The following is a 72,089-nucleotide window of genomic DNA, read 5'->3' as shown; positions in this document are numbered from 1 at the left end:
CACCAAAGAAATACAAACAATTATAAGAACATATTATGAGCAACTCTACGCCAGCAAATTTGAAAATCTGGAAGAAATGGATGCATTCCTAGAGACATATAAACTACCACAACTGAACCAGGAAGAAATAGATAACCTGAACAGACCCATAACCAGTAAGGAGATCGAAACAGTCATCAAAAATCTCCAAACAAACAAAAGTCCAGGACCAGACGGCTTCCCAGGGGAATTCTACCAAACATTTAAAGAAGAATTAATTGCTATTCTCCTGAAACTGTTCCAAAAAATAGAAATGGAAGGAAAACTTCCAAACTCATTCTATGAGGCCAGCATCACCTTGATCCCAAAGCCAGACAAGGATCCCACCAAAAAAGAGAATTACAGACCAATATCCTTGATGAACACAGATGCAAAAATTTTCACCAAAATACTGGCCAATAGGATCCAACAGTACATTTAAAGGATTATTCACCACGACCAAGTGGGATTTATTCCAGGGCTGCAAGGTTGGTTCAACATCTGCAAATCAATCAATGTGATACAATACATTAATAAAAGAAAGAATAAGAAACATATGATACTCTCAATAGATGCCGAAAAGCATTTGACAAAGTGCAGCATCCCTTCCTGATTAAAACTCTTCAAAGTGTAGGGATAGAGGGCGCATACCTCAATATTATCAAAGCCATCTATGAAAAACCCACCACAAATATCATTCTCAATGGAGAAAAACTGAAAGCTTTTCCGCTAAGGTCAGGAACACAGCAGGGATGTCCGTTATCACCACTGCTGTTCAACATAGTACTAGAAGTCCTAGCCTCAGCAATCAGATGACAAAAAGAAATTAAAGGCATCCAAATTGGCAAAGAAGAAGTCAAACTATCACTCTTTGCAGATGATATGATACTATATGTGGAAAACCCAAAAGGCTCCACTCTAAAACTGCTAGAACTTGTACAGGAATTCAGTAAAGTGTCAGGATATAAAATCAATGCACAGAAATCAGTTGCACTTCTTTACACTAACAACAAGACAGAAGAAAGAGAAATTGAGGAGTCAGTTCCATTTACAATTGCACCCAAAACCATAAGATACCTAGGAATAAACCTAACCAAAGAGGTAAAGAATCTATACTCAGAAAACTATAAAGAACTCATGAAAGAAATTGAGGAAGACACAAAGAAATGGAAAAATGTTCCATCCTCATGGACTGGAAGAACGAATATTGTGAAAATGTCTATTCTACCTAAAGCAATCTTACACATTTAATGCAATCCCTATCAAAATCCCATCCATTTTTTTTCAAAGAAATAGAACAAATAATCCTAAAATTTATATGGAACCAGAAAAGACCTTGAATAGCAAAAGGAATATTGAAAAAGAAAGCCAAAGTCGGTGGCATCACAATTCCAGACTTCAAGCTCTATTACAAAGTTGTCATCATCAAGACAGTATGGTACTGGCACAAAAACAGACATATAGATCAATGGGACAGAATAGAGAGGCCAGAAATAGACCCTCAACTCTATGGTCAACTAATCTTCGACAAAGCAGGAAGGAATGTCCAGTGCAAAAAAGATAGCCTCTTCAACAAATGGTGCTGGGAAAATTGGACAGCCACATGCAGAAAAATGAAATTGGACTATTTCCTTACACCACACATGAAAATAGACTCAAAATGGATGAAGGACCTCAATGTGAGAAAGGAATCCATCAAAATCCTTGAGGAGAATGCAGACAGCAACCTCTTTGACTTCAACTGCAGCAACTTCTTCCTAGGAACATCGCCAAAGGCAACAGAAGCAAGGGCAAAAATGAACTATTGGGATTTCATCAAGATCAAAAGCTTTTGCACAGCAAAGGAAACAGTTAACAAAACCAAAAGACAACTGACAGAATGGGAGAAGATATTTGCAAATGACAAATCAGATAAAGGGCTAGTATCCAAAATCTATAAAGAGCTTAGCAAACTCAACACCCAAAGAACAAATAATCCAATCAAGAAATGGGCAAAGGACATGAACAGACATTTCTCCAAAGAAGACATCCAGATGGCCAACAGGCATATGAAAAAATTCTCCACATCACTCAGCATCAGGGAAATACAAATCAAAACCACAATGAGATAACACCTCACACCAGTCTGAATGGCTAAAATTAACAAGTCAAGAAATGACAGATGCTGGCGAGGATGCGGAGAGAGGGGAACCCTCCTACACTGTTGGTGGGAATGCCAGCTGGTGCAACAACTCTGGAAAACAGTGTGGAGGTTCCTCAAAAAAACTGAAAATAGAGCTACCCTATGACCCAGCGATTGCACTACTGGGTATATATCCTAAAGTTATAAACATGGTGCTCCGAAGGGGCACGTGCACCCGAATGTTTATAGCAGCAATGTCCACAATAGCCAAACAGTGGAAAGAACCTAGATGTCCATCAACAGATGAATGGATAAAGAAGAAGTGGTATATATACACACAATGGAATACTATGCAGCCATCAAAAGAAATGAAATCTTGCCATTTGCGACGACGTGGATGGACTAGAGGGTATTATGCTTAACAAAATAAGTCAATCGGAGAAAGACAACTATCATATGATCTCCCTGATATGAGGATGTTGAGATGCAATGTGGGGGGTTTGGGGGGGTAGGAAAAGAAAAAATGAAAGAAGATGGGATTGGGAGGGAGACAAACCATAAAAGACTCAATCTCAAAAAACAGACTGAGGGTTGCTGTGGGGAGGGGGGACGGGAGAGGGTGGTGGGGATATGGACATTGGGGAGGGTATGTGCTATGATGAGTGCTGTGAAATGTGTAAACCTGGCGATTCACAGACCTGTACCCCTGGGGATAAAAATACATTATATGTTTATTAAGATAAATAAATTAATTTTTTAAAAAAAAGTGTGGGGCTACTTGAATAGTATAGATGTTAAATGGGTAAGTCTCAATGTTATGATTATATTGGCTACATTATCTCTGACCATTTATATCCCGTATTCCTACTAGGAAACACTTGGGTTATGTTCAGATACCTAACGATGTACTCACGTTCAGATACATGACAAGCTTATCTCATGAATGATTAAATCTAGCATCATACATTATGCAAATACTTTATAAACACAAGTATATTAATCTATTAGTATTTATTCATTTTTTCCTGTGTATGGATTTAGAAAGTATATTTATCCTTTCTGTATTTATAATAATTTTAAAAGTTTAGCCATCACAGTTATCTTAAGATAAATTGCTTTCGGAAAAGGACTGTTTTTTTTAAATTTTTTAAAATGATTTATTTATTTATTCTAAAAAGAGAGAAAGAGAGAGAGCACACACACAGGTACACATGTGGGCAAGGTTGGGAGTAGAGGGAGAGGGAGAGAATTCTGAAGCAGACTCCCCTAATGAGTGTCCAACAGCTCTTACTCCTTGGAGGCCATATGGCCCGTAAGGTCCACCACCTGGCTGCTGTAGCCAAATTCATTGCCATACCAGGAAATAAACTTGACAAAATGGTCATTGAGAGCAATGCCAGCCCCAGCACTGAAGGTGGAAGAGTGGGTGTCACTGTTAAAGTTGCAGGACACAATTGGTCCTGGGCCCAGGATGCCCTTGAAGGGATCTTCTATGCCTGTTTTACCATCTTTTTGATGTCATTGTATTTGGCAGCTTTCTCCAGGTGGCGGGTCAGATCCACAACTGACACATTGTGGGTGGGGACATGGAAGATCATGCCAGTGAGCTTCCCATTCAGCTCAGGGATGCCTTGCCTAGAGCTTTGGTAGTGCCAGCAGAATCAGGGATGATGTCCTGGACAGCCCTTTGGCCATCACACTGCAGCTTCCCAGAGGGGCTGTCCATGGTCTTCTGGGTGGCAGTGATGGCATGAACTGTGGTCACGAGTCCCTCCACAATGCTGAAGTTGTCATGGATGACCTTGGTCAGAGGGTTGGTGGTACAGGAAGTACTGATGATAGTCTTGAGGGAGTGGTCCTACTTCTCATGGTTCATACCCATCACAAACATGGGGGCCTCAGGAGAAGGAGAAGAAATAATGACCCTCTTGGATTCACTCTTCAAGTGAGCCCCAGCCTTCTCCATGGTGGTGAAGACCCCAGGGGGCTCCACAATACACTCAGCACCAGCATTGCCCCATTTGACATTGGCAGGCTCTGACTCCTGGAAGATGGAGGTGGGCTTTCCCCTGATGACAAGTTTCTCATTCTCACCCTTGAGAGCACCATGGAATTTGCCATGAATGGAATCATACTGAAACATGTAGACCATACAGTTGAGGTCAATGAAGCGGTCATTGATGGTGACAATATCCACTTTCCAGAATTAAAAGCAGCCCTGGTGACCAGGCACCCAATAAGGCCAAGTCCATTTCCTCCAACTTTCACCATTGTGCCTCGGGGATGTGGATGGCACTGCACTAGCAGATGCAGTTGTCTGTTGAATAGGGAGGAGCAGATAGCCTAGAATCTTCTAATAATGAGGCAAGGTGGCATTGTCACCAACGTCTTTCTAATCCTAATCTCATATTGATAAGAAACTTGAATTTACTATATAGTTTGCAGAATTATAAAAAATGGAATATTCTCATAAGTACAGATTTGTACACAAAGTTCCTAGTTGAAAATATTCTTAAATTGTATTGGTCCATACTTCTGTGCTAGTCACTATATTCATACTGCATATCATATATATATTTATTTAAACATCACTAATAGAAATATAATGCAAGCCATACCTGCTATTTTAAATATTTTGTAGTTATATTAACAAAGTAAAAAGCAGCAGGTGAAATTAATTTTAATAACAGACTTTATTAATCTAACTTACCCAAAGTAGTAGTATTTCAACATTCAATCAATATTAAAAGTATTAAAGAGATATTTTACATCTTTTGTTTCATACTAAGTCTTTAAAATCCAGTGTATATTTTATACTTAGAACACAATTCAGTTTAGGCTAGCTACAGTCCCAGTGTTCAGGAAGCCACAGGTAGCTAGTGGCTATGGCACTAGGTAGCACAAATTTAAAGACTCAGATCTTGCAATGCCCCAACTCTAGAGTGTATCTTGTCCAATATCCCACCAGGCTTCTGTTTACTTAATATAATTTGAGGTCAGGATTCTGAATTAGAGGGTACATTGACTAAGGTTTGCATCCCCTCCAGATTCATATGTTGAAGCCCTAACCCTCAATGTGATGGTATTAGGAGGCAGGGCCTTTAGGGAGTAATTAAGTCTAGATGAGGTCATGAAGCTGGAGCCCCCATGAAGGGATTAGTGTCCTTATAAGAAGAGGAAGAAGACAGAGCTCTCTCTTTCTCTCATTTTCTCCACTATGTGATGACAGAGTGAGAAGGCAGCCCTCTATAAGCCAGAAAGAGGCCTCTCACCACCAACTGAATCCGCCTGCCCACAGATGGTGGGATGTCCCAGTCTCCAGAACTGTGAGAAATAGAGGTCTGTTGTATAAGCCACCCAGTCTGTATTTTGTTGTAAAACTTGAGAGGACTAAGGCAGAAGGAAAGATGGTAAGAGGTAATGTAATGAAGACAAACTGCTTCTGTGTCATAATTTAGTGGAAAAGGAAAACATGTGTGTAAACGGAAAAAGATAACACAGCGGAAAGGAGAGTCAGAAAATGCAACAGAGAATGAGCAACATTTGAGTTGGGCCTTATGGGATGAGTAAGAGTTGGACAAAGAAAGAAGTAAGAAAATGACACTTGTGTCAAAAGGAACAGAATCACTGATTCAGAGAAGAACCTGGCATTTTGTGCCTGCCGAGAAGCTTAAGGAAGCTGAATTACAGGAGACCAGTTCCTCAGGGTGGGTCAGTGGCTTAAGGATTGCAAAAGGCTTGGATACACCACTGCTCAAAATAAAAAGTGTATCTGATTAAAAATGCTGAGGAACAAAAAAAAACAAAACAAAACAAAACAAAACAAAAACCATGGTGATGATGACCATCAACATGGTTTTTCTACTTTCTGTAATTCTACTTAGTAAAAATTAAACCAACACACATTCTTTGATCAAGGATTGGCTGACCAAGCTCACAGAGAGATTCCAAAATGAGAATTTGGAAGATACTGGTGTGAACATGCTTGTGATTCCTGATCACTAGGCTCGATAGTGAAAAGGAACAAGCAGGTCAGAGTCAAGGGAGATCATGAATGAAGGAATAAGATGAGAAACTTCTGAGTGACCAAAAGCATAGACAGCAGATTCAGTAGCAGGGACTAGGAGGTGGGAGGCAGAAGATTGTAGGAATTTGGAGGTAGAGTAATGCCAGTTGGAGTTTGGAAGTAGAGCAACCCTAGCTGATAATCCATGTGAATGATTTCTTAAAATCAATGAAGTTGAGTGGGCTAAAAAGTTTGTGCAGGGTGTTAGATATCCAAATGGAGACAACCGTTATAGGCTACGGCCCAAGTCCTTGAGGACTTTAGGGGAGGTTTGAGGAGGATGAGGGTAAGAATGGGAATTCAGTGCAAATGGATGTCATGTACTCGCAAAGTCTTACTGAGGAAAGCTGGTGTAACAATGGAAGCAGCAGTAGAAAGCTGGGAGAATTTGGGTCCCAACATCCTAAGATACAGAGAATGAGAATGAATAAGTGCCTTCAACCTAAGTACTTTGCCAGAGAAAAGTTGTCATTATGGCAAAGAGAAACCACGTATAAAATGGTGGTTCTCAAATGGTCATATCCCAGAAACACTGGGGAGAGCTGATTAAAAACAATGACAAATTGTGGTGATGTGGACTATCAAATGCACAGGGTATGTATATGAGTCATTGGTATAAAGAAGAGAGATGAGGGGTGTCTGGGCGGCTCAGTCAGTTAAGCATCTGCCTTCAGCTCAGGTCATACTCCCCGGGTGCTGGGATCAAGTCCCACACGGGGCTCCCGGCTCAGGGGGGAGTCTGCTTCTCCCTCTTCCTTTGCCCCTCCCCCTCCATGCATGCTCTGCCTCTCTTTCTCTCTCTCTCAAATAAATAAATAAAATCTTTAATAAAAAATATAATAAAGAAGCTTCTTTCATTTACTGTGAACTTGAGCAAATTACTTAATTTCCTCATCAAAAATTTAGCTATATAGTACACACTTTCCAGGATCCTAATGAGGATGAACATTAACTGAGAACATGGTGGGCCACACTATAATGGAAAGTATAAGATCATGGATCTCTGTCTTGTGAAAGGACCACGGCGAACTGGCAGAAGTGAGCCACCCTCTTGGTGTAAGCGGAATAGTCCAGATAGGCTTATTTGGCTTCCCAGTGTGGGGCAAGGTAAAAGCAGAATGGCGGAAGGTGAAGGCTTGTTGCTATGGTAACTAGGTGCCAGCTCTCAGCCTCTCCACAAGAGAGTTCCTCTTCCTGCACACAATTTGCAGTTGGTACCAAGCTCTTTGCTGAGCTGCTGAGAGGCTGGTAGTGTAACCGTTGTAGCACGTAAACACGCTCTGAGGTCGCCCCTGTAAAGGGCCATGAAGGCACTTGAGGGAGGGCACAATAAGAACTTCTCTCTTGCCGCCTTCAAATCAGAACAGCATTGCTCCACAGAAAAACAGAAAAAGGAGCATCAGGCAGATTTTATGCTAAAACTGAGTTAAGTCATATTTGGACTCTTACCAAACTAAGAAATGCAACCAGAGGATGTGACGCTTCAGTAAATGTTTTCCTCTGAAACAGATCTAGCTAGGGGAAGTTTTTAGAAATGTGTATACATAATTCTTGTGTATATATATAGGAAGACAAGTGTGGCAACGTTTGAGAGTTTAGAAATATATGTTACTCAAGTCTCATACTAACATCATCTTTGAGTTCATGTTTTTAAAAGTGACTACTCTCTTTAAGATTGAGCAGAATTGATCCCAGTGCTCATAAATTTCATTTGGATGCCATCTCTCTTGTTATGTGAAAGGCAAAATTTAGAAGTTCCATGTGACTTCCTCTTTGGAAAAAACTGTTCCTTGAGGTCTGTGTGGCTGAAACTGAAGTCAGGAAGTGATAAACTAAAACTCAGCATGCAAAAGGATAGAAAAGAAGTACTTAATATGTATGTCAACCAGATGCTCTCCTTGATGGGACTTCAGTCAGACTCCTCAACGTCCTGTTCTTGACTGGGCCTCAACCTTGTCCCCCACTCCCACCCTTGCCAGACCTGCATAGCCCAACTTTATCAATAATCCTATCAGCTGAGAGTATCAGGGAGCAAGAATTCCCAACCCCTGCAAGGTCTTTCTAGCTGGATTAAGAATCAGAGTGACATGAGACATACAGGAGAAAATAAAATTTAATAATGTATGTACAGGGAATCCACATAGACTTGGAAATTCCAAAGGCAGTCAAGCAAAACAAGGTATATATGTCTTCTTGAATTAAGAAGGGGGTAGAGGTCTAGGACTTCAGAGAAAAGGAATGTACTTCACAGGGTGATAAGAAGAGCAGATGTTTGGTAATTAGATGCTTCCCCTGACATATAGATGGTTCACTCAGATAAAATTTATCTCTGCTAATAATCCCTGTTAACTAGAGAGATTATTCTCTCTAGTTAAGGGAAGGGCAAAAGTTTCTCTTGAGTTCACAAGGTCTTGATTACCTTCAGCTCAAAATAATCTTCAGCTTCAAAATAATCTCAGCATGAGCCTCCGCAGTGGGCCCATCTTGAGGCAGCCTTCCCTTGGCCCCTGTAAGATAAAATCTCCCTCACCCTTGATACATGACTATCCTCAATATCTAATCAAATTCCTCATGATATCCAATCAGTCTGGCCTGCTCTTTATAATTTTCCATTCACCAATGCCCTCCTCAACTCTTGTTTCTTGGCTGTAAATCCTGAGTTGTCTTTACTGTATTCAGAATTGAGCCCAGTTCTATCCTGGGGGCTCTTTACCCCTATTGCAATAGTTTCTAAATAAAATCTATCTTTACTGCTTCAGCTGGTGTCTAGCTCAGGTTCTTCAAGACAATATGTACAACCAGGTTCATATTTACACATTATTCCAACATTTAGGATAATATATGACCTCAATACCCACATGATGGTGTTGGAAGTATAAATTAATACAAGTTCTAAAAGGGTAATTGGACACTATATATTTGAAATCTTAAAAACATTCATACCTTGTTGCCCAGTCATTCAATTTTAAGAATCAATCCTACTAAACTTGGAATAGGCCTTATATAAAAATATAATCATAGCAGCATTATTTATGAAGAAGATAAAGAAAAACTGAAGACAATCTAAATATCCAACAATAATTTGTTACCTAAAGTACAATGCATTAATTTGAGGAAACATTGTACTGGCCTCAAAATGTTAACAAAAACTTAAAACAGCCAAAAACATACTTATAAAAAGACGATAAGTAGAGAAAAATTAGCAAGATACAAAATTGCATAAAATTATGTCCTCATTTAACAAATAAATCTCTGCATTATATTATATATGTATATATTAAAAACACACATATGTCTATGAAACTTTGAAAAGTGCACCAAAATGTTAAAAAAAGGAATCTTCTAGTAGGTTGTTGTTTTTTTTTTCCTCCTCAAAAAGTTGGGATTCTTAGTTGCAAACAAAAGAAGTCATTCTGGCAAAATTAAGTAGAAAAGGCCCTTCCTAAAAGAAATTAGCTGACCAGGTGACTGAGGGGGCTGGAAACACAGACAACAGTCTACCCTTCTTAGAGCAATGTCCAGGTCTGGCCAATAAGAAAACCATCACCTCTGTTGCTGTCAAGCACCAGAAAGATTCTTCTACAACTGCTGGCAGCCAGCAACTCTTGAAAGCTTCCACCTTTTAAACCGCAACCCCCAGATGCTATACATATCTGTTGCCACTCATCCATTAAAAAATGGAAACAGTGTGGGGGCTATTTCTTCATGTTGCTCATCTCCAAATCAAAGTCTTGGAGGGTTTTGAGCAAAGGAGTGATGTAACTGACTTCTATTATGGAAGGGACACTTCTGACTGCTGGTGAGAGAATATAGAGTAGGGGCAGGGAAGGAAGCAAGGAGACTACTTAGGAGGGTAATGCAATAATCCAGGTTGGAGGTGAAGACAGGCTGATTGAAAAGGGAGTTGGGGGGCGGGGCACCTGGGTGGCTCAGTGGGTTAAAGCCTCTGCCTTCTGCTCTGGTCGTGATCCCAGGGTCCTGGGATTGAGCCCCACATCAGGCTGTCTGCTCAGCAGGGAGCCTGCTTCCTCCTCTCTCTGCCTGCCTCTCTGCCTACTTGTGATTTCTGGCTGTCAAATAAATAAATAAAATCTTTAAAAAAAAAAAAGAAAGAAAGAAGGAAAATCTTACACTTAAAAAAAAAAAAAAAGGAAAGAAAGAAAAGAAAAGGGAGTGGGGAGAAGTGGATGGATTCCTGGTATATTTCAATCAGATTTGCTAATGGATTACATGCAATGTGTGAAACAAAAATCAAGGGGGACTCCAATATTTTGGCCTGAGAATTTGGAAGACTGGGTAGTAATATACTGAAAATGAGCAAGGAATAGGCAAGGCTAGGTAGGGAGAGATAGGTAGGGGGCTATGGGATCAGGCTCACAAAAATCACAAAAATGTGGAGGTGTAAGGAAACCAGAGATAAGGGAACAAACCAGACCCCTGCTCTAGGCATGTGGGGAGAGTGTCTTTTTTATGATAGTCATCTGTGACCAACAAAGAGCCTGGTCACAGACCCTAAAAAAAGAAGTAAACCATTAAAGATGTTATCACCAGTCCTTACTCAAGCCAAGACATCACAAGAATGATATGACCACAAACTCCCTGGTCAGTTCTAAATAAAAGACTGACAATGGAGGCCCTCATTGGCAACCCTGTCCGGACCCCTCTCACTCCAAAGAGCTTTTTCTGTATCCTTGTTTAATAAACTTCTATCCCTTTGCTCACTCTTCTTTGTCTGTGAGATTCATTCTTCAAATCCATGAGACAAGAACCTAACTCTTCCACTTTAAAAATGGGAAGGATGGTATATGGAGATGACAAGTAGCAGCTGAATACATGACAGGAGCTCAAGGAATATAGAAATAAAGAAAATATTTTGCATAGTGGCTAGGATGGTGGGTTGGGATTTCCTGTTGGGTCTAAGTACAGCTCTGGGCATACCTTGGCTTCTTTGGTCAAAATCCTATTTTCATGAAGACTAAGGAGCCTCCTAAAGGGAACACTGGCTGAGTTTGAACCAATGGAAAGTTCTTTAGACCTTGACAGTGAGAAAAGATTCTGAACAGCATGGGGTCTATCTCTTGGATTTACCTCTTAATCTATAACCCATAAGAACACAGAGAGGAGGTGCAAATAAAAACTAAAAAGGACCTGGACATGGAACACTACTTTGAGGCCCACCCTTATGGCCTGGTTCCTTTATGGAATAGGGACCCCACAAGATAAAAGACCAAAAAAGTAGCATTGTGCCTAGAAAAGTAGCATAAACTATTGGAAATGGATTTATTCACCAGCTAATGGAAAACAAATCCTTGGACACCCTCTTATGGATGGTTTTGCAAGGCTTTGTGGTCCTATGTCAGTCAGTGAGAGCAAGAAATAGTGGAGTGTACATTACTACCCTAACTTGATGTGGTTGGCACTGCTTGGGGAAGAAAACTCTGGTTAGAGTATGTATTTTTTCTAATAAAGAGTAGAAAATGAAGGGATTCAGAACAAATCTCCCCAAAATATGCCACTTTGAAATGTGGACTATTTTGAACTGAAAGCAATAAAGACCCTATGGGCTCTGGGGAATCATTCCCCATCCCTAACTGCCTAGAAGAATCTAAACTAGGAGTCATTATTAGAATAGCAGTTATTACCAGAGGGGCACCCAGCTGCCTCAGTCTGTAAAGCATGCAACTCTTAACCTCAAGGTTGTAAGTTCCAGCCCCAAGTTGGGTATAGAGATTATTTAAAAATAGAATCCTTTAAGGAAGAGGGGTAAGATGTAGAGGAGCAGGAGACCAAAATATCATCAGGTCCCAGGAGTTCAGCTAGATAGTTATCAAACCATCCTGAACACCTACAAACTCAACAGGAGATCGAAGAGAAGAAGAGCAACAACTCTAGGAACAGAAAATAGACCACTTTGCGGAAGGTAGGATGTGCGATAAAGTGAATCCGAGGCAACATATGGGAAGATAGACTGCATGTGGGGGGGGGGGGTTCCTGTCAAGTGAGAGAGCAGTGGAGCACAAAATCAGAACTTTGAGAAGTCTGCTCCACTGAGGGACGTCACTCCAGAGGCTAAGCGGGGGGTGGAGCCCTCCCAGGGACAGTATGGTTTCAGATCCCTCAGGGTCACAGAAAGACCAGGGGTGTCTGAGTGTGGCAGAGCTCCCAGGTATTAGAGCAGGGAAGCCAGCTGCAGAGACAGAGCTGTGAAGTGGGCTCTCAGCTTGGGATTACCTTAAACCATGATCCAAGGTGCAGTCAGGCCACTGCTCTTCGAGGGACCCCACAAGTGGCAGATCCAGGGAGACTCATCTTCCTCCTCTGGGAAGAGCAGTGCAGGAGTGTGCTGGGGTTTGGAGACTCTAAACGGGGCTATGGGCCAGAGATAGAAACTCTCATTCACAGGTCAGGTGAGCTCAGAATGCAGCCGGAGACCAGGGAGACAGGAGTGATTGACCACTTTTCTCCAAGGACACACTTAGGAGTGAGGCCCCAAGCTCTTGGCTCCTCCGGACCTGAGATTGGGAGGCCACCATTTTCATTCCAGACCTCCAGAACAAGCTTCAGAGAGCAAACCTGAGCAGATTACTTAGCCTGGCCCTAGGCAAGGGTGGTGCAATTCTGCCTCAGGCAAAGACATTTGAAAATCACTGCAACAGGCCCCTCCCCAAGAAGATCAACAAGAACATCCAGCCAAGACCAAGTTCATCAATCAATGAGAACTGAGGAACTCTAGAGCTAGTGGAAAGCAACACATAGAATTCACGGCTTTTTTCACATGAACCTTTAGTCTTGCAAAGTTAATTTATTTTTTTTCTTATTCTATTTTTTAAATTTTTCCTCTTTCTTATTTTAATATTTTTAACTATTTTACCTTATCAATACCTTTTTATAAAAATCCTTTTTAATTTTCATTGTTATAGTCATATTTTATCTTCTCATTGTATTTAACCTTATTTTTATATACATATAGGTTTTGTTTTTCTTTAAAATTTTGGGATATAATTTCTTCTAATAGATCAAAATATACCCTAAATCTAGCATATGGCTTTGTTCTAGTCTCCAGCCTGATCACATTCTTTCCTCTTTTTTTTTCTTTTTTTCTACCAACTTCCTATCCTATCAATTCCTTTTTTAGAATCTTTTTTAATTTTCATCTTTACGATCATATTCAATCCCTTCATCCTATTTGCCTTCATTTTTGTACATATACAAGTTTTTCTTTCTTAAAAATTTTGGAGGTAGTTTCTTCTAACAGACAAAATACACCCAAAATCAAGTGTGTGGCTCTGTTCTATTCACCTGTCTAATATATATATATTTTTTTTTTCTTTTCTTCCCCCTTATTTCTCCCCCTGGTTTCAGGTCTCTTCTAATTTGGTTAATGTATATTTTTCTGGGATCATTGCTACCCTTTTAGTATTTTGTTCTCTCATTCATCTGTTCTTATCTGGATAAAATGGCAAGGTGGAAAAACTTACCACAAAAGAAAGAACAAGAAACAGTACCGACAGCTAGGGATCTAATCATTACAGACATTAGTAACATTGCAGAACTAGAGTTCGGGATAATGATTATCTAGGTGCTGGCTGGGCTTGAAAAAAGCATGGAAGATACTAGAGAATCCCTTGCTGGAGAAATAAAATCCCTTTCTGGAAAAATAAAAGAACTAAAAACTAACCAAGTTAAAATTTAAAAAGCTATTAATGAGGTGCAATTAAAAATGGAGGCTCTTACTACTAAGATAAATGAGGCTGAAGAGAGAATTAGTGATATAGAAGACCAAATGATGGAGAATAAAGAAGCTGAGGAAAAGAGAGACAAACAACTACTAGACCATGAGGGGAGAATTTGAGAGATAAGTGATATCATAAGATGAAACAATATTAGAATAACTGGGATTCCAGAAGAAGAAGAAAGAGAGAGAGGGGCAGAAGGTATATTGGAGCAAATTATATAAAGAGTTTCCCTAATTTGGCAAAGGGAACAAGCATCAAAATCCAGGAGGCACAGAGAATCCCCCCTCAAAATCAACAAAAATAGGTCCACACCCCATCATCTAATAGTAAAACTTACAAGTCTTAGTGACAGAAAATCCTGAAAGCAGCTCAGGACCAGAGGTCTGTAACATACAACAGTAGAAATATTAGATTGGCAGCAGACTTATCCACAGAGACTTGGCAGGCCAGAAAGGACTGGCATGATATATTTAGAGCACTAAATGAGAAAAATATTCAGCTAAGTTTACTCTATCCAGCTGGGCTGTCATTGAAAATAGAAGGAGAGATAAAAACCCTACAGGACAAACAAAAACTAAAAGAGTTTGTAAACACCAAATCAGCCCTACAGGAAATATTAAAAGGGGTCCTGTAAGCAAAGAGAGAGCCTGTAAGTAATATAGACCAAAAAGGAACAGAGACAATATACAGTAACAGTCACCTTACAGGCAATACAATGGCACTAAATTCATATCTTTCAATAGTTACCCTGAATGTAAATGGGATAAATGCCCCAATCAAAAAACACAGGGTATCAGATTAGATTTAAAAAAAAAAAAAAAGACCCATCTATATGCTGTCTACAAGAAACTCATTTTAGACCCAAAGACACCTCCAGATTTAAAGTGAAGGGGTGGAAAACAATTTACTGTGCTGATGGACATCAAAAGAAAGCTGGGCAGCCAATCCTTATATCAGATCAGTTAGATTTTAAGCCAAAGACTATACTCAGAGATGAGGAAGGACACTATATCATACTTAAAGGGTCTGTCCAACAAGAATATCTAACAATTTTAAATATCTGTGCCCCTAACATGGGAGCAACCAATTACATAAACCAATTAATAACAAAATCAAAGAAACACATCAACAATAATACAATAATAGTAGGGGACTTTAACACCCCCCTTACTGAAATGGATAGATCATCTAAACAAAAGATCAACAAGGAAACAAAGGTTTTAAATTTAGTTTAATATATTTAGAATATTCCATCCCAAAACAACAGAATACACATTCTTCTCTAGTGTGCAAGGAAGATTCTCCAGAATAGATCACATCCTGGGTCACAAATCAGGTCTCAACAGTACCAAAGATTGGGATCATTCCCTGCATATTGTCAGACCACAGTGCTCTGAGACTAGAACTCAATCACAAGAGGAGAGTTGGAAAGAACTCAAATACATGGAGGCTAAAGAATGGATCGGTCAACCAGGAAATTAAAGAAGAATTTTAAAAGTTCATGGAAACAAATGAAAATGAAAACACGCTGTTCAAAATCTTTGAGACACAGCAAAGGTGGTCCTGAGAGGAAAGTATATAGAAATACAAGCCTTTCTCAAGAAACAAGAAAGGTCTCGAGTACACAACCTAACCCTACACCTAAAGGAATTGGAGAAATAATAAAGATCAGAGCAGAAATCAATAACATAGAAACCAAAAGAACAGTAGAAAAAAATCAATGAAACTAAGAGCTGGTTCTTTGAAAGAATTAATAAGATTGATAAGCCCCTGGCCAGACTTATCCAAAAGAAAAGAGAAAGGATCCAAATTAATAAAATCATGAATGAAAAAGGAGAGATCACAACCAATACCAAAGAAATACAAACAATTATAAGAACATAGTATGAGCAACTATACGCCAGCAAATTTGACAATCTGGAAGAAATGGATACATTTCTAGAGACATATAAACTACCAAAACTGAACCAGTAAGAAATATAAAACCTGAACAGACCCATAATGAGTAAAGAGATTGAAACAGTCATCAAAAATCTCCCAAAAAACAAGAGCCCAGGGCCAGACAACTTCCCAGAGGAATGCTACCAAACAATTAAAGAAGAATTAAGACCTATTCTCCTGAATCTGTTCCCAAAAAAACCGAAATGGAAGGAAAACTTCCAAACTCATTTTATGAGGCCAGCATTACCTTGATCCCAAAACCAGACAAGGACCCCATCAAAAAGAAGAATTAGAGACCAATATCCTTGATGAACGCAAATGCAAAAATTCTCACCAAAATACTAGCCAATAGGACCCAACAGTATATTAAAAGGATTATTCACCACGACCAAGTGGGATTTATTCCTGGGTCGCAAGATTGGTTCAACATCTGCAAATCAATCAATGTGATACAATATATTAATAAAAGAAAGAACAAGAACCATATGATACTCTCAATAGATGCTGAAAAAACATTTGACAAAGTATAACATCCTTTCTTGATCAAAACTCCTCACAGTGTAGGGATAGAGGGTACATACCTCAATATCATCAAAACCATCTGTGAAAAACCCACAGCAAATATCATTCTCAATGGGAAAAAACTGAGAGCTTTTCCCCTAAGGTCAGGAACACGGCAGGGATGTCCACTAACTCCACTGCTATTCAACATAGTACTAGAAGTCCTAGCCTCAGTAATTAGACAACAAAAAGAAATAAAAAACATTGGAATTGGCAAGGAAGAAGTCAAACTCTCACTCTCTGCAGATGATATGATATTTTATGTGGAAAACCCAAAAGACTCCACTCCAAATCTGCTAGAACTCATACAGGAATTCAGTGAAGTGTCAGGATATAAAATCAATGCACAGAAATCAGTTGCATTCCTATACACCAAAAGCAAGACAGAAGAAAGAGAAATTAAGGAGTCGATCCCATTTACAATTGCCCCCAAAAAATAAGATACCTAGGAATAAACCTAACCAAAGAGGCAAAGAATCTCTACTCAGAAAACTATAAAGGACTCATGAAAGAAATTGAGGAAGACACAAAGAAATGGAAAAAGTTTCCATGCTCATGGATTGGAAGAACAAATATTGTGAAAATGTCTATGCTACCTAAAGCAATCTACACATTTAATGCAATCCCTATCAAAATACCATCATTTTTTTCAAAGAAATGGAACAAATAATCCTAAAATTTATATGGAACCAGAAAAGACCCCAAATAGCCAGAGAAAAGTTGAAAAAGAAAACCGAAGTTGGTGGCATCACAATTCCAGATTTCAAGTTCTATTACAAACCTATAATCACCCAGATAGCATGGTACTGGCACAAAAACAAGCACATACATTGATGGAAGAGAATAGAGAGCCCAGAAATGGACCCTCAACTCTGTGGTCAACTAATCTTTGACAATGCAGAAAAGAATGTCCTGTGGGAAAAAGACACCATCACAAAAAAGACAACATCACAAATGATGTTGGGAAAATTGGACAGCCACATGCAGAAGAATGAAACTGGACCATTTCCTTACACCACACAGAAAAATAGACTCCAAATGGATGAAAGACCTCAATGTGAGATAGAATCCATCAAAATCCTTGAGGAGAACACAGGCAGCAACCTCTTCAACCTCAGCCGCAGCAACTTCTTCCTAGAAATATCACCAAAGGCAAGGGAAGAAAGGGCAAAAATGAACTTTTTGACTTCATCAAAATAAAAAGCTTTTGCACGGCATAGGAAACAGTCAACAAAACCAAAAAACAACTGACAGAATGGGAGAAGATATTTGCAAATGACATATCAGATAAAGGGCTAGAATCCAAAATCTATAAAGAACTTACCAAACTCAATACCCAAAGAACAAATAATCCAATCAAGAAGTGGGCAGAGGACATGAACAGACATTTCTGCAAAGAAGACATCCAAATGGCCAACAGACACATAAAAATGTGCTCAACATCACTTGGCATCAGGGAAATACAAATCAAAACCACACCAGTCAAAATGGCTAAAATCAACGAGTCCAGAAAGGACAGATGTTGGCCAGGATACAGAGGAACCTTCCTACACTGCTGTTGGGAATGCAAGCTGGTGCATCCACTCTGGAAAACAGTATGGAGGTTCCTCAAAAATTTGAAAATAGAGCTACCCTATTACCCAGCAATTGTACTACTGGGTATTTACCCCAAGGATACAAATGTAGTGATCTGAAGGGACACATGCACCCAAATGTTTATAGCAGCAATGTCCACAATAGCCAAATTATGGAAAGAAACTAGATGTCCATCAACAGACAAATGGATAAAGAAGATGTGAGATAGATATATATATAATGGAATACTATGCAACCATCAAGAGAAACGAAACCTTGCTGTTTGCAACAATATGGGCAGAACTATAAGGTATTATGCTAAATGAAATAAGTCAATCAGAGAAAGATAATTATCATATGATCTCTCTGATATGAGGACTTTGAGAGGCAGGGCAGGGGTCATAGGGGTTAGGGAGGGAAAAAATGAAACAAGATGGGATCAGGAGGGAGACAAACCATAAGAGACTCATAATCTCACGAAACAAACTGAGGGTTGCTGGGGGTAAGGAGGTAGGGATAGGGTGGTTGGGTTATGGACATTGGGGAGGGTATGTGCTATGGTGAGTGCTGTGAAATGTGTAAGCCTGATGATTCACAGACCTATACCCCTGGGGCAAATAATATATTATATATTAACAACAACAAAAAAAAAATTAACAATGCTAAAAAGAATGATAATAATAAAATCATTTTAAAAAAAGAAGAAGAAGAAGAAGAGGTGTGCCTGGGTGGCTCAGTGGGTTAAAGCCTCTGCCTTCGGCTCAGGTCATGGTCTCAAGGTCCTGGGATCGAGCCCCATATCGGGTCTCTGCTCAGCAGGGAGCCTGCTTCCTCCTCTCTCTCTGCCTGTCTCTCTGCCTACTTGTGATTTCTGTCAAATAAATAAATAAAATCTTTGAAAAAAAAAAAAGAAGAAGAAGAAGAAGAAAATTATTACCAGAGGTAAATTTTATCTGAGTGACTCATGTGTATGGCAGGACAAATATCTAATTATCAAACAGCTCCTACTCTTATGACCCTGAGAATTGCCTTCCTCTTCTTTGAAGCCACTAACTTTTACCCCATTCCTTAGCTCAGGATGACACATATACCTCATTTTACCTCTTGGTCTTTGAACCCCTTATGTATGTGGGGTTCCTATACACATGAATTTAAATTTTATTTTCTCCTGATAATCCATCTCCTGTTAGTTTAATTCTTAAGCAGCCAGAGGAACTTTTAAAGAATAGAGGAAAATTTTTCCTCTCCAACAAAAGGAAAGTAGTAGGAATACAAAAGACTGGATTATTTCTTCCTTAGGTCAAAATAATTGAAAAGATACCACATGACAGAATCCTTAGTAATGAAGGGGAGCAAAATTTGCCACCCCAAAATACATCTCTTGAGATAAGGATTTTCTTGAGCTGGTTATGTTTAAGAAATTGCAGAATAGAAAGGCTCTGAAAACTGAGTAGGCATTACCCTTTTGTAGGAAACATTTACATTTGCAAGGAAAATCTCAATTTGTCAGCCTCTCCCCCTTTCTGTGCCCCCCTCCATAAGAGAGGAATGCTATCTTTCTAGAATTTCTAGAAACTCTTATAAATGGAGAAGGCAATGATTTAAATCAGTATAAGGACCATACCTTTGTTTACTGTGCTTTTCCTGATAACCTCCTGTAACTGCCTTTCCCCTCCCCCCAACAAATTCTTTCTGTGTTTAAGACAGTGGCTTGGGCCATTTCAGGAAGTTACTCAGTTTTTCTGGGTATCTTTCATGCATACAGGAGGTATACATGTTATTAAACTTTTGCTTATTTTCCAGTGCTAATCTGTCTTTTTATTATAGGAGGTGTCTCAGCCAAGAATCTAGAAGGGTACTGGGGAAATAATTTTTCTTCCTCCACAGTTACAAGATTCAAGATAGTTATAGTCATGCTTGAATACACAAATATAACTAACCTCATCCTGAGAACTACATATAACCCCAAGCTCCCAGTTATCCAAGTTAGACAAGACATGAAACTTTATAAAGTTACAAGTCTTAACAAGGCAATTGTTTTTTGAAAGCATACTTTCAATTGTTGAGTAGAGAAAAGAAATGTATTAAAAAAGAGAGAAAAGAAATGTATAATGCAGCTAAAGATCTCAAAACATAAAAACCAGAAAAGTATTTCAGTTTAACAGATGAAACTGTCAATATTTCTGCTTTGTATATTATCTTAGAAGAAATGAGTTTATTCATTAGTATGAGCATATCTCTAGTCCAATGTGTTTATGTGAGAAGGACCTTTGAATAAAAAGTGACATTTGCCTACCATTTTCCATTTGATCTCCAAAGATGCTTAAAAACTAATTATAAAATATCATTATGAGTCCATAATGATAATTGAGTCCATCCATTTCTAAAATTAAGAAAATAAATAATTTAGATTATTCAAATGAATATCAAATGCAGTGGCATAAAAAAATCACGACATAAGGAATCAAATCTAACACGGTTCTGAATAATATGCATCAAAATCCATTGTGAACCTACCACAATAATTTTTATACTGTCAAGATATATTTTTTCTAATAATTAACTTATTTAAATGTAATTCCATAAAGTATGAAAATGTTCTAGGTTTTGTTTTTTTTTTTTTTACCTGTGGGACACACATATGCATACCTAGGTTATTAAAGGGAAGTAATAGTAACAGTTAATAGAAGTAGTATTTATGTGTCTTGCATGAACTGAATTTTTTTTTAAATAATTTCTTATCAATTTAATGCAGTGGATGTTATTACTATCCCTTTTTTAAAGATAGGGAAACTAAGGAACAGAGAAGTAGAAGGCTCAGTTCTACAGCCAGTACATAGGACCACCTTTGAACCTAGACAGTTTAAAGAACTTGTGCTCGGGGACACCTGGGTGGCTCAGTCAGTTAAGTGTCTGTCTTCAGGTCAGGTCACGATCCCAGGGTCCTGGGATCAAGTCCCAAGAATGGAAAATCGAGTTCCTTGCTCAGCAGGGAGCCTGTTTCTCCCTCTTCGTGCCCTTCTCTCTCTCTGACAAATAAATAAGTTAAAGGAGAAAAAAAAAAAAGAACCTGTGCTCAACTCCAAACGGGATTTGCAGTCAGGCAGACCCGATGTTGCCATCTCAGTAGTGCCATGCTCTTGGTCCAGGTGTTTAACTTCTTTTAAAAAAGTCTCAAAATTGGGATGTGTAAAATAAGGATAATAATGTATCTCCCACAGCTACTGTGAAAGCACAGTGAGATAACGGATATGAACCAGCTCAGCCTGGTGGTTGCCATCACTGCTGCCACGTGGTCTAACTCACGTGGTTTCAAATGTCAGGTTCTTTCCTAAACACGTGTAACCTCGTCCCGTGGGACCCAGGCTAGGCAAAGACTTGTTTCCTCATCCCAGCTTCAATTTTTCATGTTATGCTACTATGAAAGCAAGTCCTAGACAAATTCTGCTAAGTGTCTAAACATTCTTTAGCAAGCAGTTACAAAAACAGTTCCGCTCTGTCCGCTCCAACCATTCACCCGTATGCGAGGCTCCCCAACACCCCTTCTCAAGTCGGATCCCGTCTTCAGGTGAGGGCTGGGACCAGGGACTCTGTAAGAGTGTGCTTGACTATCTCTCTTAAACCTCCTTCATGCCATGGCAGGGGGGTATGTTCCGTCTTCCCACACACCATCCACTTTGAACAGCATTCATGTTGCCAATGGAAACTGTTAACATCCTTACCCTAATTAACAAGCTCTCTGGTGTCAGTTTTCATAACTGCATGTGAAGTGCTCCGAGCACCTCTGGAGTGTGGATTCCTGAGTAGAGTTCTTCAGTGCTGACTAATGGCTCCTAGGATAAGGATTAGAGTTAACTTGGACCCACGGGCATCCAGACCACTGGCTTGTACCAAGTTATTATTGTGTGAGGTATTACCACACAGACAATACAACCGTGTCCTGTTCGTGTTAGGTTGATAAACGTTATAGTCCTTCTCCCTTCCTGGACCCTTTCCCTCTGTCCATCCCCACCCACCCTCATCCTCAATGTAGTAGGTGGCTAGCGCCTCTTGAAACAAAACATTTACAGAATCTAATTAAGGATATAGTCTACATCATTTCTCCCCAAGAGATAAGAAAGTCCATCGTGGATCTAAAAAAAAAGGGGGGGGGGGAAGGCCTGGAACAACACAGCAAGAGTAAGATTTTTCCCGTAATATATACAATTATCTCCAGCTATTGGAACTGTTGTTTTTTGTATTTTTTGTTTTAGAAGGTTCTTAAGTAAAACATGCTGGGATAGACGCCCTACCTACCTCATCATTCATCCACAAGCCCTTTAGTCTTTTACCAATGCACGGTTTTATCAGCAGTGTGTATGTGTTAATTTGTGTGTAATTAGAAAGATCCCACGGTTCTCCAAAATAAAAATGTTTTAGTTTTTTTTTTCTGATTAAAAAAGATATATGTTCACTATAAAAAAATTTCCATGATACAGAAGAGAATAAGGAACGTAAAAAAAAAAAAAACCTAAACTGCCACCATTCAGAGATAAACACTGAAAACAAATCTTTCTTAACACACATACATACTTTTCAAGGAGAGCATGGCAAAGACCCAGGGTAAAGAGAAGAAAGACTCAGTAAAGTTGTAAGCCTTCTTGAAAAGAAGTGGAGGCGTGTATTTGCAACCTAGCTGAAAGTTCCTGTTCTGAGTAAACGACTTCTGTGCGCTTTTGTTGTGGAAATGTTTTTGTTGTGGAAATTAGGAACTTCAAGGGTTTGGGGGATTGTTCAAGTGATCACAAAATGTCACTGAATTTCCTTGTTTGCAAGGTTTTATTTTTCTTGTTCTGGTGCTTCAAATTCAGTCTAGCTCACAGACTCAGAAGAAGGAGGCCTGCCTCTTACCTCAAAAGGTCTCACTGTTGACTATCACTACGTTGATCAAAAGATTGCCTCTGAGTCTTGCACTAGGAGTCTTAGGTCAATAAAATGGAAAGGAATGCTAGTACAATTTTAGGCAGCCTGGACACAATTGAGATTATATATGAGTATTTTGTGAGGTTGTTGGGGGGCGGGGGGGGGGAGTGGCAGCAATAATTTCAGTTTAGAGTTCTGTAATGCTTCTTTTAAGAATTTCCATGAAAGGGACACCTGGGTGGCTCAGTGGGTTAAGCATCTACCTTCAGTTCAGGTCATGATCCCAGGGTCCTGAGATTGAGTCCCACACTGGGCTCTTTGCTCAGCGGTGAGCCTGCTTCTCCCTTTGCCTACTTCTCCCCTGCTTGTGCTCTTTCTCTCTCTGACAAATAGATAAATGAAATCCTTAAAAAGAAAGGGAGAGAGAGAGAGAGAATTTCCATTAAAAATAATCCCCCAGGGACGCCTGGGTGGCTCAGTGGGTTAAAGCCTCTGCCTTTGGCTCAGGTCATGATCCCAGGGTCCTGGGATTGAGCCCCGTGTCAGGCTCTCTGCTCAGCAGGGAGCCTGCTTCCTCCTCTCTCTCTACCTGCTTCTCTGCCTACTTATCTCCGTCTGTCAAATAAATAAATAAATAAATAGTAAATTAAAAAAATCTTAAAAATAATCCCCCAAGCCTATTCCATTCACCATATTTCTTGATTTTCTAAAATACTGGTGTTTTCTAAAGCCAGATCCCACCCAACTACAGCTAAAAAACCCTTCTATAACTTCCTATTTGATTTGTGATAAAATCCAAACTGCTGGCAGAATCCAGAAGTTTTCCCTGATGTGACTCTTACCTCTCTCCCCATTTGGATTCTAAATTCCATGAGATCCAGTACCATGTTTCTTACCAGCCGTACTTGAAGACCATCTCTACAGAGAGAGGCAACGTGCTATGGCTCTTTCCCTGTTCTTGCCAAGACTTCATATTTTCAACTTCATAGCTGGATACGAGACAGGGAAACTGAAGGGATCCCATGCGGGGGAAGGGGGGCTCTTTTTTCCCTTTGCTTCTTTTCCAGCTTCTAGTCTTACTAGGACCTGCACCCCCTCCCCATTCTACACATGCCTTGTAATGCAAATAACATATCCTCCTTTATTATTACTTTTTAAAAGTCGGTGCCATGCCCAATGTGGGGCTTGAATTCATAATCCTGAGATCAAGAGTTGGCATATGCTACAGACTGAGCCAGTCAGCTCTTCTACATATGTCCTCCTTGTAAGGGATGAAGAGAGAGGGGCACCTGGGTGGCTCAGTCGGTTAAGTGCCTGCCTTTGGCTCAGGTGTGTGTGTGTGTGTGTGTGTGTGTGTGTGTGTCTGTCTGTCTGTCTTCAGCAAACTCTGCTTTCACCTCCTGCTGGCTCATGTCTGATTTCCATCCTCTCTAAGCCAAAGACCCTCTTGGTTGGTCCTGTGGGACCCTTGCTGGGTAACTGGGCAGGGTCTCCCTGCATCAGGTATGTGGTCCCTATCCCCTCCAGTTCTCTTCACCTCCTTACCCTTTCTTTGCTTGATCAACACCAGTCTGATTCCAGCTCAGCAAAGACGTCGCTGCTGTTGTAGAAAACCATTTTGACCCTTCCCAGAATGGCTTAAGCATCCTCTGTAAGTCCTTAGCCCCAGGTGCCGTCTTCTACCTAGACCTTCAACTGTCCGGGACCCTGTCACCACCATCTCACAGCTCGTACTTCTCTGAACTCCTAGTGATAAGGAAAATCTGTGTTCTAAGACGGCCGACCAAGCCAGCAGGGGAATCCCAGTCCCTGCCCCAGGGCCCTTCTGGGTTCTTCTTCCTGCCCCACTCTGTGCCTGCACCAAAAGTGCACCACGTATACAGAAGTAGAAGTGTATAAATTACCCCCATTGCTTGTGCTCTGGGCTCAGACTTCTGGAGATCACTCTTCTCTGAGCCTGCCGGTGTCAGATAAACTTCCTATCCTCCCAGATATCTGAGCACCACTTGGTTCTTCTGCCGGGCAATCCAGTCCAGGTTCCGTAACACTAGATCTCAGTGTTTATCTCCTATTATGAAACTCATTACCCAGAGCAGAAATTTAATATGTGTTGAGTTAATATATTCGCCGGTTCATTGGATCCTCCCAAATCCTCTCTGATTAAGGGGCTAGAAAAAGTTTTATTTGCCTCATTCAGTAAATAGGCAGCTGAGGATTATAGTTTGGTAACTTGTCCAAGGTCTTACAGCTAGCCAGGAACAGAACTTAAACTAAAATGTGGAATTGAAACAAGTGCTCTCTCTACCATTTCTCCCTCTCTTTCCCTTGGTTACACACACACACACACACACACACCCCATCAAGAATGAATTCTCTGTCAAGTAAGATGTTAGCCAGATATTCCAACTGATAACGACTCTTAAAAAAAGTTTCTGAAAAGCATTTTGCCAGACGTTTATAGAAGTAAGAAACATGTTTTTATTTAACCACCAGAACCTCCGTAAAAATTGAGACTGTTATTTCTGGAGATGCTAGAATTTCCTTTGGAAATATCCCCTAACTAAAAGAAAGTCTGATGCAGCTTCATAAAAATCTATGTTATAGTAGGGGCTGTGTTACTGAGAGCCACTGAGAAGGCGGGGTTAAAAGCCCAAAAGTGGCGGCAAACCATATAAGGAGAAACCCATTTTTTTAAACTTGTGATGAACTCATGTTCTGCTTTTTGTTTTTCCTGAAAGCTGAAGTCAGTAACAGTGAGAGAGGCAGCCGGTCAGGACCCGCCGTGGCTCTGGGGTCCCGCCTCCTGGGGTTCCGTGCCAGGCACACTGAGCATGCAAGTCGCCCTTGTGATGACAGCTTGGCTGGTTTCTGTAGTTCCCAGTCACGAATATGGAGCGAACAGTTTGCCAGACATCAAAAATGAAGATTTCATCAAAGACTGTGTTCGAATTCATAACAAGTTCCGATCGGAGGTGAATCCAACAGCCAGTGCTATGCTATACATGGTAAGGAAAAGAGCAGTATCGTGCCCTAAGTAAGTAAAAAACAACTAATGTGTACTGACTTGGGAGGTAAATCCTTGCTAATCTGGAATGCTTTTATTTTTTTTCATCGTGATTCATGGGTGCGGTGAATTCATAATCTGTGATCAAAACGAATCCAGTTCACCTCTGTTGACTCATCTCTCTTTAGCGAGCTCAGCAAGTACCTTTTACTTCTCTTTTAAGATATTTCCTTTCCTCTGGTTGTAGATGGATTTTACTTTTTTTTTTTTTTTTTTTTTTTTTTGGTCACTTCCTTCCCTCTTAATTTTGAAGGTTTTGTTGTTGGTTTATTTTGTCTCGAAACTTGATTTTTTTGGGGTTTTGTTTTGTTTTGTGTTGTGTTGTTTTGTTTTTTTGCTGCTGGCAGACAATTGGCCTTCTCAAGAGGGTAGCATGGCATCTCAGGAAAGGATATGATTTTGAATCAGGTTTGGGTTTGAGTCCCAGCTCTGTGGCTGTGAGTGGGGTTTTTAACGTGTCTAGGTTCCTTAGGGTAGGGCCACATTTTGTATATTAAATTATATAAACTATGTGAAACACAGCATATTCTGCACATAATGGGCCCACAGTGAAATGCTGATCTGTGTCCCTCATTTAGATTCTGAATTCTGCAAAACTCAATCATCAGGTTTCCCTCTGGCCCTCTACAGTCGACCCCACTCAGCTGGAGGACACGAGGGTAGCTGGTCCTTCTCTTTTCGGATCATCACCCTCATCACGCCTCATTCCCCTTTCAGATTCTCACTCTGCTCACTCCTAGTACGTTGTCTGGTGACAGTTTTCATTCTTTCTGAATGGAAAGGAATGGCAGCTTGCTTAATTCAGGAGGCTGGCCACCTGGTCCAAAATCCAGCTCCAGGCTTTCTGTCTCGCCCAGACTGTTTTAAAGGGACAGTGAGGGGAGTGCAGTGGCCTGTAATGTTTCCTGATTCCCCCTGCAGATTTAGTGGTGCCTACCTACAGCCTGCAGGGCTGGAAGGTTGTGCAAGAGGCAAATTCTGTTCTGTGACATGTGAGGACTTTCTGTTCTCTCATTCAGCTGTAGGAGGCTGAGTCACCCTCTCATCACCAGCATTCTCATCTTTCAGTGTCTACACTGATCCCTCTTCAACTCTTTTTCCTCACTGCAGTTGAAAGATCTTCAAAAACCACAATTTTCATTCTTGACCTTCCTGTTGTTTAATGTTCCTTTTGGCAGACGTGGGACCCAGCACTAGCCCTAATTGCAAAAGCGTGGGCAAGAAACTGTAAGTTTGCACACAATGGACAGCTGCATTCGAACAGGCTGCACCCCAATTTCTCTTCGGTGGGAGAAAACATCTGGACTGGCTCTCTATCCCTATTCTCTGCATCTTCAGCCATCACAAGTTGGCACAGTGAAGTTCAGGACTATGACTTCGAGACTCAGAGATGCACCAAGGTCTGTGGCCATTACACTCAGGTAAGCGTCTGCCCTGTATTCTCTTGAAACTGTCTTTTCAAGGGTAAGGAGAAAACTGGAATCTGGTGTTAAGAAAATATCTAGCAAGCTGCTGCACCTGTAAATAGGAAGGAGTAGGGGTTGCAAGATTCCTTTAAAAATAAGTAAGTGGAGCAAACTTCCGTAGCCGGGAGGTAGAGCTTGAGGAGTTCAGTTATGGGCATAAACCTAACCGTGAGGCTCACCAGTCTGGACAGGCTTCCAATGTTTTAATAACAGCAATGTCCCTGGGGGATTCTATTCCATTTGTGAGCCATCAGAGGACGTGATGACTGAATGCATTTTCAGGGATGGGTCCTCTATGAAATTGGAGACCGGATTTAGGGCTCTAAAATTGGGAGAAATAAGCCTCTCTGACTGAGGCTTCAATTTCATATCCTCCCGTTCCTCTGAGCGTGGGTGGAGAGCCCGTGATGTGTCCCAGAGGATGAGAAAAACAACAGTGAGAGGCCACCGTGTTAAGTAAACCATCCTGTGGCTAATCCGCCCCCCAAATCTACAGTATTTAGTCCCAGTGGCCACATTCAGAGGCACCCATTGAGTTTTTTGTTTGTTTGTTTATTTTGGTTTGGTTTTTGTTTTTTTTTAAACTCAAGCTGGTTTTGGTTTCTTAACCCCCTAAGGCATGTTTGCAACATGTGGAAACATATCCCTCTGGTAGCATCTTCTGTGGTCTTCTTACTCTGCTGCCTCCCTATCCCCACCACATTTCATTTATTTACTTTCATTTCCTGGCAGTCTTCGTCAAGCCAATAACTAAAGGGGCTGAACCCATGCCTGACTGGTTCTGATGTACAAAAATGTGTTGGAATGAGGTCTGAGGGCAGAAACATTTTTTTAAAGATTTTATTTATTTATTTGACAGAGAGCGATCACAAGTAGGCAGAGAGGCAGGCAGAGAGAAAGGGGGGAAGCAGGCTCCCCGCTGAGCAGAGAGCCCAATGTGGGGCTGGATCCCGGGATCCTGAGATCATGACCTGACCCAAAGGCAGAGGCTTAACCCACTAAGCAACCGAGGCACCCCCAAAAACATTTCTAACAAGGTAGTTAACTTGGAATAATAGGTGTTTTTAAAGAGCAAAATATTGTTGGAAAAACTCTCAATGTAGTTTAGCCTTGTAGAGCCTCTGGTCTCAGTGGTGTGGTGCCAGGTATAATGAGGTTGGCATCTCTATTTATTATGATGTGAGGGGAAGGGCAGATTTCAGTGACATTTTCACCTCAAGATTGCTATAAGCAAGGAAGAGTTATCAAACCACCAGTAGCATTCATCCCTTTCTGGAAAATAGAAATAAGGTTTCCCCTAGACTTATCCCATAAACCATTCATCTTGGCTTATGTTCACAAAAGAATTGTAGCCAGAAAATTGATTCCATCAGAATCCTTCAAGTCCTCAAGGGCCAGAAAGCTAATTCCAGGTTGTCTACAAGGGGTACCTGGTACCATTAAATGTGGGGCTGTTTAAATTTCCAAAAATAATTGTCAGTTTGCCGGGACTGACTCTCACTCAGTTGTATATAAGCTTCTACCCTGCACAAGGCACTGTTGTAAGGCATACCTGCCAACCAGAGCCTGGGACGCTAGCTTATGTCCTACCATGTTACTGAGGAGTACAATAGCCAAGAAGTCAAAGTGAAGAGAAATGAGGGGTGGGGCAGGGAATGAGGGACACAGATGGCAATCTGACCCTTAGGAGGTGACCTTTGGAGAGAGACATGTGTGTAAGTGGATGTAATATGGCACAAAGTGGTGCATTGTGAGGAAACCGACAAGGTGCCGTGTGGGCAAAGAGGACGCAGCAACATATCTGGCCAAAGGGAGGTCTGGAGACATAGGCATTGTTTAAACAGCAGGAACCGTATCAGCTGGTTCTTGAAAACTAAGTGAGAGTTTATCAGATGGAAAGGAAAAGGAAGGGATCTCCAGGCAAAACTAACAGATGTACAGTGGGTACAAATGAGCTTTGTACTTCAGGAGAATGGCTAATAGCTCACCACACCAAATATGAGAAGATCAAAGGACTGTTAAACTGACCACAGACTCCTTTTTTTTCTAAAGATTTCATTTATTCGTTTGAGAGAGAAAGACAGAGCACACAAGTAGGGGGAGAGGCAGAGGGGGAGGGAGAAGCAGACTCCCCGCTGAGTCAGCCAGGAGCCAGATGTGGGACTGGATCCCAGGACCTGGAGATCGTGACCTGAGCTGAAGGCAGATGCTTACCACGAGCCACCCAGGTACCCCTGGATCTTGTAGAATTCTGATGAGGCTTCCAAGAATGAAGCAAACTGACCTGAGTCATCTTCTGAAGAAGATAGAACTTAAGTTACTGGGAGCTGCTATTTTATACGATGACTGCTTTTAAAAATTTTGCCCATGGATCTGATGAAATCTAGATCTCTAATTTAAATTTTAAGCCCAAACTTCTTGGACACTATGCTCTTTTCAGTTTTTACTTAGACACAATTCATTCTTAGCAGCTAATTAAGCTGAAGAAACCTCAGAATAAAGTTTAAAACAAGGCTAATAAAGTTCTTTGCCTAGTTAAAAAAAAAAGAAGAAGAAGAAGAAGAAGTAGAAGTTGTCTTCCCAGTGTCACGTAACTAGTAAGAGGAAGAGCTGGGCTCCAGATATCAGGTATGTGATGAGGATTATATAATAGGATTTATATAAATTATATAAATTTTTATAGGATTTATATAAATTTACTAGATAATTATGTAAATTATCTAGTAAAGTGCTGGTACTTATTAGGCATTAAACAAAGCTTAGATCTCCTCCATGAGCTGGTCTTTTTGCCAATCATATTCAAAAAAGATTTTGACAGCCTGGTAAACATGACTTTAGGTTAGAATATAATGTTTTCATCCTTGCAAGAAATGTTATTGGGAGGTTCAAGACCACTCAGTTGCCATTTTAAATTCTTGCTGGAAATTACCTCAAGTGGATATTATAACCCCTCACTTATCCTTATCTTCTACTAATAAAAAGCAAGCTATTTTCAGATTTTGGCTGGTGCAGTTTGGTTGTACAGAGTAAAGACAATAGATTTAGATCCAATTACTAACTCATAAAGATGTGGTATTTCTTGACATGTTAGGTCAAAACTTTAGCTCTGTCTTCCCTAGAGATAGATTTTCACTGTGTAATGATTTTGGTATATTAATATGGAGGATTAGATATTTTGTTGCCTGAAGTTCACCTTTATAAAACTTGGGAATAGTTTGACTTCAATATATGGGCAGGGCAGCGCTTCAGTTTGGTAGTGCTAAGAATGCCCACTAGATGGCATCATAGATCTCATTTTTGGCTTTAATCCCTGCCGCACTGCCACCCTCTGGAAATCGTTACTCTTATGGAACCAATGAAAGTGGGACGTGTTTCACAGTTTCTCTATCTGGTTTTATATATGTTGCAGTGTCCCCATACTCGTGATAATAGTGCCTGGTAATGAGTCAGAAGGACTCATACTGAGACTTGAAAGATGGTGGAAAGAGGGCAGTAGCTCCAAATGAGAGATATACCTGCCCCCTGTAAGTTCCCCAGATGCAATGTTTTTGTTAGAAAGGAATAAAGAGTCGTTCCTAGTTCTGCTAAAAGGGAAAGCACTCTGAAAGCATCTTGCTCAGGGCATGGACTGTCCTCACAGTGCTTTGTGATCAGGCAGAGGTAGGTTCCAACTTTCATCTATAAAAATAGGAGCCATACCTCTTTCGTGATTTGTTACAAAATTAAACATGATGTTGCATGGAAAGTGCTTAACACTACCTTGGCACCAGGTGAATTCCCAGTAATCAATAGTTCTCTTTATTTTTTTATAATTAGGCTTTCTTCCTTACCATTTTAAAAAATAAAATAAATGAAAACATACAACAGGAATCTGCCTGATAAAAAGATAGTTTCCAAAAAGTTTAAAACAGAAGAAAATTAGTAATTAGAGAATAAAACATGAACATTTGCTGAGTACGTTCTTACGAGCCCACTGAAAATGTCAAAATAGGTCCGTGGAGTCGATAATGTTATCCTCACTAAATAGTGAAGGAAGCTAAGGTCATGGTCACGGAGTGAGTGGCTGAGCTGGGATATGAACTCTGTCTTGTAGCCCCCGACCCCACAAGTTGAACCCAGAATCTAAATGCCCGTAAAGCTTTTAAAAAGAGAACAACCTGAATGGAGAATAAACTGTGGGACATCCGTGCAGTAAAGAAGTGAGTCTAACAGTACGAACGGATCTCAAATGCTTAGGCTTAGTGCAAGAAGCCAGAGCAGAAAAACTACATTTAAACTGATCCCATTTCTGTAACACTCTGAAAAAATGATAGGGACAGAAAACAGATCAGTGGTTGTCAGGGGCCGGGAGATGGGGGAAGAGACCACCACAAAGGAACACAAGAGAACTTTTGGGGGCGATGGAAGAGCTCTAGGTCGTGAATATAGTGGTGGCCACACACTATGTTTTGCCAAAATTCATGGACCGGACACCTAAAAAGGATGGGTTTTACTGGGTGTCAATTACAACCTGACTTTAAAAAAAGAGAGACCAATTAAAACAAAGTGAATGGTAATTAACATTACACACCCTTGGAAACAAAGAGGCCAGAAAAAAAAAAGTAAAAGACAGTAAAACAAAAGAAACAATGTAAAATGTTAAAGATGTGTGTATGGGAAGCCCAAAGATTAAGAATACTTGAGATAAAACAACACCTGAAGAAAGTGTTCAAAGACCAAAGAATAAAAAATATAAAATGATTTACTAAGGTGATAGCAAGAGGAAAACACAGACAACACTGCACCCAGTTCACATGCATGATAATCACTTATGGAACCTGTTAAAATATAGATTTTATTCTTTTTTTATGGCTGAATAATATTCTTACATATGTAACACCTTTTCCTGAAGAAGAAATCCTGCTGTTTGCAACACTGTGGATGGACCTGGCGGGCACCTTGCTAAGTGAATGAAGTCAGGCCAAGAAAGACAAATACCATCTTAAATGTGGAATCTAAACAAAAAACAAACTCGTAGAGAATAGACTGGTCGTTGCTTGGGTTGCAGGGGTGCAAAATAGGTGAATGTGGTCACAGGCTCAAACAGAGTTATAAAATAACAAGTCCGGGGATGTAATGTGCGGCATGCTGACTGACCGTGGCTAGCAATTTTGTAGTGTGTATTTGAAAGGTGCTAAGAGAGTAAATCTTAGAAATTCTCATCACAAGATAAAAAAATCTGTAACTATATGGTGTTGGGCATGTTAAATAACAAAAATTCATCTAAGTCATGTTAAAGATCTAATTGGCTTTATTAACTAATTCATGAATCAGGCAGCATCCCACCCAGCAAGCAGAGGGGAACTCCAAAGGGCTACGGAAAGGGAAAGGTTTTTAAAGCAGGACAAAAAGTCAGAAACAGGAAAAAGGATTATTTCAAGTGAGGTCATCTTCCTTTGGGGAGAAAAAGGTCTTATTAGGTGGTTTACCTCATCTTCCTTTGAGGGATGGAGAGGGCCCTGGGACCGACTGGCTTTTCTTTCTGACACATGTTAACTAGATCTGTTATGGCAATCATTTCACAGTGTATAAAGATATTGAATCATTGTGTCATACACCTGAAACTCCTAATGTTATATATAAATGAAATCTCAATTTAAAAAAAATACAGATTTCAAGGACAATTCCAGTGACTCTCCTTCAGCAGGACTGAGATGGGCCCAGAAACCTGCATTTTAAACAAAGCTTCCCAGGTGGAATCGCTTTGAGATACAATGAAGAGAAATTTAAAACTTTTTAAATAAATGCAAAAACGATTGGAAAGTATACGTGCAAGGATCAGATCTGAGGATTCATGGCCATAACGGGAGGCTCTCAACCTGAGCTAGAGGCCTCCGTCGGGACAGGGGGATTCCTGTGTGAGATGAAAGGTTGACCGGGAAGGGAGCCTGTTCCGCAGGAGAGCTTCTCCTCCTCTGGCGGGAAGCAGCAGCTGCCGTCCCATGGTCTCCCCAGCTGCCAAACCAAAGAGGACAGAATGCGGAGAGCTGCGGCCCCGCCTGACGTTTTGTCCCCCTCCCTCCTGCCCACTCAGCCTCCCTCGCCTCTCCCTCACCCACAGCCCCATCTCTAAGCCTCGGAGAAGCACAGACTCAGATCCACACCTATCCTCACTCAATTCTCTCTCCCTGAGATTTTTCACTGATTTTTTTTTTTTTAAGTAAACTTGAACTTTTTCCTGCAGCCACACCAGCTTTGCCTCAGTTTGGTGAGTCTCCTCTTGGGTTAGCATGTATTGCCCTCTGGAAGAATTCTCCTGGCTCTTAGACCAGCTCACTGGGCTTCAGTTCGATCTCATTAAATCAGAGCAGGTTCCCACGCTGGCCGGTCCCTGAGCCCCCTCTCTTCCCTCCCACACCACAGTCAAACCCTTGCATAAAGGCCCTGTGGCAGCTTTTCTCTACATTTTGTAAAGGCACCCACCGGCTCCAACTCATTCACCTCTGTATCCCCCATATTTGACATAATTCTTGTCACAAAATTGCTCTTGAAAAAAAAATGAGTAAAAATAATTTCACATGCAATTTGGTATCACTGTAAAAAGGAATGCGTTTAATTGCTGACTTATCTCCAGACACTAGCTCTTTAAAAATGTTTTTTTTCTTTAGACTTCTGTGACATCAAACACTCTTGGTTAAGATGAACTGTATAATTTGTGGGGCTTCATGCAAAATGAAAATGTAAAGTCCCTTGTTCAAAAATTGGGGGAAAATTCTGACCCTGGGGTCCAGTGTGATAGCCAGGCCGCTCTCCCTGAAGCTGCCTCTGTCCTTGGATTCCCTCCTATGTCACTCAGCACTGCTTTTCGATCTGCTTTGCTGGTTGATTTTCTTTTTCTCTTTATCCCACGCTCTCAGTTACTGTTTATCTATTATCTTTGCCTACGATCTGATCTATCCCCATGTCTTCCAGATTTCTATCTCTAGCCTCGCTCTGTCCCCTGAACTGTAGATGGCCACTTTTCAGCCCCAAAGTCACTCTGCACTTGCACGTCTCATAGGCATCTCAGAGGTCACCGGACCTGAACAGAACCCCTGTCCACGCTCCCCCTAACCCTCTTCCTTCCCTAGTTTTCCTAATCTCAGGAAGTGTTATTCAGGCCCCAAATGTTCCTACTTCCTCCACACTCAAAGCAGAAGCAAATCCCTTCAGCTTTAGCTAGAAGCTGAACCATGAACCTGATGGATTCTCAGGAATGTGCCACTACCACCACCCAAGTGTGGGCCACCATCTTGTCTTTGTTGTACCACTGAAACAGCCTCTCAAACGCCCTCCCTCTTTCTTCCTTTGCTCTTCTCAGTCCACTGACTTCCTAACAACGAGAGAGAGAGATCCTCCTGAGATGGGAAAAAGAGTCTATGCCCACTTGCCTACCAGATTTCCCGCAACCTGGCCCTCTGCTTCTTATCTCAACGCCAGTGAGTCTCCCTATTGGCTGGATCCCAGCTCCGTGGGCCTTCTCTCTGCCACTCTCACAGCCAAGCCAGTTCCACCGCGGGGCCTTTGCACCTCTGCTCCCTCGGCACGGAAGGCTCTTCCTCCCACATTTCAGTCTCTGCGCTTTCGTCCCCAGTGCATCCCTTCCTCCACGACACTTCCTCTGGACCCCCAGGCTCAGCCCCACCTCCCCAGCACTCACTATTTTATTTCAAGTGCCAGAAATTATCTTAGTAGCATTTCACACACTCACAAGCCAATAATAATAATTCCAATTCTTGTTCCCAGCTGAATTCCAAGCACCTGCATGCTCCCCGGTAGCAACAGCCCTACCTGCCAGAGTGAACACACCTCACCATGTTGAGGAAGGCCTAATCATACTCAGACGTTCACTTTGTTGTCTCTCTCTTGCTACAAATCCTTATTTTCTTTCAGGTCGTGTGGGCAGACAGTTACAAAGTTGGATGTGCAGTACAGCATTGCCACACAGTCGATGGCATTAGACATTTAACCAACTTAGCACATTTCATATGCAACTACGGACCAGGGTAAGTACCCACATCAACCTCTTTCTAAATTTTTAAAAATCTACTTTAGAAGTATTTATTTTCATTATGGAATATTGGGATGATAAAATGTAAAATTTTAAAAAGAAAATTAATATCACCATTAATTCCTCTACCCAGAGATCTACTCCATTGACACCTGGTACATTTTTTTCAGTGTATGTGTTTGTCTGTGTGCACCCTTTACAAGTGTTACATAAACACACACTCACACATACAACGCTTTTTTTTTTTTTTAAGGTTTTTATTTATTTGACGGAGAGATAGAGGGCACAAGTAGGCAGAGCAGCAGGCGGAGAGAGAGGGAGAAGCAGGCTTCCTGCTGAGCAGGGAGCCTGATGTGGGGCTCGATCCCAGAACCCTGGGATCATGACCTGAGCCAAATGCAGAAGCCCAACTGACTGAGCCACTTAGGCACCCCAACATTTTTTTTTCTTTAATTTGTTGCCCTTGAAATCTGGATTTTTCCAGTCTTTGGGATTCCAAAAGATTTGTTAGAAGCCTCTCTCTCTTTCCCTAAAGTAATGGTCAGAAGAAATGTTTGCTTGTTTGACTGAGTGTAGGTGAGAGTGAAAGGACTAAAATCCGGTGTCATTCAGAAGAGAACAACTATGACTGAAAATCCCAAAGTCAGAAAATATGGAAAACCCAGGAAAAAACCAGCCAAAGCCATTAAGTCAATCAGTGGTGACTTTTCATGACATTTATACAGCTTAATAGTTAAGATATGGGGTCTTGAGATTCAGTACCTTGGTTCACTTACTGTGTGATCTTGGACAAGTTACTTGATCTCTCTGAACCTCAGTTTCCTTTCCAAAAGATCAGGTTAATAAAAGCAACTCTTACCAAGTAGCTATGAAAATTACATGAGAAAGCTAGGTAAAATACCAGGTATATGTAATACCCGGCAATGGTGATTGTTTGAGAAGTATTCACTGTTCTTGTTACGATGGGGCTCCTGGCTTAGACTCACTTTACTTGCCTTTAGAGTTCTAAACAATAAGCTGTAAAACTTATAACCAGTTATAATGCTTCTATAGAGTAACATTAATGTATTCATACAAATAATTCGCACATTCCAGTATTCAACAATATTTGTTTACTGAGCTTCAAAGGAGAACCAGCCAGACACAGTCCCCACTCTCATGGAATTCGTATTTATGGGGCAGAGAGACCACAAAATATACAAATAAAATAATGCATGATGAAAGGAGTAGTGAAAGAAACACCAGTAACGCTGTAATCGACACTAGCAATAGATAAAATGATTTACTTGAGCGTAAGCATGAAGAGTAGAAAGGAACCAGACGCGTGAAGATCTTCACGAACCGGTGTCTGCCTCAGAAATCACCTGCGAAGCCTCTGTGGAGAGGATTCGAGGACGGACAGAAGAGCAGAGGGCGTGGACCACTGAATGAGATGTGACTGGGGGAAGGAGGCAGCTCAGCCCCCGCAGGGCCCTGTAGGCCATGGCAAATTTAACTGAATTCACATCACAAGAGGAGTCCTCCAAGTATTTTAAGCAAGGGAGTGACAAGACTTGCTTTAAATTGGGAGATCATCTGTAGGAGATGTGGAAAATGGATTGGAGGGTATGGGGTGAGGTGGGGAGGGCATGGGGTCTCTCTAACAGAGACCAGTTAGGGAGGTCCTCATTTTCTGCCTTCTGAGCTGGTTTTTCTCCTCATAGGCCCCCATTCCACCTAATTCTAAGAGGTCCAATATCATCCTCATGTTTCTGGGATTTCCTAAGAGTGGGGTGCAGGCTTTTTAATTCCCCTGTCACCTGTAACTCAAGCTCTGGAGTCGGTCGGTGCCCAGGAGAGTTTTGACCCCTCCTGGCTGCTTCAGGTCTTTCTGATCTGCATATTTCAAACATGGACACAACTTCCCTTCAGTCCCCTGGGCCCGTCTGAGCTCGGCTGTCTTGTGATTCGCGGAAGAGAGTATGACAGCACATTAGAGGAAATGACAACCCAGACCATCAGATGCTACAGGACCTAGTGTGCCCTGCCTTACAGACCCTTACTCATATTTATCTTTTTCTTTAAACATCTATCTTTTCTCAGGGCACCTGGCTGGCTCAGTCAGTAAAGTCTGCAACTCTTCATCTCAGGATTGTGAGTCTGAGTCTCATGTAGGGCACAGAGATTACTTAAAAAAAAAAGTCTCTTTTCTCTTCCTCAGTCCCGGGGCCCTCGCTCTCAGGCTACCTGGGGAAACACTACCATTTTCTGCTTCTTTAGGGACAGAATACTTTAGGGCCCTTGGTCTCAACTGTTCCTATCCAGACAAATGAGGCCTTTCCAGTAGCATTATTTCTCCTGGGATGAATTCTGCCATTTCCCTAGAATTCCACAACTACCTTGTCTTTAGCCCGGTTTTGAAGTAGTCATTTCTTCTTTTTCTTTGCAGTTTGGAATACACAATTCAACAAAAAGAATGACATAGCACAAACGATTTTATTAAAAACATTGTAAAACTTGACCACTCAATAAGTACTGTGCTTTCTAACAATGAAAGCTATCCCCATGATTAATGTGTATTTTGGAGGTCTTTTATAATTGTTATCAGAATATTCCTTTGACTATTTTCCACAGTGTAAAGTAGGCATGAGGATGAATGGTTTCTGAAACAACCTAAATTAATGTGGAGCCAAACAAAATTAGAACATATATTTGGTGTTGGAAACAAGGTGTTAATAAAAAGTAATGTCTCGGGCGCCTGGGTGGCTCAGTCAGTTAATCGGCTGCCTTCAGCTCAAGTCATGATTCCAGGGTCCTGGGATCGAGTCCCACATTGGGCTCCCAGCTCAGCAGGAAGCCTGCTTTTCCCTCTCCCACTCCCCCTGCTTGTGTTCCCTCTCCCACTGTGTCTCTCTCTGTCAAATAAATAAATAAAATCTTAAAAAGAAAAAAAAAAGTCGCTCCTACTTCAAGTCAACTGATAGGGATAAAAAAAAAAAAAGTAATGTCTCCTTAACTTTCTTAACTTCAGAAGTAAAACTATAGTTAGGGGAGGGGAGTCGAGTCCATGAACTTGGATTAGGAAAAAAGTTAAATCTTTATTTTCACTAATCTTTACTGAAAATAACATTTCACTATGTATGAAGACAACACTTCAGTCACATAGGCAATGATGTGACTCTGTGTTAGTACTACTTCTATCTTTGTAAATACCAGTTATTCTCATAGCACATTCCACTTGCTGCAGAGATCTCAAAATATGGCTGTAATCTATCATTAAATGTACTATCATCATTAGACTTCTTGTTAGATCTTATTTGAGAAGCACATATTGCTATATCAAAAATATTTCTAACATTTTGATAACTATTTGAGCTTACTCGGTTTCCTTTCTAATCTTACAAACTTTATTTTATGCACTTAAAAGCAAACAATCTGGGGGCACCTAGTTTGCTCAGTCAGTTAAATGTCCAACTCTTGATCTTGGCTCAGGTCTCTATCTCAAGGTTATGAGTTCAAGCCCTGCACTGAACGGACTTAAAAAAAAAAAAAAAAAAAAAAAAAAAGTAAAACCAAACTATTTTGAGAGTCCATAGACTCCACCAGAACTGCCAAAGGTACCTTGACACAAAAAAGTTAAAAACTCCTTTCCAAAAAAAAAAAAAAACCTCCTTTCCAAAAAATATGAGTACAATGGCAGATTTACTGCAATGCATGTACCGGTCTCATCATTACTACTCTGAAGATATTCATGGGGATATAAAATGTCTGTGTATTTTTTCACTTTCTAATATATGACCTTGGTCAATTACTTACACTCTGTGCCTCACCTCTAGCTATATTGGGGATAAATGATAATAGTATCTTCCCCATAGACTACTGTGAAAATTAATTCATTCAAGGATGCTTATTATTTATTATTCACATCACATCTTTTATGTGAAAACAAACTGCACACTAGAAATTCCCCCTATCTCTTGTTCTTTTCTTTTGGAAGGCACTTAACCCAGCTAAAGGACTCCTGTCCAATAAAAACCATGGAGGCTTGCTAAACTGAGAAGAGTAAATGTGAGTCATAAGACCTTCGGATGAGCAGTTTTTTGGGTGGTAGTGATCATACAGGCCAGACAGTTAAGCAGAGCAAGCGTTGCCCTGGAGTCAGACCAATCTGGGTTTCGCTGTGACTCTGACATGTACACATTGTGATTTTTGACGAGTTAACTTCTGAGAGCTTTAGTTCCCCTACCTGTAAAATAAAAATAAAAATAACTTCCATAGTTGTCTTAAAGAGTGAAATGAGATGATACAGGTGAAGACATAGGTTCATAGACGCATAGAATAAAACTCTGTAAATATTAACAGGCTTCCACTTTCCTCAACCCCGGGCATCTGTGGACTTCCACCCTACAGACTGAGTCAGAGTCACAGTGAATTTCATTGCAAAAACAAAAACAAAAACAAAAACAAAACAAAACAAAACAAAACAAAAAAAACACCTCTCCTAATGGGCAGCGTTTTTCTACTTTATAGACAAAGCTACCAAAGGCCATATAGAAAAGGATCTACTTGCAGCGCCTGCCCCAGTGATGACAAATGTTTGGATAACCTCTGCAGTGAGTAAAAGGAAAAAATCTACCAATGATACAATGTGTTTAAAACTATAAAACTTTCTCTGCAGAGTAAGAATGTAAATGTTTGCTTTAACCTAATAGCTATTTTCAGGGAAGCTGGCATCAGGTAGCAATCAAACTGATGGCTTACTGTCCTGGGAATGAACATATATTTAAGGTAAATTTAAGGAAGCAAATAATATCCTTATTTAGCTCTAATCAGTACAACAAAAAATGACTGTGAGAATACAAACTGTAGACCCAGGATTTGCTAATTTCAGCAAGATCAAAAAAAACTCCTGATTTGTGAACACTGATTTCTCATCTTCACTCCAGGTATAGCCACTTTTTTGATCAGCTCTCTGACTGGTCATTTCTCCGCTGGTTCAACCATTCACTTCACTCAGCTTTGTTAATGTGTAGCCACTATGCAATGAATCCCTTCCCAGAGTTTCAACATATTAACTGAATTTTTTTATGTTGCTACAATACTATAAAGCGTATTATTTTTTCCAAGTTAGGCAGTATAATATAGGAGTTAAAACCACACATTTTTGAAAGAGTATGACCGGATTCAAATTTCCAGTTCTTCCACTGTGACCTTGGGCAACTGTCTGAACTGATTTCCTCAACAATAAAGTGTAGATGGCAGTATCTCTTCACAGGTTTGATGAAACAGATCAAGAAAAAAGGAAAATATTTATATTTAGAACAAGAAACTGGCATATAGCAGCACTCAATAAATATTACCTATTATCCACGGATTCATCCTTCCTGTACTCCAAATGTTGAGTGTTTTCTTTATGCCCAAACTTTGTCACGTTTTTATGCCCATGAACAAACCTCATGCTTCTTTAAAATCCGTGGTGAAAACTGAGACAATTATTTTTAATTATTTAAGGAGCAATTTAATTATTGCCACTGGTTAGCTATCTTTCCCACTGGATTCTGAGTTCCAAACATGTAGGAATGCCTAATTCTCTTATACCCTAGTCTGGCTGGCAAAAAAAAGCACTAATTTGAAGGCATGTTTCCTTAAAAAATATTCTTCTTTAGAAATCTAGATAGTAACAACAACTTCACAATGACAGAAGAAAGTTCCTCGAGTTTTCGCTTTTAATCTTGGGAACTAGCTTTAAGTGGCCTCTAATCTTGTGTGATAAAAACTGAGAAAATGAAGGCCGTGATCCAGTAATGAAACGCACCTGGGCCCTTAAGAAAAATATAGGCAAACACGGTAGTGTGCATGAGGGTAAAGAGCTTTTAACAGATTCCATCTCTGAAAAACTATGACAAATATTGGAGGAAAAAATTCCTTTCTGGTGCTTTAGGTACTGTTGGCAGGTTCAGTAAATACCCATGGAGGCCAAATCAGGATGGTTTTGCATAATGTGCTGGGTATGTTAATGATACATGGGATGATTTTAGCTAGTGCAAGAATGTACATTTGTTTAAATATTCAAGAGTTAAATGCTTATTGAAAAAAAATGTCTATGTAAGAAAAAGTGTAACGAGCACAGCACATTCTTGATTTCATGGTATTAACTGCAAAAAAAGTTCAAGTAGCAGCAGCTTCCTGGTAATTCACTACAGACAAAGCCCAGTCACAGGTTTGATGTTCAGGGCTGCTCACAAACACCCCAGCCACGTCCTTGCTGGACTCCACTACAGAACTCAACAGCAGCTCACCAAGCACTGATGTAGAAAAGGTTATCTATTTGATTAAAAAAGTATCAAGAAGGCTAAGGAAGATGCATAATTTCCCACCTACTGTTCTGAATGTCAAAATCTGAATAAATCTCAGTGAAAAGAGAGGAATAATTATGACATTATGCAAACCAAATCCCTTTAAGAGAGAGGTCATGGTCTCTTTATTACTGACTGATCATTAACAGTATTGCTTTTCGCAGGAAGGAGCTTATTTCCAGGAAAATATTTTAATAAATTGCTCACGCTGTTAGTAACAATTATTTTTATTTTTAAATTCTAATAGTTTATTTTAATTGTATTTATTATCTGCTAGTTATGGCATATGAAATTATTTTCCACTTATAATAACAGTATGCAAAAGGTTTATATAGAAGGTCAATTTAAAAATGTCACGTTAATATAGTTAGTACAAAGAATATTTAAAAACTAATGTTTGAAAAACACTATAAGAAACCAAAATCAAGTTAAGGGTCATAATTATAGACTTAGCTTTTTTTTTTTTAGACTTAGCTTTTTTAAGCAAAATAAGCCTCACCAGTACAAATTTTTTTCTTTCTTCCTACTTTACAGCTAACCTAAAGCGAGACAAAGTCACAGGTATGTACGTAAATCATTGCTCCATTAAGATCTATGTGAATTACATTACTGCATTCTGAGAAGCAACAATTAAGGATATTTTATGTTTGTTTCACAGATTACTACTCGATTGTGCATCCTGACTGGCCAATATCTTCACGCAACAGATACCTATCTCTCTTTCTCATTGTTAGTCCACCCATCCTAATACTGAGTGCTATAATGACCATTTGGGTCAAGCACAAATACCCTCACTTAGTTCTTCTGAACTAATATAATCCACAAAAAACCACAATTCATTCACATATAGGTTTTTTTTTTTAAATTAACAGTTGGGTATATAGCTCTTATTTCTAATTTAAAACATTTCAGAAAAAATACGTTGTTGCACTAAAGCCTTAATAAAAAGAAAAAAACTGTTCAACTTCCTACCTCTAGAACAAACTCATTTTTACTTTCCACTTTTCTATGAATAAGCATTGTTTTCAGGCTACCACAGCTGTGACCTTCTGTAAGGTACCCAGCCTCCGTGTGTCTTAGCTTCTAAAACTACAAAATAAATGTGCTCGATTTAGGTAATTCGAAGTAGTCCACTGGCCCTCATTAGTAAAAACATTTCTACATAACTTGCTGCATGCTGCTTCAATTCTAAACATATGGTTTTCCCCACTCTCTTGCAATCTGAGGTCTTTGGTTTACCATTTTCCCAGTCTCAGAATAGTAATTAAGGGATTTAAGAGGACTTGCTTTTTTGCTTATGGGTTGTTTAATCTTAAACATAATGTAAAATGAGATTATAAAAAGAAGTAAGCCCAAATGTTTACTTGTTAGCATTAGAGAGAGCACTGCAAAGTCTACATTTATTTTACTCAAAACCAAATGGTGGGACATGATTCTATTTAAAGACTAAGCAGCGGCATCAAGCACTGGATTTGATGGATAATTACAATAGTCACATCTCAAAAATCTTTATATAAAACAACCTAAAAATTACACCAAAGTCATGCTTAGGCCAAACATGCCAAAACAGATTAGGTGCAATATATACAAGTACATATATACTACTTTCTAGCACAAAACTTTTAAAAAAACACACAGAAAATACAATAACTTATATTTATAAAGAATATTTATATTTATATAAACACTGTTTTGAAGAATGACACAAACTCAGAAAAATGTGATCAGATTATTCCTTCTCACACATTAGGCTACTAATGCCCTAGTATCTCAAAATCCTTTACAAAAGGAGATAGCTTAAAGAGTTCTCATCCAGGGTTTTTTTTTTTAATGTTATTTTTTTTTCTTCTTCTTTTTTTCATCTGCTTCCATTTTAAGCTTAACTTCTTCAGCTGAAAGAGCTCCCAGTTTCTTATTCTTTGCTTTCTTAACCTTTTCCTTGATGGCAGCCACATCAATTTTATTTTCAGTAGAAGCTAGACAAATTAAAAATGATATATGTAATTCTTTAGGTTTTACCATATAAAACCGAGAGAGTATGTATTTGGTGTAATAATTTCAGAGTACAGGTGAAAGGTCATGTTGTAAAATATAAAACACCTGCCTAAAATATAAAACTGCCTAAAGTTAGACATTTAAGAGAAAACAAATGATAAAGTACTTTAAAAATATATTAGTGAAAGTACACATGAAAATGGCATTATAGTTTAGCTTTTAAACTAATTACTGAATTCAACAATATTAAAACTTAGTTTTTTCCTTTAAATTGCACTTGAGATTAGTTTTGCTTATATTCTTATCCATATTTTAGAACTTAACAGTACTCATTAATATGCCAATTTTCCATTCCGCCCATTAAAATAACTTAAAATTTCATGAATAATATTAAAATGTAGCCCTTTTAGCTTCCGTAATTTTAATTAACTAGTCATTAAGCTTTAGGTCAAACTCTACTTCATCTAATACCACACATAAAAAGTTAAAAATAGGGGCACCTGGGGTGGCTCAATCAGTTAGGTGTCTGCCTTTGGGTTGGGTGATGATCTCAGGGTCCTGGGATCGAGCCCCACATCGGGCTCTCTGCTCAGCAGCAAGTCTGCTTCTCCCTCACCCCCATCCCTCCCCCTGCATGCTCTCTCTCTCAATGAATAAAATCTTAAAAAAAAACACAAAAAAACTTAAAAATGAAGTTTTCTAATTATTAGTTCAATGAATGACTAGTAGTACTTTTATTTAACAAGGTTTTGGTAATAAAGACAATGATCTGAGAGTATCTGGAGATCCTCCTAACAGATCCCAACCATGGAATCAATGCCAAAACTTTGAACAACAAAGAGAAAGGAGAAAAAAATGTAGGTTTTTCTCACAATTTAAAGAGCAGTATTCAGAGCATAGGAGAATCCCAAGATAAGACGTCAAACTTCCCAGCAACTTGAGTAGAGATGTAAAGCTTTTACTATCATGAAATAGCTACATTTTTAATCATTATAAACAGAGATTAAAATGGCTACTAAATGACCTAAGTAAAACTCACAGGCTGAGTAAACTGGAAATTATAATACTTATGACATTTTTAATTTTTACATAAGCAATGATCTACACTGAAACATAGAGTATTTTTAGAGCTACTAACACTGATATAATTAATATAGGATATTAAAATAGCAATGTTATATCTGGTTTTAACCAATAAGTCAGGTACAACGATGCCAGTGACTTCCCTCGCCTCCCTGTGTCACCCGCTACTCCGGAAAATTACTTCAGGAAGAGTACAAGTGTTACTAGTGGGAAAGAAAATGCAAAAGAGGAAAGGGTGGATCAAATGAGGCTAGGAATAGAAAAGGAAAGACACATAACTTTTTTTTTTTTTTAATCTTAGAGTACACGAGGAGGGAGGGGCAGAGGGAGAGAGAAAATCCTCTAGTGGACTCCTGGCTGAATACAGGACTCCTGGCTGAATAACAAAGCCTGCTATGGGGCTCAATCCCAGGACCCCGAGATCATGACCTGAGCCAAAACCAAGAGTTGGCCACTTAACCAGCTGAGCTTACCCAGGTGTCACACACTATCTTTTTAATAGGTCCTAAGACCTTGTTATTTTGATAGTGTCCTTTAGCCCAAGGTGATCAGAAATCCATCATAACAATACAGGAATCAAACTTTAAGCCACAGATCACATAAGAAAAGCATAACCTCTGATAAGCTCTTTCTGAGAGACATGACAACAGAGCTCAGCGATCTCACTGCTTTAGTTACTTTTAAATCTACAGAAGATTCACTGCTCTAGTTTATAGCTTTCACAACAGAGTCCTACTCCAGTACAATCAGAGGTCAGGAGAGGACTGTCAATCCAGGACACTCTTAAATAGTCATTAGCTGCTAATAAATTATATAACACCTCAGTGGTCTCGTTCCTAGGATTAGTGATTAATGGTATGTCAACAGAACTGATGAAAGATCGTTATGTCTTTAGTTAACACTCAAAGAGATTCAGACAAATTCCCTACTGGGTTTACTTTTCAGCAACAGACTTTAATATTAAACCAATAATTGGAGAACAAGCATTTACCTTCCTTTGGTTTCACAACTGGTTTTTCTTTAGGTGGAATAAAAGCTTTGTTTCTTTCCTCTTGTCTCTTACTAAGAGCTTCTGCTTGTTTAGCCTGGATTATTAATAAGAAATATGTTAATACAATTTACTGTTAAGTAGGAATTCAAGTTTCTATGAATTGTGCTATCAATGTTGTGAACTAGACAGTCTTACCTTTATGGCTTCCATTTTCTGTCGCTTCTTTTGACTTGCCTTCAGAAAATATTCACCACTAGCCAATTCTTTATCAATCTGTTGAAATCAGTATTTACAATATATCAGAAACAAGGTAAATGAGAAGTCATTCCCTGAGAAAGGCACAATGTCCTTGAGCTAAAGAGAGTGAGGTCAAAAATCTATGGTCAATTCAAAAGGTACTGACATAAAAAGAAGATGTGCTCTAAGCTGAAGAGAATACAAGCAAAAAGCATGGAGGTAGGAAAGAAGGTGATGTGTTCGTGAAATACACAGCAGGCGGTTCTAGATGGGACAGAAGATCAATGATTCACAAAGGTGTGAGGAAACTGGAAAGATTATCTGGGGTAAGCTTGAAGAAACTTGAATGCCATGTGAAGAGGGTGGGCTATGATTTAGAAATGACTGCAGGTTTCTGAGAGAAATGAGGAGACCAAAGCTGCATCTAAAAGGTACAGAAGAAAGAAGAAATAAATGCTTGGAATAAAGCAATGGCATGCAAAATGAAAAGAATTGTTAGGATTTGGTGACTAATTCAATGCTAATTAGAGAAAGCACTAGCTTATTCATCAAGATATAACTAACTTATCTTACATTAACACATTATTGTATCTAAGGCAGTTAAACTCTTAATAGTTACTCTTAATAGTTACTAAGCTCTTTACAATTACTAATCATTTAATCCTCATTAACAGTCCTCTGAAAAAGATGTTTTTATCATCTCCACTTTATGTATAGGGAAACTGAGGCACGGACAGGTTAAATAAATTGCCAGTCACGAAGCAAGTAAGTGGCAGAGTAAGTCAACTGAGACATCACTATTTAAAGAAGCTTAGTCATAGGGAAGAAAGACATGGTAATTCCTAACTACAGGACAAGGCCATAAGATGTAGAGCAAGTGTCATGAAGTGACATGACAGTTGCGTAAATAAAATCTCTCTACTTTCCCCCAACAAACAGTTCCTTTGTTTGCTTCCCTTTACAGAACACACCTCATGAACAAACATTTCCACTGTTTTATCACCATGATCATTATTTCTTTTTCCCCTCTGACCTTTTATCAAACCTCTGAAATTCAGGGCTGTGGAGAAGACAGTACACTGAAAGAGATGTGTTTACATGCTGACAACAAAGCATTAGTAGAAAGGAAAGACTTTAAGATACAGCCAAGGGAGGGAATCATAAAGTAAGACCCCTCAGGAGACAGGCAAAGACAGAACTCAAAGAACAGGTAAAGAAAAAATTGGTTCAGGTGGGAAAAAAAAAATTATAGGTGAGAGAAAAGGAAGCTGAAGGAATTTTCACTTGATGGTCTTAAATATTTCCATAAAATAAAAAGCAATGTCATCTGCTAGGAGTGAGAGGGTGCTTTAAGAATTAAGAGGATAGGGGTGCCTGGGTGGCTGAGTGGCTTAAGGGTCTGCCTTCCGCTCAGGTCATGATCCCAGGGTCCTGGGAATGAGCCCCATGTTGGCTCCCTGCTCAGCGGGGAGCTTGCTTCTCCCTCTGCCTGCTGTTCCCCCCTGCTTGTGTGCTTCCTCCATCAAATAAATAAAATCTTAAAAAAAAAAAAAAGAATTAAGAAGACACAGATAATTATCTGAAGTTGGAAACATGAAATAGTGGATTTAGTCCAGTCCAAAGATAAGACTTTCTCCAGCTATGTTTACCACATTCTAGGAAAGAAGTCAAATTTTAGGACTGATCAAGTTTGACAGTTTTGCTGGACAGGTACGAAAAGAAGGAAAAGGCAGCATAAAAGAAAACAGTGATGAACAAGAGAGAAAAGGATATTAGGGAGGGGGGAAAAGAATGAAGCCAGAAAACAGGTAATAAAATGAGAGCATCGTAATTTAGAAAAAGGATGGATGTGAGAGTTTAAAATTTCAAAACTAGAGCAGTCACATGGCACACAGTCACAGGAAAGATGCTAAAGCAGAGTGAGAGCATTAAGGGTTAAAATGTTAAATCTTTTTTATCCACGGAACACGTACTGTGGCTACAAGGGCACAACTGACAGCAACCACCTAGACATAGTTTACACTCCTACTGTGAAGCCCCCACTCTCAATGCCCACACACTTAGCTCAAAATAAGCCTATTTACATTTAACTCTGGTTAAATGTCATACCTGTACACACACACACACACACACACACACACACACACACAGTCTACCTAAATTACTCTCCATAAAGTTTCCGACAAAACAGATTAAAATGGTTTTCCCCTCATATAAAGAAATTCAACATTTAATACTGACCTGACTTTCTGGTTGTGGTGGTGGGAAAGGTGTGTACTCTTTCTTGACAGTTTTTTTCTTTGGTTCCTTGCGTTTATTCACATTCTTGTGCTTGAACTGTGGCAAAAATCTTTCCCAACTTTGTGATCTTAATTCAGAATCTTTTGCCAACTCTCGTTTGATCATTAAGGTCTTTAGTCATGGGGATATACGAACAAAGTAAGAATTTTTAATTTTATAAGCCATATATGTGTCAAACTAAGATAAATATTGTTCCCATAAATAATTCAGTTAAAACAAGTAGTTCTTGGGGCACCTGGCTGGCTTAGTCAGTTAAGCATCTGCCTTCAGCTCAGGTCATGATCCCAGGGTCCTGGGATGGAGCCCCACAGTGGGTTCCTTGCTCAGCCGTAAGCTTGCTTCTCCCTCTGCCTACTGCTCTCCTTACTTGTGCTGTCAAATAAATAAATTAAATATTAAAAAAAAAAAACCTCAAGTAGTTCTTAATCTCCTCAGTAAGAGCAAAACAGTTCCATAAAAAAAGTAATCTCAAACTAAGCACCAGAAAACCATTAGAAATTTAGATTAAATGCAGAACTTCTGGGTGTCTGGGAGCTCAGTCAGTTAAGCATCTGCCTTCAGCTCAGATCACGATCCCAGGACTCTGGGATGGAGCCCCAGGTTGGGGGTGGGGGGGGGGAATGTCCCTGCTCAGCAGGGAGTTTGCTTCTTCCTCCCCCTCTGCTCCTCCCCCTGCTCACATGAGCACACGCACGCTCTCTCTCAAAATGAAAATAAATAAATTTTTAAAAAAAAAGGAAATGCAAAACTGTTCAAATAAATTGAGATGAGACTAATTCAGCTTTTCATCCATTACTTCACTAAAACTTTTAAAACTCAACTTAATAGGAGCAGGAGAGTTCTTAATTAGCAATGTTCCCTGAAAGGAGGAAGTTTTTCGTAGTACTTTATCATGGGGAAAGAAAACAACCACACATTCTCCTATCAGATAAAAACAATATTCTCACATTTCTCCCACTCCATTTGAGTTTTGCACACAATGGAACATCAAAGGATGCAAACCAAACATCAGATATAAGACAAGCTCTTTATTTTTAATGTCCCAAGGCAACTCAAAACCATTCTTTCACCCCAATCTAAGAGTGACTCTGTAACTTCATCAAATTTAAGTGGACTGCTTAAAAAATACCCCTTACAAAATAGCTCATTACAGCATGATTACATTTCTAAGTGTAATCATAAATGCTATGCACATAGTGATATAACAGATCTCTCTCAAAGAGTTTATAATTTGAGCATTAAGTTAAAAAGAAGTTTTAATACAATCTGATATATTCAATCAATTTAATGGAAAAAAGCCCAAATCTGAAAGATCACATCTTTAAATATAGTAATAGGCCTATCATCCAAGAAAACTCGATCATTACCTTCTACGACCAACTCTAAGAAGCTTATTTCCTTTGTATTAGAACTATGTCATACATTATAAGATCCCCTTTCAACAGTTTTCAGACTGCACACCACAGAGACTTAAGTCTCCAAGGATATAACTACAGGACTAGGGTAGAGTTCAGTGGGCTGAGCTCTACCTCTAATTTACCCTAAATACTTCTGCTTTATCTGTTTTGTGCATTTGGCTTCCATAAAAGATTTAATTTCAAGAAAGGAAATATTTCTGTAGCTAAAAGAAGTCTGACAACCACTGTTATAGTAATATATAATTAACTCACTTTAATGTTATAAATTGGATGAATATTCTTCATAGTATCTAGAACTACTTTTCGAACCTGGAATTTGCAAAGAAAAATGAATTAGTCACTTACAAAGATTTTAATGAACTAAGTGGAAGGGGATTAATATATGAACCGGGCAATGACTACCCAACTGAATATAGTAGTTACTTCAATTGCTTTGAGTGACTTTTAGATCTTTCATTAATAGTCAACCTCTCTTGGACGCAATGAAGTTTCTCAACTTTACTGCTAAAATATAACATATAGAACTAAAATAAAAACGTTTTGGAAGTGTGGAATTTAGGGAGAAAGCAGCTAGATTTAAGGTCAGAAAATATGTGCTCAAATAATGGGAATGGCACTTGATAAGGGAAAGTCACCTAATGTCCTGTTCCAGCTTTCTCATTTGTAGTATGGAAATAAAACTACCTCAAGGCTCTCCTGTGAAAATTAAGTAAGATAATATATTTAGACTTTACAAAACTGTAGGGTATTCAATATATATGTTATTATTGCCACATGAGAAAAGGGCAGATAACTTATGAGAAAGAGGTCCAAGAGAACTGTTATTACAGGTCCTGGAAAGGAAACAAGACCCTGCAGCCAGATCCAGACAACCAAAGCAGTTAACAGAAACTGTAACTGTTATACAGATTTTCGCATAACATTAAATCTCACAGTTAAAAAAAAGTTCATCAGAACATTAAATAAACATTCTATTAAAATTCAGACAAAAAAAAAAAACTAAACGAAGAAGTTTTCAGAATCTGACCTCTACTGGTTTATATAGGTTACTGCAAATAACAATTATCACCATTTAATTCTCTCATCACTTGTGCACATGTAACTACATATTTCCCACATGTACTACAGACCAAAATCTTAACCATTTAAAATTTGTAGTGGAAAGAAGGATGATGTGCAGACCTTCTAATTTGGAAATGGATACCTCTTCAGTTGCCAAAGGTTGGCCATAATATGTTAGGATCTAGGAGTGATGATTCCCTCAAAAAAAGCACAAAGCTTTTACCAATGGGAAATCAAAGCACATTATAAAAAAACAGTAATTGTTAAAACACTGCATTATCCAATGAACTATTATAACCAAATTACTTAATTTGTTCTTTGCTGAAAATTAATGGAAGACAGTAAATAGTTCTCACCTCTTTTAAGCCACTAAAAGGTCCAATGACTGAAACCGTGTTTCCCTGAACCATAATATAACAGTTTGTTAAGAGTTCCAAAGCCTGTGTCAAAAGAATAAGTTGGAATTCAGTACACTGAAAAACTAAATGACAGAGGAAGACACTTAAGTTTTCCACTGATAAAAAGTACCTTCAATGTAGATCCTTTGGGACCAATGAGGCGTTGTCTTCTTTTTACAAATCTTTCTTTATTTCTCACTAAAGAACCTATTTTAATGATGTCACACGCAACATCATCCTGAAGAATTCGTACTGCCTTTTGGAAAAACGAAGAAAATATTCCATTAATATGCTCTACAAATACATTTATTTTCAAGGCCCAGGCTAATGAAATCAAAGCAGAAAAACGAAAACTCTAAGGAGGGATGCAGTGTTATATATGTTATCTCTAATGATGCAAATAAAGCAAAGTTTTTCTAATTCTAAATTTACCTGTTCAAATGAAACACTCCTTGCTAAAAGTTTTATTAGGTCTCTGGCCCTAATGATGATATATGGGTCAAAAGTCTTCTTTGTTGTACACACAGTCATACTGCCCTCGATCAGGTCCAGGGTTGCATTAATATGCTGCGAAAAGGAAAGAGCAAATATATAACTGTCTAAAAATCAATTCAATTTTACATAATTATAGAGCTTAACATAATCAAACTATTAATTACTGTAAATTAAGCTGTAATTCTATCAACTTCCTCCTTGAAGAAGCTGAGTAGTTGATATAAATAATGAACACCTGATTACTTTCATACTTTGAAGAATCTAAGAAACGCAGGCAACTGAAACCATTTATACTTACTTGGCTTTAGAATACTTTGTAGTTACCGGAATAAAGATTATTTCTAGTTTAAAAAATCTCTATCAACACAAATGAGGCCACAGTTAAGACCTAGGGTAAAAATGTAAAGCTACATATAGTTCCCCTATACTGGACGCAGCTCTGATCTGCCATCTGCTCCTTAGGGTGAGAATGGACTTTCTTTTTCAAACTTTCTTCTCATTGGTATTAGCTAAATACAAAGTAAAAACAAATTCTCACGGGTTCAGAAAGAAGCAATAATTCGAAAGTTACATATTAACTCTTAATAGGAAGAACCAGATTTCCACAAAGCAAATTAAAATGTCGTTTTCTGACTGAAAGCATACTCTGAAGAATATTTCAATGTAGTGAGTAATGAACAATTCAACATAAGGATGGATCTCTGTGAGTTTACAAGAGTCCAGTCTAAAAATACACAGGTAAAACAGCTTGCAGTTTGCTGAACCATCCTAACACCTAACAGGCACAAACAACTCCAGAGCAGTCACATAGTTGAGGAATACACTTTATATCACTACTAGTATGTGCACAGTGCCTACATACACACACAAAAATGAATCAGAAGTTTCATAAAAATGAAACTTACCCTTACCATATGTGATATATTATTTTTTTCTTTTTACTTATTTATTTTTTGGGCACATTATTTTTTTTAAAGGCTTATTATATCCACTAAATGGACTTCCCGCTCCACTAGCAAGTTTCAAACCAGTTTGAAAAACAAAAACGTCTAGGGAAATGGCAGCAGCAACATACAGGGGAAAGTTGGCCACATCCCCATCTTCCATTTAAAATGAAAATTAAGAGGGTGCCTGGGTGGCTCAGTGTTAAGCATCTGCCTTCGGCTCAGTTCATGATCCCAGGGTCCTAGGATCAAGCCCCACATCGGGCTCTCTGCTCAGCAGGTAGCCTGCTTCTCCCTCTCCCACTCCACCTGCTTGTGTTCCCTCTCTTCGCTGTCTCTCTCTGTCAAATAAATAAATAAAATCTTCAAAAAAAAATGATGAAAATTAAGAAATCATCCAGGAACATGCTTCAACTCAAACTATACAGAAACACGGCAAATATCACAGTACAGAATAGAATAGGCATCCTGAAACCTGGAGTTCACAGGTGAATTTCAGAAAGTCCATGAGATCCCTAAAATTCTAAAAGTATGTGAATTTTTCAAAGTTATCTATTACTCACAAAATTAAAAATAAGTGGAATATACGAATAAATTCCAGGGGCGCCTGGGTGGCTCAGTGGGTTAAGCGTCTGCCTTTGGCTCAGGTCATGATCCCAGGGTTCTGGGATCAAGCCCCACATCCTGCTCCCTGCTCAGTGGGGAGCCAGCTTCTCCGTTTCCTTCTTGCTGCCCCCTCCTGCCCGCCTCCCCAGCCGCCTGTGCTTATTCTATCAAATAAATAAAATAAAAGCTTAAAAAAAAAAAAAAAGCTTATATCTGGCTGTTTAAAATACCGAGGGAACCAGGGGCGTTTGGGTGGCTCAGTGGATTAAGCATCTAGCTCCTAATTTTGACTCAGGTCATGATCTCAGGGTTATGAGATAGAGTGCCATACAGCGCTTCAAGTTCAGCGCAGAGTCTGCTTGGGATTCACTCTCTCCCTCTCCCTCTGCCCCTCCCTCCACATGTGCGTGGGAACTCCTGTGCTCTCTCTAAATTAGATTTTTCTTAAAAACAAAAAACAAAGGAACCAAATTAGCCAGTTATGCTAACACTTTAAAAAAAATCAGCATATTTATTTAAAAGTAAAGATATAAGAGCATAATCTCAAAGAAATATATAAAATGTGCATACATGTTCATTCAAGGCTTTCTGTACCAATGGCCAGCACTCTTTCAAGTAAGCTTCCCTATATTTTGGGAACAAAGTTGCAAAACTGCTCTCCTCCAAGAGTCCTCTGGGATTGTCTTCTTTGGAAAAAGCTGGTTCCTTCCAACCATCAGGAACAGTGAGGAGTTCTGATTCATCTAAAGAGGGGAAGAAACTTACAAATTAGATTTTACCCTTCTTTCAGACACTATTTTGAACACTTATATGCATACATTTACATGCTTTCCAAAACTCTCAATGTAGTTCCAATTCCCATGCTCTTTAGGACTATTCAACCAAGAACATGCCTCTGTCATTATTATCAACACACTGTATTAAAATTAACTGTATATACTCCCACCTCCTAAAACAAAGTTCCTTAAGGGCAGGAACCCTCCTTGGATTCACAGTAATTAGCATATGCCTGACAGATAGTGGGGTACTCCAAAAACTTGTATTGCAGTACACTATTGGAATTAAAGATCCAAACACCACTTTGTTTACATGAGTATTTTTTTTTAAGATTTTTATTTATTTATTTGACAGACAGAGATCACAAGTAGGCAGAGAGACAGGCAGAGAGAGAGAGAGAGGAGGAAGCAGGCTCCCTGCTGAGCAGAGAGCCCAATGTGGGGCTCGATCCTACGACCCTGGGACCATGACCTGAGCTGAAGGCAGAGGCTTTAGCCCACTGAGCCACACAGGCACCCCCTACATGAGTATTTTCAATATAACATTTTGGACTTTGCTGAATTGCAGCCTGTGTGTGTGTGTATGTATGTGTGTGTGTATGCATATATATTTGTGTTTTTGTGCATACACACACACAAAGCTTAAAAACTGATATTCTGGTGTATATTTTCAGTTACCAAGCACTGGTATAGAGTTTTAGACTTTCCAAAAAGTTTTCATATACCTTATTTCTGTATACACCTTCATCATGACAATTGTGAAAGTTAGTAGGAAGAACCAGTATTATTTTCCCCATTTTATAAAAGACATTCAGTCTAAAAAGATTACTGACTTGTCTAAGGGGGACACAAAGGTGATTCAGTCTAGGTCTCCTTTCAATGAAACAAAATGCCTCCTAAGGTAATAAATTGATCTCCCACATCATTTATTAAAACTCCTGGTCCCAGATTTTAGAAAATCTCTTAAATCTAATAGCTATGCTTTAATTCAGTACTCCTCAAAGGTATGACCCGGAGGCCTGCACCGATCAGCATAAAGTAGGAATTAGGCAGAAATGCAATTCTCGGGCTCCAACTCAGACCTATCAAATCTGAATCTCTGGGATGAGCCCCAAGAATCTGTGTTTTAATAATCTCATCAGGAAACTCTTATGCACACTAAGTCTGAGAAAAGAGCCTTTGTAGTTCATGTTATCCACCACGGGTAAACTTGCTTCTCTGTCTTACACTCACATCTACTTTGTTATTTCTGGTTCAAATCACAGAGAATTAGCTACTCTTCATACTTCTCTTACTTCCCAAAATCCTTTAAAAAACCAAAAAACCTCCAATTCTACAACTGTGATTACTTAAAATGCATATCTTACCAAGTCTCTACCAATTTAAACACTTCAATAGTTACAAATTTAAAAAAAAAAAAACTAGCAAAAGAAATATACAGGAGTTTCACAACAGAGTAAGTGCAAATAGCCAAAAAAAACACATTACTGCGTTAGTAATAAAGTAAGTTCCAATTAAAACCCCAACCAGACACCATTTCATACCTACCAAAATCAAAGAAATTCAAAATGCAGATTTTATCAAGTGCTAGTCTGGGTGTAGAGCAATGAGAATTCTCGTTCACTCCTAGTGGGAGTATAAACTGACACAACCCCTTTGGGAGAGATTTAGCATTACCTGCACATACCCTAACTTTCATGGATCTAATCCCATTTACATAATCTGGAGAAAACTCTTAACATGCAAACCAGGAGACACACAGAAAGATGTTTATAGGAGCACTGTTTATAATAGCAAACAATGGGAACAATCCAAATGTCCACCAACAGTAGAATGAGAATATAAATAAGTGTATAATCATAAAAGGATATCTCATCATATCAAATGAAAAGAATAAACTACAGCTACAAGTATCACTGACTCAATAAGAAAAAAAAAAAGATTAGCCTAAGAAGCAAGAACAATTTCTACAGCCCTCTTACATTCATATACAATTAAAAAACTGACAAAATCAAACCACTGTGCATTGGTAGTAAAGATGCAGAGAACAGAAGATCAAAACGATTCAGGATTGTTACCTCATGTACTGTAAAGGAAAAGACTATGATCTGAGAGGTGCTCCTAGGAGGGTCTGGAGTATGGGAAGGTTTTTTCTGCGTAATGGTACTGAGTGCTCCTTTCTCACATGCGGGGTTTATTCTTCAAGCTGTACATGGACTGTACTCTGCTATGTTACACAATTAAAAATAACAGAACTCCTTTAATACTTCCCTAACTCCTTTAATACTTTCCAAGGTTTTTAACACTTCCAATAAGACTACTCGGGTCTTGGGCTATTTCTTTATCCTCTCTTCCTGTCGTTCATACTGAAGAAAATGTATAAAACCACACTACAAAGACGGCAATTTAAAAGTAAGGCAGTCTAAAATTAGTGTGAGTCGTGTCGTCTAATATATCAGCCGTTTGACGACAAGGAATAATGATAAATATTCCAAAATTTCACTAACGGACAAACTAGCGTTAAGAACACGCCAGATAGCTCCTTCTCCTTATCTAACTCCCTTATTATCAGCACTCACTCATATGTATAACGACCTCCTATTCCTACCCCGTTCCATCTCTCATTTTGTCAACGACTTTCAGCCACCGCCGCGAGAGTAAGGTCCTGCGGCACCCTCCATAGTTTCCTAATCCTCTTCCTTTTACATAAGACAAACTCTGCAGCACCTTTACTATGAAAGGCCTCTAGCAAAAGCGGCTAGGAACACGAGGCTGGCACCATAGTCGGTCCCGCAGGCCTGGCTATCATCCCCAGTCCTCAGCAATGAGAGCTACTCAACTTCACGGAACACACTCAGGCAGCACTGCAAGCCCCCCAGACAGCGAAAGAAAACAACTGTAACTCAATAACCAAAAATCAAGTTTCAGTTCTCGCTCAAACTTACCTCGGTTCTCCGGCTTCGGCTTTTTCTTACGAAACTCATTTTTCCCGTCCGCGATAGCTTGCCCGTTGAAGGAGGAGGACGCCATCTTCGAATTGCTTCCGGTATTACCGGAAGTGGAACTGTTCTTAAATCCTACCGGATTTGGGTCCTGAAAATCTGTCTACTAAAAACGAGTTCCGCATGATTTAGACGAGATCTGCGCAAGCTCCGTGCGTGCGTACGCTAAAGTTCGCGTTACTTGCACAAACTACAAGCGCTTCTCCTGCGTAGCCAATGGAGAGCTGGAGACTTCTTTCCCAGGATACACGGCAACACGGGGTTTAGCTGCATGCTGGGAATTGTAGTCCAAGACTATAGGCCAGCTGGAGACCGTCTTACCGTAGTTTTCTCTTGGTCCCGGTATCTTACTTAGGACCCCGAACTCCAGGGTTTGGCCACAGAGTGTAAGCGGTCCAACCTTGATGTCACTCACTCATTCATTGGTAATATTTATATGACTGTCAAGTAAGTGCTAGGTCTAAATACGAGGTCTAAAGACGAAAATAGGGGCGCCTGGGTGGCTCAGTGGGTTAAAGCCGCTGCCATCGGCTCAGGTCATGATCCCAGCGTCCTGGGATCGAGCCCCGCATCGGGCTCTCTGCTCAGCAGGGAGCCTGCTTCCTCCCTTCTCTCTCTGCCTGCCTCTCTGCCTACTTGTGAACTGTCAAAATAAAATCTTTTAAAAAAAGTAAAGAAAATACATGATCGTTCACGGCAGGGAGTGACAGAGCTACCATTTGTGTCGGCAGTTTATTTGCATTTCTAATTCTTTTTTTTTTTAAGAGTTTATTTATTTATTTGACAGACAGAGACCACAAGTAGGCAGAGAGACAGAGAGAGAGGGGGAAGCAGGCTCTGCTGAGCAGAGAGCCTGTTGCGGGGCTCGATCCCAGGACCCTGAGATCATGACCTGAGCCGAAGGCAGAGGCTTAACCCACTGAGCCACCCAAGCGCCCCTTGCATTTCTAATTCTTAAAATAACATTAAAACAAACAAAATTCTCTAAGCTTGATAATTTTTTGTAAGATAAGTTTTTAAAGACTTTGTTTCTGATGGTAATTTCCTAAAGTCGTAAGCCAGAAGGATAATAATGACACTTCTGGGGTGTTTGACCTCGCCTAAGATTTCCCAAACACCTCAAGACGTGAAGTTCATCACTACTACAAATTTTCACACTTCTAAAAAATCTAAAAGTGGTTAGACACATTGAAGATGAGACTTCCTTTGATGACTGATCTTACTATTTGCCATTTCTAAAATTTTCTGCAGCACACTTAAGGAAAGTCTTTGATATGTTTTATTTCTTGCATTAGTGAAACTAGAAGTGTTTATTTGAAATCCACCCTTGTGTATCTTCTATAAAAACTTAGTTGTACATAAGGTACATATATAAAACAGACTTAATTAGGGACAGAAGGTCCCAAGACACAGGATTATGTTAAGATTTCTTTTTCCCCCTGGGGCGACCGGTTGGTTCAGCCAGTTAACTGTCTGACTCTTGATTTCAGCTCAGGTTATGCGTCCTGAGTTAAAGCCTCGGGTCAGGCACTGCACTCGGCACCAGGTCTGCCTGTCACCCTGCTCTTCCCTTGCTCACACACACTCTCTCTTAAAATAAAAAAATAAAATCTTAAAACAAAACAAAAGAGGTATGTCTTATAAACAGCAGGCCATGATCTCATCCCTATATTCTTGCAATTTACTCAAAAAGCAAGGCCAAATCCTGGGGCACCGGGCTGGCTCAGTCAGTAGAGCATGTGACTCTTGATCTTCGTGTAGTGAGTTCAAGCCCCAGGTTACACGTAGAGATTACTTTAAAAAAAAAAAATCTTAAAAAAAGAATCAATGACAAATCCCTATAACAGACCAAATAACAAGTGGGGAAAGTTATAAATTGAGAAGCAATTCCTTCAGTGTTCCCAGGAATCCTATGAAGCAGGTTTTTATTACTGTTATTTTAAGGTACTCAGTCACTAGTAAGTGGTGAGCAGGACATCAAGTCCTGGCAGTCTGATCATTAGCAGTTCAGAAAGGCTACTAAAAGGATTAGTTGTTACAAATGTGTTGGAAGAAGGACTGAGTTTTCAGCCTCATAGCTTTTGAAGTTGAGGGTATTAGTTCCTCAGTGGATCTCCAGCAGGCCTACGCTGCAGTCTTTGGATTTGTAGTAGTAGAGTTAATCCAAATATCTGATAAGCATATGATGCTTAACTTCACTACTGTATGAAAAGCATGTAAACATAACAGTGAAATATCACTTCTCACCTACTAGACTGAGAAAAAGAAATAATAAGTACATATATTTTTAAATGATAATCTGATGGAAGAAAGTGTACTCTGTACACTGCTGATGAAAATGCAAACTGTCACTGACTTTTTGCAAAACAATCTTAGCAATATAAAATATGGACATATTCTTCCACAGTAATTTCACTCCTGGAAAACTGTCAACTAGAAGTAAAGCACCATTCCATTGAATGTATGTATAACTGTGTCAATTACTGCCTGTGTAGAAGTAGTTCCCTGAAAGAACTATGGAGCCACACCTACTAGTCTGTTGCCAAGTTTCTCACCCATCCCTGTTCGGTTTCCTATAACAGGAAAAATAATCTTAACTCTGTGACTCTACACATGGAAAATGCTTAAAAAAAAAAAAAAGCTTCACATGTGGTACATACCCAGTAAGTGTTAGCTATTATTTATTTATGGTGGCAAAAAAAAAAGCATCTTGACTATCAATTAGAGATACAGTAAAATAAACTGATAATACTTTCACAGTGGTGAGATATTATGCAACCATTCATAAGAACTAATTAAATTTAATGAAGATATTACTTAAAGGCATTGAGCCAGATACAGTACATATATAAATTGTTATATGTTATTATTTATATAATTATCCCGTTTTAAAAATAATTGTCCCATTTTGGGGGCACCTAGGTGGCTTAGTCAATTAAGCGTCGAACTCTTAGTTTTGGCTCAGGTCATGAGATCGAGCCCCAAGTTCAGCTCCATGCTAGGCGTGGGGCCTGCATAAGATTTTTACTCTTCCTCTCTTTCTGCCCCTCCCCCATCCAACTTGCATGTTCTCTATCCCTCTCAAAAAAAAAAAAAAATCATCCCGTTTTTATAAAGCAAACCATTCAATAAATATTTATTGAGCATCTATAATGTTTCAGGTTCTGTTCTAAATACTTGGTTCTATGTGCTAGATATAATAACTATATGTATGTGTATATATGTATGTGAATATATGTATGTGATTATACAACAAAAGAAGATTTGGAAGTCTACACATCAAGGTTATAAGTCTGGCTATCGTAGGGATGAAGGCAGAAAAGAAAAAGGAAGTAGGCAAAGATTTTTAAAATAGGTAAAAAAATAATAATCTTTAGAAAAATAATGTCAACAAAAGTAAAGGAGTCTGCATGAAAGCCTAGAAAACCTGGGAATCTAGGAAAGATCAAATTTGAGAAACATATTCAGCCAGTCTTGGAATGTATGCTGTGCAAAAAAATGTTTCATGTGTCATGGTGTTGGAATAAAATATGCTTGCAGGATATCAACTGCTTCCTTCAAGGCCCCATTTAGTAAACTCTGTAAATACGGAAAATGATGTGTGGCTTTGGCTGATAACCAGCTTGAGTAAATACTTAAACAACCCTTTTTCTTCAGATGTAAAATGAGAGAGTTGAGTTAGATTATTGCTTCTTTAACTTTAGCCAACCTCAGACTCACATGGAGGGTGACCCCATTGCCGTTTATAGCTCAGTAGGTCTGAGGGAGGGCCCAAGAATTTGCAGCCTGGAGAACAAGGAAATATCCAACCCCCAAATGTCAATAGTGCCAAGGTTGAGAAACTTGTATCTACAGATGTTCTTAATTTCTGTGATTCTACTTCAAAAGGCTAGTAAGGACTTTATTCTAAACCAGGCATGCAATGAAAGCAAAGTTTTTTCCCACTTTTCACCTACCTAGGGCAGAACTTGCCTAGTATCAAAGCCAAAGTTTCCAGATGGCTGTTCATTATTATGCTGGGATCCTTAGTGGGCAATCCTGTTCCATTTTCCTCAACTCTGCCTGTCATTCTGGAATCCTGTGGTCTCATTACCCAAACAATCATACTGGTACATACAGTGGATGCTTGAGGCCTAGAGACACTCATTACTGCTTGAATATTAGTCCCTCTGGGCCCCTGGCCCACAGAACATTAATATTTCATTGGGCCTCTCCTACTATTTCCAAGGCAATCTCCCATCTTTCTCTTCTTGATTGTTCTTATTGATAAGCAACAGCTTTGATTTAATTTTCAATTAAAATATTCTTCTCCCTAAAGGAAAGCTGGAACACATTTCATGATACTAGGTTCCACCAAAGCAACAGAAGGCTTTTTAATGCATGCATGAATATTCAAGATTTAATCAGTGGCATGTGAAATGTATTGATACTGCTGAGAATTATTATTTTATGCAAATAGAACAAGCAAACTACAGTCTTTTATTTGTTTACATGACACCGGGAGAATATCTGAACTTCTCTAAGCAGATTTCTAGTCATTTGTTAAATCTATATGCTTCTCCCATCCTTCAGACAGTGGTAACCACAGATGGCCCTTGATGAAATGAACTTTTTTTTTTTATGAAATGAACTTTTAGATTATTTATTTCAAACATTTAATGGATCTATATTTAAACAAGTCATTTCATGATGTTAATAAGAGGGCAAAATGGCTTCTCCGTTGTTTCAAAATCTCAAATTAAAAAGTGTAACTATCTGATACACTTAGAGACTGGAAATTAGAGTTTAACACTACATTTTTGTTTTTGATCGTCTATTAGTGACTTTAATTTCTTTTGATTTATGAGTCCCTTTACTAATTTGATGAAATTCAAGGACTCTTTCCCCAGAAAAGCACATGTATTTGGGTAAACATATCATTTTACCCATAGTTTGATGAGATGCTCACTTTTCCGTCACACGCTTTCATAAAACCTCTAGAGGATCAAGCCATCAGGTTAGGTTAAGTACCCTCGCCTTAAAGCAACACAGGAAGAATGTCTCAGAAGCCCGGATCTGATCCTATGAGCACTCAAGTCCCCTGCTCTAAGAGTTCTCCAGAAGAGCAGAATTAGAGTTTTAGTATGCTTTAGTACTTGTATATAAGTGTACTTCTCAAGATTCCTGCAAGTCATAGAAAATTAACCTAACAAGTAAAAAAGAGGATTTATTGTCCTACATACCTTGGAACTGGACCTAGGACCTCAATAATATCATAGAAACATTCATGCTCTTTCTCTATAAAAATGTCTCTCTCTGTCCATCTGTTGGCTCTGTTTTTTCTGTGCTGCTACAAAAACACACAATGTGTACTACAGTAAGCATAGCAAATTATGCAGGGGATTAATAGTTTTTCAGGTTTTACCCATCACCATCTCTCATTCCCATGCCACCATTTCATTAAAATAAGTCACATACTTAAAGAATTACTTAGCCCCGGTCACAAGATAGAGGAATTATGTACTAAAATTTTATTTTGTGTGCGTGTGTGTGTGTGTGTGTGTGTGTGTTTGTGTAGTAACTCCATATTTGCTGTGAGGATTTTAAAATGTATTGACTGATTTACTAGGCTGATTTATATTTCTCTAGGCATTTGCGGTGATACTGAAAAGGTGATCTGCTATAATTGTGACGACTTGGTGTAACCCTTTTTTATAATAATTATTCTCTCATGTAGCATATTTCCCTACAGGAAATAGCTACATATTTTTTCTTTTAATTTCAAAAAGAATAAAAAAAGAAAATGCAAGGAACAACAATATACAAATACATCATTCAAGAATCCCTCTACCTAGGTTTAATAAATATAAATTTCATTTATCATTTTGGTCCCAGATTTACATTAATATTTCTATCATAAAATTTCACATATATGCAAAATGAAGTCACTCCATAGTCTTGTTTCTTTCTTTTCTAGAAGCAATAACTAGATGTTTTGATTTTTAAGAACTATTTCTGACTTACTAGGAAGCAGTAGACTAATATAACAAATGCTTTTGTGGTCATAATTAAACTTAAGGCATAAAATATTTTCAGTTAAATCCCCTGTCCACACCTCCCTAATCTCATCCCCCCTACCAGAGGTGATCACTATGCCAAAATAGGTGCTTATAATTTCCATGTATATTTTTGTTTATATGGCTACTATACACACATGTAATCTCTTAAAAAGATAAACTGGGCTTTAGATATTTTTCATATGGTATATTTATACATTAAACATTAATAAACTTGTATATAAAATATATCATATAAATATTTTTTATTAATTATGTACAGATAAATGCTGTATGTACTCATATAATTTGCTATTTATTTATTTAGAGAGAGAGTGTGTGTGCAAGTGGGGAGCACAAGCAGGGGGTGGGGGCAGAGGGAGAGGGAGAGAAAGAATCTTAAGCAGCCTCCATGCCCAGCAAAGTCTGTCACAGGGCTTCATCTCAGGACCCTGAGATCATGACCTGAGCCGAAATCAAGATTCTGAGACTTAACCCACCGAGCCACCCAGGCACCCTGGCAACAACCTGCTTTCTAATGGAATAGTTTGTTTTAAGGTTTACTCATGTTGAATCTGTGTGATTCTAGTTCATTCATCCATGGTGTATATATATATATATATATATATATATATATATATATAACCTTTGAATTCGTATGTAAAAAACACAGCAGCTTCAGTCTTGGTTTCTTCCTTTCTCTTGCTCTCTCTCCCCGACAGCTCGCTCTGGGAGGACCCAGCTGCCATGTCTTGAGCGGACCTATGGGGAGATCCAAAGGGCAAGGAACCGAAGCCGCCTTCCACCAGCCTCGTGAGAGAGCTTGGAAGCACATTCTCCTGGCTGGTCAAGCTGTCAGATGACCGGAGCATGGCTGACTCCTTGACTGCAGCGTCCTGAGGCTAAGCTGCTCACAAGTTCCTGACCCTTGGGAACTTCATAAATGTTTGTTGTTGAAACCTGCCAATTTCGGGGGTAATTTTTACACAGACATAACTGGAACAATATTGGAGCAAGCCTAAGTGTTCAACAAAATATTTATAAGATTTTGATTGGGGTATGTACATGAAACTTTCTCAGGAGGAATATTTTTCTTTGATTCTTGCCACTAGAGGGCAAAATGTTCATAACGCATGGCTTGGATAAAGAATTAAAAGGCTTTTTCTATTTCCACAGAACCACGGACTGAGTTGGGGGGGGGGACCTTAAAGATTACCTGGTCCAACTCCATTAATTTACAGATGAGGATTCTAACACCCAGAGACATTTACTGACTAGTGCAATGCCACCCAGACTTGGATCTAAATGTACAAAACTCAGCTGCATTTAATAATATGCAGACCCAGTAACTACTAATCAACCCTGTTATTTTTTAAAATCACTAGGTGTAGAATAAAGAGAAAAGTCTTTTTAAAAATCCTCTATTTCAACTAACATATTAGTATTCCCAAGATCAAAAGACTTGTGATAATAACCATTTCCATTCATTGGGTGTCAATTATAAGCCACTTACCGTACATTACGTGCTATGTCTTTTCATTTCATCTGTAGAACAAAACTTTGAAGCATATACTCATCAATGCAGTATCTTGTCCAAGGACATAGAGCTAAAAAGAAACAAAACAAATATGAATCTGATACAGGTTAAATCTCATTACAATAATTTTGGGGGGCACAAGTCATAGTGTCTGATTATAACAGAAGTTTGTTGTTTCTGGAAATCACTGAGTATGTTGAGACATGTGAGTGGCTGCTGCATAACAATGGAAAAGAAAAAATGATTTTGATGACTCACTTCTTTTTTTAAATTAATTTTTATTTTTTTAATAAACATATAATGTATTATGAGCCCCAGGGGTACAGGTCTGTGAATCACCAGGTTTATACACTTCACAGCACTCACCATAGCACATACCCTCCCCAATGTCCATAACCCCACCACCCTCTCCCTACCCCCCTCCCGCCGGCCCTTCTCAGTTTGTTTTGTGACATTAAGAGTCTCTTATGGTTTGTCTCCCTCCCGATCCCATCTTGTTTCATTTATTCTTTTCCTACCCCCCAAACTCCCCATGTTGCATCTCCACTTCTTCATATCAGGGAGATCATACGATAGTTGCCTTTCTCTGATTGACTTATTTCGCTCAGCATAATACCCTCTAGTTCCATCCACGTCATCGCAAATGGCAAGAGTCCATGTCTTTTGATGGCTGCATAGTATTCCAATGTATATATATACCACCTCTTCTTTATCCATTCATCTGTTAATGGACATCTAGGTTCTTTCCATAGTTTGGCTATTGTGGACATTGCTGCTATAAACATTCAGGTGCACGTGCCCTTTCGGATCACTACATTTGTATCTTTAGGGTAAATACCCAGTATTTGGTATTACAACCAGTATTGCTGGGTTGTAAGGTAGCTCTATTTTCAACTTTTTGAGGAATCTCCATGCTGTTTTCCAGAGTGGTTACACAAGCTTGCATTCCCACCAACAGTGTAGGAGGGTTCCCCTTTCTCCACATCCTCACCAGCGTCTGTCATTTCCTGACTTGTTAATTTTAGCCATTCTGACTGGTGTGAGGTGGTATCTCATTGTGGTTTTGATTTGTATCTCCCTGATGCCGAGTGATGTGGACCACTTTTTCATGTGTCTGTGGGCCATCTGGATGTCTTCTTTGCAGAAATGTCTGTTCATGTCCTCTGCCCATTTCTTGATTGGATTATTTGTTCTTTGGGTGTTGAGTTTGGTAAGTTCTTTATAGATTTTGGATACTAGCCCTTTATCTGATATGTCGTTTGCAAATATCTTCTCCCATTCTGTCAGTCTTTTGGTTTTGTTAACTGTTTCCTTTGCTGTGCAAAAGCTTTTGATCTTGATGAAGTCACAGTAGTTCATTTTTGCCCTTACTTCCCTTACCTTTGGCGATGTTCCTAGGAGGAATGATGGCTCACTTCTATTCTTCCCGGAGAGGGGTTTTTTTCTCTCCCTCTCATTCTGTCTCTCTGTTCCTGTCTCTGTCTCTGCCTAATAAACACAGATTGCCCCTCCCCTTCATTTAACGAAACGGCTGTGTGATGTTGGAGAACTGTCCTAGAGCTTGACTTTGTTGCACTTTCTTCATTTCTAAAATGAGAATACACCTAAATCCTTCAAGCTCTCAAAGGGATGCTGTGATGATTAATGGGGAAGTCTTTCTGAATCTCATTTGATTTTGCAGAAGACAGGTGTTTAATAAAGCTGAGGAATCATTATAATGGCAATTAGTCATATTTTAGGACAGATGGGCAGGTATTTGGCAGTACTGACTTGGCTGGAGCTGTTGCCACACCAAAGCAATGAAGTAAAGTCAACATGTCAGCAGCATCGAGTTAGGTGAAAGGAGGGCATAATATCTTCTTAACCCACACACTGCTTTGTTCATCATCCCTGCCTGGCGCACACTGGCACGTAGTCACAGCATTTCCAATGCAGTTAGGCAGGCAACCTTAGGAGAACCACCTCATTGCTGTGATTATTATAGTCTCCAAGGAGAGCCACCATTGACGCTCCTCTCTTCATACATGCATGCCGCTCACACCAAGAAACTGAGCCTAGTCCTCCTCTCCTTGTCTCTGGTCTGGCCCTGTGACTTACTGAGACCAAGAGGAGGCTGGTTGAGCCTTTGGAAGAGTGGCAGTTTCTGCTTTCTCTTACTTGGAAGAGAGCTGCAGGGTAAGAATTCAACCTCCCTGAGACCACCTCACTGCGAGGAAGCCCAAGCTAGCTATGTGAAGAAAAAGAGACAGGGATGTGCCTGGCCAGCTCTCAGATGTTCCAGTCATCACTGCTTGTGTTCTGGACATGAAATGAATGAAGAAGCAATCTTAGACATTTCAGCTTCAGTAGACACCACTTGGAGCAAAAGAACTATCCCTCCCAATTACAGAAACAGAAATCTTAATAAAAATATCTGGTGGTGTTAAGTCACTACGTTTTCAGGATGTTTGTTACACAGTAATAATGTCCCTGATCTCATAGTGCTTACATCCAAACTGGAGAAGACAAATAACAACAACCGTAACAAAAAGATTGTTGCAGCTAATGATAATGTAACTGGGAGGTGGATAATGTGGATAGCATTATCATTGTTTTTCTGAGGTTGCCTTTCTGATGCATCATCAATAAACTAATAGACAACAAGGAAAAGGATGAGGCAAAAAAAAGAGAGAGAAGGAAAGAAAATGTTGCCCCTGAGCTGCTTGAATTCAGTTTAATTATCTGCAACTTAATTAGCAGCTTCTTGATAGGAGTATATACTATACTACTATACTAATTGTTAGTATATACTCACAATTCATGATTTGGGGAGCACCTCACCATTTGGGACTTAATGCCTGTAGCTTTGCTAACCCTGAAACAAATCTAATAAGAGAGGTGTTCTTCCTCCTACTTTATTAGCTTCGGGGAAGGTAAAGACGGGAGGTACTAGCATTGGAGGACAAGTCATGCTGTTCTGCACGCTGCCTACTGACACAATCCCTGAGACAGGGCCATTGCCCCACTCAAAGAAAATGTTTGAATTAGGAAAGAAACAAGGAAGTGTATATTTGATAGTCCAAAGTATCTGGAAGTTTCAGTTACTGATTTTCTTTTGAAGAAAGGACATTTTTCATAACAACATTCCAAATGGAAAACCACTCTTCTTTCATAAATAGCATGGTTCTCTGTGCTATGCTGTGAGTCTACTGCTGAGGTACTTCCATATTCTTTTAAAATTAGTGGTGACTTCTTTTGAAGGTAAGGACTCTGACTTTTTTTTTTTTCTTCATCCTCTCACCTAAAATTCTGCCCCTAGTACATGCTTCATAAATATTTGTTGAATGACCAGATATTGGATTAAAAGACAAGGATCTGGATTTGAATCCCAGCCCAGCTACCTACTAGCAATGAGTCTCTGGTCAAGTTACTTAATTTTTCTGCATTTCCATGGCTCTCAATTGTACATTAGGAAAAACAACATTTTACATGATTGTTTGTAAAAAAATTAAACAACAACACACATACATAAATTCTTACTATATATACACACACACACATATATACATACATACACACATACATACACACACACATGAATACACAGTGCAATTAACACAGACCCTACACGTGATTGAAGTTAATTAAATGTAGTTCTTTCCCAAAGTGGTTATTTGCCTTTAGATAGAATTGTGAAGATCACTATAACCTGAATGTTTGTATCTCCCATCCCTCCCACCACCCACCCCAAAATCTTATGTTGAATCCTAACAACAGATGATAATATTAGATGATATTAGAAGGTGAAGCTTTTGGGAGATGATTAGAACTACCCAGGTGAATGGGATTAGCACCCTTCCAGAAAAAGCCAAAGAAAGCTCCCCTGCCCCCTTCCATCTGGTGAGGACACAGCGAAAAGATAGCTGCCTATGAATCAGGAAAGTGACCCTCACCAGACACTGAATTTGCAGGTGCTTTGATATTGGACTTCCCAGCCTCCAGAATTGTGAGAAATCAATTACTGTTGTTCATAAACCACCCAGTCTTTGGTATTATTATAGAAGTCTGAACAGACTACAACAATCACTATTGCTATAATTCCATTTAAATGTGTTTTTATTTAAATGGTGACTTTTCAAACTCTGCTTTCATCTAAGATAAATTTCTTATTTGGCCAGTATTAACTGGTAACAGCTGAGCATCTATTATAATTTTTCAAGAGTCACTATTTTGGAAACTTATTATTTGTGAGTTGATGATGTCGTGATGAAAATTTGCTGGAGCAGAACAGTCAGAGGGACAGAAAAGGTGCAGCAAACTCGACTCCTTTTACAAACTATAGGTCTGATGCCGGAATGGCTAATCTCACAACATCTGTTTGAAAGAGGACTTCAACGACCTACTTCCATTTTGCCCACCTCAGTCTATGCTTTCTAAGTTCTTTCCAGCTTTCCAGCTTATCTTTTAACCAAGGCAAAAATTCAGACAGGCAAAGCTGTGATGGGAACTGAAACTACCCCCTCAAGCAATAAGGAATGCCGTGAGGCCAGCAAGACCCTAAGTGACTGACTCCAGACAAAGATCAGCCTGCCTTTTACTGCCCATCTGCACCTACCCACCATATTTGTCCATTTTCTTTACATAACCTAGAAGTATTTTCAGTGCGCTAGAGACAGTCTTGGGGATGTTAGTCTGCTGTCTTCCTGGTGCTGGTCTCAATGGAATAAATCCCTCTCCTGTTTCACCACCACATGCCTCTCTGCCTCTGGATTTTGTCAGGGACAATAGGCAGAAGCTCCTCCGTTTGGGACCCCCAGGGCCAGGTGCTCTTGGGCCTGTGGTCATGCTGTGGAAACTCACTATAAAGTCCTGCGAGGTAATGGTGCCTGGGTGGCTCAGTTGGTTAGGCATCTACCTTCGGCACAGGTCGTGATCCAGGGGTCTTGGGATCCAGCCCCGCATCAAGCTCCCTGCTCAGTGGGGAGCCTGCTTCTCCCTCTCCTCCCAACTCCTGCTCTCTCTTGATATCTCTCTCTTTCTCAAATAAAAAATAAAACAAAATACAAATAAAATGAAATAAAGTAAATAAGTCCCATGTGGTTAAGGGGTAAGTAATACGGCCTTGTGATGAAGGATATTTGGCAGGCAGGCAGGCAGGCAGGGACAAGGATTCCCCTGCTCCAAGAAGAAACCACCCTAAAAGGATTTTACCACACTCAGGAAGGAGCCCTCCATCCTTTCCTATGTGTTAGATAGGTGACAAAGCTCTAGTTGGGTGACAGGTGCATTCATCAACAAGCCTATAAAACCCCCTAGACATAAAAACTCTGGTAGCAACCCAGGTACCCCCCCTCTATGGGACCTTTGTACTATTGCTTATTGAACTTTGTTTTGCCGCCCACCTCTTCATCTGGTCTACCTCTTCAATTTTTTAAGCAGTGTCACCAACTGAGGGCCCCAAAGGAAAGCCTTGCTTTGCTCCCCACTACATCTGGTCTAACTCTGCATTCTTCGGAGTGGCCTAAGAATCATGGGCACCGATGGTGCAAAAATCCTGCAACACTTGCTTAAAAGGGGCCCAGTTGGAAACTGGAAAAAAAAAAAAAAAAAAAAGATGGTGTCAAGGAAAGGTAATAGTAGAGAGAAAAAAATATGACAATGGCTTTTTTTGTCTTTTTACGTTTACTATGTATCTGTGGGATAAGTGCGTGACTAACTACTGATACAGACCTTTGAAAAACTCGAATAAGAGAATTACAATTTTTAGAGCATGAGCTTTCTTAAGATGAGAACACATAAAGGCTGATTTACTAGTATTTTAAACAATTGATAGTGAAATAAAATTATGGTTAGAAGAGTCACGTTAACACTGAGAGCCACTTGTTTTAGACAACAACTTAACAGGAAATAAAATGATAATATTCAATTTATAGCATAATCTCTGTTAAGTGGTTAGAAAACAGAGCCTTTAAGAGGATTCAAACCTTTTCTTCTCTAACCACTAGGGAGAGCTTTATCTGGGCCAGGAGTTGCTGAAATAACCTTTCAGAGCTTTCAAAATCTATATCATTTCTAATTCCATGGTGCCTCATTCTGCAGTAAACATAAGGGTTTATAAAAAGATTTAGAAATAGCAACAACGACAACAACAAAAAATAGAAACAACAAGTGATAACTCTTTCTGGAGTGTATTCTTACCTTGGATAACGAAGGACAGATTCCCAACTCACATGCTTGGCTGACCAGCCAGTCTGCAGTCTGAGATGTTCTCTAGTCCCCAGCAATCTAGACAGTGATGTGGAAATGTTGGGGTTTGGAGCCAACAGACAAAGAATTCTTGAGACGTCTTCAGTGCAAAAAGGCTTTTTTGTTTTCATTTTGTTTTGTTTTCAGGACATGCAGACAGAAAGAGCTGCACGGGATTGTGAGGAGGAACTGATTATATACTTCGGAATTGGGGAAGATGAAGACAAAGTTTCCAAAAGGATTTTCATATGCTACAGAAGATTCTTGGGATCCTGGAGACCTGGCTATTGTCAAGCTAATATTGTTTTTTTTCTTCTAGGAAGGCATTAACACTGAGATAGTCAGGAGTTCTTGGAGGAATGTCGTACTCTGCCTGCCTGAGTATTTGTCAATGGACGGCAGGTTATAAGGAAATTTTATTTTATCTACCTTTCTCCCTTCCTTCCTTTCTTCTTTCTTAAGATTTTATTTATTTATTTGACAGAGAGAGACAGCGTGAGAGTGGAAACACAAGCAGGGGAAGTAAGAGAGAGAAAAGCAGGCTCCCCACTGAGCAGGGAGCCCGATGTGGAACCCAGGACCCCAGGATCACAACCTGAGCTGAAGGCAGACACCTAACGACTGAGCCACCCAGGTGCCCTTTTATCTACATCTCTTTTGCCTTTGTTCTCCACACCAGACAGCATCTCTGTATGGAATAAAATTGAACAGAACAATTTTCTCTGTAACTTGAAAAACACTGAGACCACCTCCCAAGAGTAAGCCATTAAAAACCAGGTAAACAGCAGACCCCCAAGGATATGGCAAAAGTTACAAAGGTGTTTTTATCACTGGGCTCCAGCTGGTTATAAGCTATAAGGTAGGAGACTATGTAAACTGGCTATACATTCCATGCTGATGGTGGAGAACAAAGGCAAAAGGAGTGTACATAGAATTAAATTTCCTTATAACCTGCATCCCATTGGCAAGACTTGAGACAGGCAAAGAATGATGACATTCTTCCATGAACTCCTGACTGTCTCAACGTTAATGCCTTTGTAAAGGAAAAAACATCCTTAGCTTGATAATAGCCAGGCCTCCGGCATCCCTAAAGTCTTCTTTACTATATCAAAATACTTTCAGAAACTTTCTTTCTTACCACCTTCCCAACTTAAAAGTATATAATCAAT

General features: G+C 39.4%; 2 protein-coding genes and 1 pseudogene across 3 annotated transcripts; 1 reads left to right on the top strand and 2 right to left on the bottom strand.

Annotated features, from left to right (window-relative positions):
• Positions 1–3,427: 3,427 nt before the first annotated feature.
• LOC308348321 (glyceraldehyde-3-phosphate dehydrogenase-like) lies at positions 3,428–4,471 on the bottom strand (annotated as a pseudogene). Its single transcript has one exon. The product of its transcript is annotated as a glyceraldehyde-3-phosphate dehydrogenase-like (transcript).
• Positions 4,472–25,660: 21,189 nt separating this feature from the next.
• On the top strand, positions 25,661–42,977 carry GLIPR1 (GLI pathogenesis related 1). Its single transcript, XM_080810630.1, has 6 exons — positions 25,661–25,926; positions 27,164–27,406; positions 35,363–35,475; positions 39,990–40,072; positions 42,350–42,376; positions 42,474–42,977. The coding sequence occupies exons 1-6, from the start codon at positions 25,753–25,755 to the stop codon at positions 42,626–42,628; spliced, it is 795 nt and encodes a 264-aa protein (XP_080666756.1). The 5' UTR covers positions 25,661–25,752; the 3' UTR covers positions 42,629–42,977.
• KRR1 (KRR1 small subunit processome component homolog) lies at positions 42,035–57,166 on the bottom strand. Its single transcript, XM_080810629.1, has 10 exons — positions 57,067–57,166; positions 53,916–54,088; positions 51,733–51,867; positions 51,431–51,556; positions 51,259–51,342; positions 50,093–50,149; positions 48,363–48,533; positions 46,080–46,157; positions 45,885–45,978; positions 42,035–43,791 (listed from the first exon to the last, which is right to left on the bottom strand). The coding sequence occupies exons 1-10, from the start codon at positions 57,149–57,151 to the stop codon at positions 43,649–43,651; spliced, it is 1,146 nt and encodes a 381-aa protein (XP_080666755.1). The 5' UTR covers positions 57,152–57,166; the 3' UTR covers positions 42,035–43,648.
• Between the last annotated feature and the right edge of the window lie 14,923 nt (positions 57,167–72,089).

The sequence above is a fragment of the Martes martes genome, assembly GCF_963455335.1.
Source record: "Martes martes genome assembly, chromosome: 8".
Lineage (NCBI taxonomy): Eukaryota > Metazoa > Chordata > Mammalia > Carnivora > Mustelidae > Martes > Martes martes.
Note: the sequence above shows the minus strand (reverse complement) of the source record. Positions and strands in the feature narration are given on the sequence as shown.

Excerpts from the sequence above, each read along its gene's own strand:
- KRR1 (XM_080810629.1), bottom strand. The coding sequence starts at position 57,151 with ATGGCGTCCTCCTCCTTCAACGGGCAAGCTATCGCGGACGGGAAAAAT. Across the intron at positions 51,343-51,430 it reads CCAAAGGATCTACATTGAAG|GCTTTGGAACTCTTAACAAA; the intron begins GTACTTTTTATC and ends CTTTTGACACAG. Across the intron at positions 50,150-51,258 it reads CTTTTAGTGGCTTAAAAGAG|GTTCGAAAAGTAGTTCTAGA; the intron begins GTGAGAACTATT and ends TGCAAATTCCAG.
- GLIPR1 (XM_080810630.1), top strand. The coding sequence starts at position 25,753 with ATGCAAGTCGCCCTTGTGATGACAGCTTGGCTGGTTTCTGTAGTTCCC. Across the intron at positions 27,407-35,362 it reads TCTGTGGCCATTACACTCAG|GTCGTGTGGGCAGACAGTTA; the intron begins GTAAGCGTCTGC and ends ATTTTCTTTCAG. Across the intron at positions 42,377-42,473 it reads AAAGCGAGACAAAGTCACAG|ATTACTACTCGATTGTGCAT; the intron begins GTATGTACGTAA and ends TTTGTTTCACAG.